Here is a 63,584-nt window from a genome sequence, read left to right as displayed (position 1 = left end):
AGACAGTAAAGTAAGGCGTAGTTAAAATGTTCAATAATTGAAAAGGTTTTTCGTTGCACAAAACTTGAAGATAGCTTTGATGTACGGAAACATCTGTTAGCTGAGTTCTTGCAAATATCTTAAAATATAACGTTCATAAATGGAAACATCGGCTTATTAGTGTCTGGCGAAAAGCTTCAGCAGATATTTCTTTTTAAACATCTCAACAATTGGTCCAGTTATCAATGCTATTTTCAAGTTCTGAACAACTCGACTTTCAAGGTTTACACATCTACATAAGCCGATGTTTCCATTTATGAACGTTATATTTTAAGATCTGTGCAAGAACTCAGCTAACAGATGTTTCCGTATATCAAAGCTATCTTCAAGTTTTGTACAACGAAAAACCTTTTCAATTATTGAACATTTTAACTACGCCTTACTTTACTGTCTTAATAATACTGAATAGTGTTCGAATATTTAGAGCATCGTTATTTACTAAAAGTGTACAAGATTTACAAGTATCGTATGTTGAAGCCATGATACGATTGTATCGATACATCGTACGATACGATACAAGAAGCAGTGATACGGTTGTATCGATACATCGTCCGGTACTATACTATTTATGTATCTTCACGAAATTTGGTAAGCTTTCAGTAAACATTAGAAGTCTTTTGTACAGAAAAAATCAGAATTTCTGATAAAGTATTTTTGCTAAAAATTAATGATTCAATAAAGGAAGATGAGTATTGAGTACTACATGTTGTCTTTATTTCTTTTATCAAAAACATTACACGCAAAGTAACATAACAAGCTTACAATAACAAAATGAAGATATTAACTTTTTTATTTTACTTCTCTTGCTAGCTGCCATTTAGTTGATCAGACTCAAGAATTTGAAAAAGCATTGTAAAGTGTGAAGTACTTAAATAAGACAATGTTAGTAATATAGATAATAAATTACAAACAAGATTGTCAAACTTTGTAAGAAACCGTTGTTAAAACTTCTGTATCTAGATACGTACCGTATCGTGGCATCAATATCTAGATACGTATCGTATCGTGGCATCAATATCTAGATACGAATCGTATCGTGGCATCAATATCTAGATACGTATCGTGGCATCAATATCTAGATACGTATCGTGGCATCAATATCTAGATACGTATCGTATCGTGGCATCAATATCTAGATACGTATCGTATCGTGGCATCAATATCTAGATACGTACCGTATCGTGGCATCAATATCTAGATACGTATCGTATCGTGGCATCAATATCTAGATACGTATCGTATCGACAACTGTGATGAGATACGCATCCCTATTATTTACCGTTCTGGTAATGCTAGTGTTCTAGTTCTGGACTGTTCAGGAAGAACTTCCGCCAACTCTCAAGAGATGCCACCACCTTCAAGGATTCCCAGTGGGATAAAAAACAAAACAGGCACTTCTACCGTCAAATCTGAAGTGTTAGTACACTTGGCTAATGGTAAAAAGCCATATTTTTAATCACACATCTATCGTTCTATGTTCTTATCCGATATCAACATAGAACATGACGATGTTAAATTAATGCTTACTTTAATTCTATTTCTTTAAACCAAAATACAGTACTGCCCTAATTCAAAGATTGCGTTGTGTATTATTATATAGTATGTCAAAATACAGTACTGCCCTAATTCAAAGATTGCGTTGTGTATTGGTATATAGTATGTCAAAATACAGTACTGCCCTAATTCAAATATTGCGTTGTGTATTATTATATAGTATGTCAAACTCAGTACTGTATTTCCAGTGTTACTCTCCGTATATTCCAATACAAAAGTTTTCGTTTGTGTGTTTTTAGTATAATGAAATTCATTTGATTTTTTATAGTTATGGCAGATCCATAGTGTGAGTGTTACTAAACACTATTTCCGTGACGTTTATCTAATCTTCAATCCAAATCTTTTTACCAAACAAAAGCAAACTTTTCTCGTGTGTTTCGACTAATCTGTCACTGTCCATAATTTGAACTACTGTCCAGAGGCAAGGCAGTTAGTCAACTGTACTCTACTACCACCCTTCATCTAAGTTAAGTGATTTTGTAATTCTCATAACGCACACTCAGCTTGAAATACGGGGAATATTTTGTTGTAGCACAAGGATTCGAATTCGGCTCGCTAGCTCCGAAATCCAAAACTTTGCGTCAGGGTCAACACGTGGCCAAAATTAAATTATAACTCAAAACTTGCGTTGTGTTTGGTGTTTAACCCACATAATATCTAATTCCAAATATTTTATTATATTCTAGTACGTAACTTCTAACTCAAATTTCGTGGTGTACTTTGCTATAATTCATGTAACATCTAACTCGAACATTTGTGTGATATGTATTCTAGTACTGCCTCTGTAACATCTAACTCAAACTATGTGCTGTATTTGTATTCTAGTACTGCCTCTGTAACTTCTAACTCAAACTTTGTGCTGTATTTCTATTCTAATACTGCTTCTGTAACTTCTAATTCAAACTTTGTGCTGTATTTGGGTTTCTGTTCTTAATAAAACTTAATTTTTTAACAATTTAGCAAATTACATATTATGGGTATGTTGTTATTGTTAAAGAAAGAAAAAATTGTAATATCATTTTGATAATAACGGAGAGATTGTTGACTTCCATATATTGGAATCTTAACCTAAACAGACATTCCAAACAAGCCAGACGATCAGATTAAACATTCCTAGAGTTCAGGCAAATCTGTTCCTATTTCGAGTTTTTTACCAGAAAAGGGACAGTAAGCCAGCAGCGCCTGCCGCCACAAGGGCTTTGTCCAGCTCTGTGAACCAAATAATGGGGTTGTATATATATGTGCTCACAGCTGAAAGTGCAGAGTGTATTCAGTGGCATCGCGTTTCGAACCTTGAACATTTTGACCTACAACTTAGCACGGCCACGGTCAACTTTCAGAGAGTAGAATATAAAAATGTTGTCTCCAGAATCACATGTTTTTTACGAGTTCATATATTTGTTTACTTGTTTAGTTAGATAGCTGTTACAAGAAGATGTTACATATAGAATCACAATCTATTAAATACTCCAAGAAAAACTCGAATAAATTGTCCACAGTTGCTGGGCCTGTTAAGGCCAAGGGGTTAGGGCACTCGACTCGCAATCTGTGGGTCGCGGGTTCGAATCCCCGTTCCACCAAAGATGCCCGCCCTTTCAGCCATGGGAGCGTTATAAAGTAACGGTCAATCCCACTATTCGTTGGTAAAACAGTAGCCCAAGGGTTGGCAGTTGGTTGTGATGACTAGCTTCCTTTCCTCTAGTCTTTCACTACTAAATTAGGGACGGCTAGCGCAGATAGCCCTCTTGTAACTTAGCGCGAAATTCATAATAAACAAATAAACCACAGTTGCTGACTTGTCCTCCCAACTCTACATGTGACTAATGCTAAATGGTGTTATGTAAGTGCGTAATTCATTACATGGTTTATTCTAACAATTTAGTAACGACATAACTACACCATAACATAAAGTAGTTGCATTAAATTAAGTTTTATATTGCTATGTTTTACTTGAATTATTCGCACAAGCTGATAAAAAAAACAATTATCCACTATACATTTTCACTAGCTCCTCCTCTCTTCTCGTAAATATCACCTGGTTTTTAACATACAAGAGTTTTTGAAATGGAATACTCAGTAGTAGTCATTCAATAGCAAATTCCTTATATAAAAAAAAACTACCTTTGCATGCATTATTATCAGTGTAGATATAAATAAAGTGGACACTGTCGAGTTTTACATCGAATGCTTTATTGTTTTCAGTTTCGTTTACAGACAGTATTTACACACAATACTAAGCATATACAACTGTTACGTGTATAGACTACATACTGTTACGAAACAACTTTATATAATAATACGATATGGTCCAATAACACTTAAACACCACCTTGAACTTACAGTTCATACCAAGAAGGAATGTATACATCATATTTAATTATCTTTGTGTTCATAACAAGTATCTGAAACGGTAGAAAATACCAAATACGCTCCTCTAAATATCATTCTTAACAACAGATCTTACAAGAGATTCGAGAAAAATTAGAGATTACCTTTTTTTCTGGTTATTATTCATTTTTCGTTATTTTTACCGAGTTCGTTGAATGAAGGCGTTACAGTTACGTAATATCACTTACACTAATTTTATTGACTTTGTTCAATAATGGTGTTATAGTTACGTATTATCACGTACACTCATTCCGTTATTGTACCGAGTTTGTTGAATGAAGGTGTTACAGTTACGTAATATCACTTACACTAATTTTATTGACTTTGTTCAATAATGGTGTTATAGTTACGTATTATCACGTACACTCATTCCGTTATTGTACCGAGTTTGTTGAATGAAGGTGTTACAGTTGCGTAATATCACGTACACTAATTTTATTGACTTTGTTCAATAATGGTGTTATAGTTACGTATTATCACGTACACTCATTCCGTTATTGTACCGAGTTCGTTGAATGAAGGTGTTCCTCTTACGTAATATCACTTACACTAATTTTATTGACTTTGTTCAATAATGGTATTATAGTTACGTATTATCACGTAAAAAGTGGACATCATTATCTGATAACAAACAATTCATATAGATATGAACACTCTAGAGATTCTTCTAAAATATCAGCGCGGACTTGTTACTGAGTGTTCTTAATAATCAAGTCCAATTGTTGCCAGTTTACGTTCTATAAAAAGTATTGTAATTTGTAAACTCTTCCTTGGACAAGCACGGACTATGTAAACAGTCATTCCAGTTTCAGTCGAAGACCATGGAGCTGCACAGGAAAGTAAAATGTGAAAAATATTACTACTGGTTTGTTTGAAAAATATTGATAAAGAATATTTCCCAAAAATTACAATCAGTCATAATTTAATATCTCGCTTTTTAGATCGACAAAAACTGTCTGCTATCGTAAACATCTTACACATGGAATACTAAATTATAACATCCTGTTCCAAAATGACCGAAATAAGTTAGGTACAGTATCTGACTTGCTTATTCCAGGTTTCCTTACGTTAACAAACTGTTCGACTCGTTGACAATACTGTTTATATACTATGGGTTTCTTCTTACTCAACATTAAGCTCATTTCTCATATCGTTATGTCGAAGTTATAATATTATTTAAAGAAATCATGGTTATTTCAGTTTTAATCATATAATTGTACGAAATGTTTCTTTGTTTTAAACTGTTTCGTAATTTAAATGATTGCATTGTTATATGCTTAATCTTTGTCGTTTTTTCTTAGTTGTTTTAAAGTATAGTCGTGTAGAATTTGAAATATGAAAATTGTTTTTTCATGGTTCTGGTTATTTTCACACATAAACTAAAACGGTTTCATCGTAAACAAAAGGTTTTGTAACATCTAACTCTATCTTCCTACAAATAATTGTGGTTTTTATAATTCTATTATAACAAACACCCATTTAGCTTGCACTTTGTGACTGATTTTCGTAAGCCTTGTTATCAACCTACGAGGAACACATGATATAAAACTCATACACGGTGTTTATAAAGAAAACTCCATATTCAAAATGGTTATATCTTAAAACTTACTTCCCTATAGGAGAGAAAACTTTAACCAGAGGCACACTGATAACAAAAAGTTTTATTCAGAAAAGTTTGGACATGGTGTTACAGGGTGTTTCAAAACAATATTATATTGAATAACAAGATCGCTTTTTTTTCGCAAATTACAATTGTATATATTTCTATTCTTTTCTTTCCGTAATGATTTGAATGACGTACGTCTTAATGTGCCAGATATTGTGAGGATCTGTCCAGAATAGATGGTGTTACAATAGCTTTGTTTATGGAGATCGATTGATCTACTGACTGAGAATGACGGAAAGTAAATTAAACGCGTTTTTTTAAACACCCTGAACAATATTCAGATTTTTCTGTATAAAACCTATGATTCTTAATGTGCCTTTTGAAAAATGTAGTTGCACTAGAATAAGCAGATTTAAGACATAACCATTTTAGATTGTTAACCACCTTATTTATCTTCCCGGACAAAACTAACAAACATGTTTTAATGCTTTTCTTTGTAATAAATTCTGATGTATTCCTACAAATATCTCACTGACACTCAACAATAATGAATAATGGAATAAAAAAGGCAGTTTACAAAGCATGTAATCATATATAAAAGGTGTTTAAGTACATTCATCTTATTCTGTTCCTAACATGATCGTCCGTTAATCCAAAACTAGTTCTATATAACGTTTTATATCCAAAAATCACACGTTTCATTCTCATCCATAGCTTTTAACTACAATCCATAGAAACTTATGCCTAATCAATTTTTATTTATTGCTACTACTATCCAGCTATTGCTAAGCAAATTATGGGCAATTGTTTATTGTTATTTTTATTGTGGTATATGTCTATTGCTAAGATACAATTTCGCATTTTTCTCATCAAGCAATTTAAAAAAAAGTACTTTCGAGAAACTATTCATTTTTAGAGTTCTTGTGTCTTTCTTACCAAAAATCTGGACGATATTTTTCTTTGCTAACAAATAACATAATCACGAATATATTTACAAAGCCTACGTATGTTATGTATAAGTTACATTTATAAGGGCAACATTTTCTGACAATATACGTATTTTTACGTTGTTAAATGTTACATTAGTGAAATTTTTTCAGCGCGTAATATGTAATGTTCATATACTGGATTTTCCTGAGACTATGAGAACGTTTCTTCCTTGTACGAATGTTATTTCATTATATTTGAATAAAGATATTGTGGAATGTCTGTATTTTACACAAGATTCTAATATTTTTAACACTACATGTGATAGTTTCGTCTTGGCGTTCCAAAATCTATTATTTAAAACATATAGCTGACGACAACAAAAATTATTCTTTCAGAAGAAAACAGGATTATTCGGAAAGGTTATTGGCAATGCTTTCAAAGCTTAAAGAGTATTTAGGTCTGGTAACTTATTATTTTGACTTTATATATCTTTAATATTATCTGCCTCCTCTCAAAAAAGAAAAAATGTCAAAGCGTTAGTTAGTACCGTTGCTCAGAATTGTTTTTTCTCAAGAAGAAGCTTCTTCAACGTTTGTAATTATAGAAAATGAGTTATTGTTTTTCAAGTTAAAGATTGTTTTTCTTTTTAACTTTCAAAAAACAAGTGTTTAGATAAAGAAGCGAAAATATCCCCCCAATTATAGAACAGTGCAAGAAGTAAGAAGTTTTGAATATTTTACATTTATACAACAACTGATTAATTATCTATAGCTTGAATAAATTCTTGCTGAAGTTATACAGCTTGAGCCTAAATAAGGCATCTTAAAATATTCAGTCTTTACTCTCGGGACCAGAGCACTCATCTTCGTCACATGGACTAATACCCCCATCTCTAGAACTTGTTGCTTCTTTGTTTCCCATGGCAACCGTCCAAGTGTTGGCTTGTGGAGTTGTTCCTGCTCTTTTCAGCAACGCCTCTGGCATATGAGAAGCAGGTTGAGGAAAGGTGCTGAGCATGGAAGGCCCAAAAATGGCGCTGTAATCAGGACGTAAATTTGCGCCGTGAAGACCAGATCCAGGAAAAAATCCACCATAAGGAGGCACTGTAGTCATAAGACCTCTAGGGACATGCGCAGACGGATAGGAACGACGAAAAGAGGGATTTCCAGAAAAGACTAGATGAGGAGTGTTTGGAATGGATGGGGAAACCGTTGAAAATACAGAAAGAAAGTTCTGTGTGGCTACCCCTGGTGGAGAGAAGGGTGACATAGAATGATTAGCAGATGCAGCAGACAAGCTTCCAGGAAAAACGGAATCGTTACGCTTTGATCGTGGAGTAAGAAGCTCTTTTGGAGCATCAGAAACAGGAGAATCGTCACTTCTTTCCAAAGGGTCGCTCTCTTTTTTTTTCTACTTCCCCAGCTTGAGAAGCAAGGAGCTTGTCAATTACTTGAAGCACGTCACCGTTGACCTGTTGCAACGCCAAGGTCAGGAAACTTCGGTTTTCTTTTGGAAAGATTCTAGAAAGAACATCAACGGGAGATTTTTCTTTATGTTTAGCCGAAGAACTGTTTTCTTTGTTTTTGGTGTTATTCGCCTGAATTTTCGGTTCCGTCCAATGAATAGCGGGGGTCGATGTTTCTTCAACCAGCGGGTCTGAAATTCTATCCAACTTCTGCGGAGAATAGCTGCTATTGGTCATTACTGATGTGGTTACGGGAAGCTGATGTTTGTCTTTAGGTTCTAAACTGGCCAAGTCGGTATCGGAGTCTGATTCGGTTTTTTCAGAGCACACTGACGCCTCTGGCTGCAAGACTTCTTTTGGGTCATCAGGATTTGTTGTTGGAATGTCCAGAGAAAGTCTTGGCCGTTTCCAGTCTGGAATCAAGCAAATACAATGTAATAAATGTCTTCCTGAACTAAAACATACTTATAAAAGCATCAAATTGACAACATTGAAGCAAAATATATGTTAAAAGGAGAAGATAATTTGACGAAAACATGTCTAATTTATTCTGAATTTATATATGATTTTAAAGAGACATCTAACAGGTTGAACGTATTTTATGATGCTGCATTAAAGATAATATACTACATAAGAATACGGAAAATTGCGACAAGTGAGTAAAATAAAATTATGTCACAACTAATTGGACAGATGTGCACCTCCAACACCACTTCACTGCGAAAACAAATTACAATAACCCAAAAAGTACCTGGGAAATTTCAAGATACATTTTATTTTCGCGTTGCTCGAACATACTAATGGTTATTATTTTTAGACGTTTATCTTTCCAATGATATTTCGTTCATAACTTGAAGATAGTTTTGTTGTTTTTCTACCACCTACAAAATTTTTCTTTTTACTGTCAGCGCCTTCAAGGATTTGATTCCTTGTCCATGCCAACGAGTTGACACACACAACAGATGATCTTACCAACGAAGACAGACGCCTAGTGGTTAACGTGTCAGACTGTGAATCGAAGGGTTCCATGATTCGCGTCCCATTACCACAAAAATCGCGCTCCGCACCTTTGGGCCGTAGGTGTTTTACAAGAACGACGGCCAAATCCCATTAAAGTAGCTCAAAAGTTGGCGATGGACTCGATTGACTAGCTACATTCCCTCTAGACTATCAGTGTGAAATTAGGGACAGCTAGCGCAGACAATCCTTATGTAGCTAAGCGCGAATATTCCAAACAAACAAGCAAAAGTTGGAAATAGAGCTTAAGGGTGAATCTTCGTTTCTAAGTATCTATGTTGTGTTAAAATCAAAATGGAATCACACTCGCTGCCCATGATAGTAGATCAGTAATAAGCCGACCAGTTTATTAACTAGCTATTCATAAAGTTATCATTTAAGCATTTTGTTTCGCCCTTGAGAATGTTCCTAGTGATGAATCTCAAAGGGAAAGTCATATAAATTTCAGGAAAAATAGAATAAAACTATTTTAATGTAAGAACCGTTATGGTCATCAAGTGAAAATACATTCAGCACTTGGTGTAGTCCTACTGCCGAAACAGACTATAGCATTTGTTTGACATTTTTTTAAGGTTCTTCCACTGCAGTTTTTTAACTTTTTACTTCAAGCTATTTTATACTGATACACTATCGGGATGAAACTGTAGAATGTAATAAATAATAACATTTAAAACAACAGATCGTAGGTTAATTACGTTTCTCAACGTTTTAGGTATAAGCCTAAACCTCAGTTAATAAACACGTTCTATATAACAGTCAAATTATCATTATGCTATGTCATACCGAAAAACGGTTATATCAGTGCTAATTAACAGTACAAAGGACATTAAAAACGGAATTAATTCAGGAAACAATTTTAAAACGGATAATAAGTACCAAACGTGGATAATCTCAAGTTTCTCTAATTAACAGTTTTGACTTCTAATCGTGTACACGCCAGCTTTGAGACTCACAGTTAATGAATAATTAACCGTATACCACGAAACTGGTTTGTATATATATATATATAAAGAAGAAATACAATTTTAATCAAAAACTTTACACATAAGTGTAAACCTGTGTACTTGTGCGTATCAGTGGAGTTGGTTTCGAAAATGAAAACGAAAAGTTTTTTACTGATAATATTGGGTTTAAAGTGGGAAAATATAAAACTAAAAAAACATCTGAGATTATTTCGTGAAAGTTTTTTTATCTTAGAAATTATAACTAGTGAAAGAAGAACAAACTCTATAAAAACATTAAAAAAATTAGAGAAGGTTTAGTCTTAGATATTGTCAATAAATATCCAGCTAAATAGTCATTAAAACTTCTGTTTTTGAAATTTCAAAAATACATTCATAATAAAACCGTCGAATTTTCCAAAGATGTAGAAAGCGTCGTAAAATGTCAGAACCAGAGGAGGTAGGGAAGAATTTGACTGTTGCAGAACAAGAGACGCTGAAAATAAAACGCTAAAGTTTACTGTCTCAGAACTCCAAAGCAGGACCTTTTAAATCAGTGAATACTGGCAGGAACAATCGTCAATAAAAGAACCCACTAGACCATCAGGCCAGGAAGTGACGTTTATAGCCTGCTATCCAGTGATATAGCTACGTGAATGGCGCAATAACCAAGTAGCAAAAGTCGAGTGCACGTGCACGTGTGGGATTGATCGTCTGCACTCACGAGACCTGAACACGTTGGTAATAAATTAGATAAGCGATTCTGTTTCATCACCGACATACCTGAGTAAAGCGATAAGTATTTTATTATGATCCCCATCGGAAAATAATATGCTATGCTAAATTACAGTTATAATTTTTTTTAGTGTGGGGGGGGGGCATTTTTCAAGCTTTGTCAAGACTTACCAAAGCATTCACCAGGATGTAGTCGCCTGATCTTGTAAGGATCTTAATATTTGACCACCATATACATTAAAACACCATGTGAACTAGTGTCTTATTTTTGAGCGTGAAACTGTATTCCTAAGAGTGTCTGACATGATAAGTGAGGTATTGAAAATTCAGACACTCTTATTCTTCATTAAAACATTGAAACGCTTTGTTCATGGGTCCACTAGGTTGTTTTAGTGACATTGATTAAAAAAGAATGGCTTATAATAAGAATTTCGAATTGTATTTTAAAGATAATGTTACAGTATTCATACCATGCACTTGAGTAAAGAGATGTGCTAAATACTGCTTGATGTTAACACCAACCTTACAAAGGGAGTAAGTAGCCTTCAGTACTATACAGTGTTAAGATCATGTTCATTGTTACCTGGTGTTAATCTAGAAGGCGTCCACAAGGTTTGGGACCATAACTTTTTTTCAGATAGGAACAGCCTTATCAAAAGAAAAAAGAAATGGGATGACATTACTCTATAAAAGTAGGTTTTATGGAGATTATTTCAAAAATTGATAATATAACCTATGGTTCTAAACTTCGTGAACACCCTGTACTTTGTAAAGGCAGTCGCAGCCAGCCACATAATGTGTTATTCACGTAAAAGCAATAGCTACTAATATTATCTAATTAAGTACCATTGTCACGTAGTGTAGTGACTTTATTTTAAATAGATGGAAACAAGTTAGATAAATATTATGGATAACCATATACAAATGTTATTATTTTAAAATGGATTAATGAATTTGAATGAAATATGTCAATTATTAGAACATATACATCTAAGTAAACAATTATGAACGACTAAGAGTGGTGTTGGTGTTGATCTTTGCAGTGCGAAGCTATACAAAGGCTATCTTCTCCTCGTCCACAAAGGGAAATCAAACTCCGGATTTTAACGTTGTAAATCCACCGCTGGCCCACTAGTGGAATCGAGTAAAATGATTAAATTTTGAATTGTTGAGAGCGACAGAAAAATATTTGTTGTTTACATTGATAAACAAAGTTCAAAGTACGTAGAGTTTAACGTTTATTACTTTTATTTCGAAATTTACATTATTTCATGAATCTTCACGTCACAAGCGTGCGATCAGCACGTGCCTTTGTAAATAACCGATTATAATGGCCCCCACGTACGCTGCAAAAGCTATACTAATCTCGGACGTTCCCATCCCATCAAATATGCACCACAAACTGTTAATTAAATTTCCCTTGTAATTCCAAGAATGCCAAAGTGCGACACTAAAACGGGGTGCGAAATAGTCTTTGTATAAAGTAATCTTACTTGAAAAGACGTCTTTGTTAAATAAATAGATAGTACGAACAATATTTGCGCGTGCGTCTATATAAGCCAGTTTCATAAATACACAGAACTGTCTAGCACATAGTAACATTTCATTAACGTAAGCACGCGTATCGCGCGATTCCTCCCGCAGTTCGTGCTATGGCCGCATGCGTGCTGTAACGACGGATAGCGCTTCTGTCGTAGATCATAACAAAATTTCGTTCATTAAAGTAACTACGACAGTTTATCCTGACGGTTTTAATAGTGGAAAATTGTCACTGAGATCGACGAACGGTTATAGAGAATAGCCGTAAAATAAGACAGGATGGAATTCCAGTTGCTCTTTGTGTAGCTGTCCATTATTAAATTTTTGGCGTGACTTTGATATGAACTTTTGCGCCAGTCCATTTATCAGCACTGTGAATGTAGTTGATAGAGAATCGGACAGATCGCGCGCCTTCGTCCAGGTACTGGCGTTTCATTGCGGTTACATACACATCATTAATATTGCATTTTATGACTGGCACATCTCGCGTGTCATGTGCCACAGCCATAACAATAGTCGAAGAGCGTTCTGGTATGCATTCTCGTTCGCTAAGGCGTGACAATCCGTAAGGTTATTAAAGCTTGGAATCTCTAAGAGGAATATAGATTATCTTCCAAGACGACAAAAATACTCCAAAAGTCCATGCGTAAAGCCGCCTTTATTGCGGTCCTTCAAAAACTTCAATGACTTTTCAAACTCATTACTTACCGCTTTGTTCGCTGAAGTTCTTCAGCACATACGGTCTTTGTGAGCCTTATAATTGTGACAAATTGAGCTGAAGAAGGCGCCATTTACTTATGATTTATTGCATCTTAAACAACGCATCCTTGTCAAAGGTTACTCTATATCTACCCTTATTAATAAATAAAGAGTACACTCAACCTTTAGATAGATCGATATATATAAATAGCTAGAGATTCATAAATACATATATTGAAAAAGAAGGAAACTGTTGCACCAAAACATATAACTCCTGTAATAGTTCACTTCTGATTATTCTTGTTTTTTAATCTTGTACATTTTTTTGCTACCAATGTATAGCTATTGTTTGGAAATTGAACTACTGCTAAGTGTTATGAATTAAAAAAAAAAAAGATTGTTACACTTTATACGTTCTTCTTTTTCTCCTGATGTTTATAAGATGATTTACAAATACGTCATCATTTTACACAGCCTACCTATGTTGTGTTAAACAACACAGAGCAAATATAGATAAGCAAAGATCCTCAATGTTACATGATCATTGATCTCTATTAGCTCTATACATTTTACTTCAAGAAAGAACGTCAAAACTACAGAAGCAAACTATGTCATGTTGAATGATAATGTTGAGGTTAACAACCCATCAACACCGCTACAAACACAATTTATGTAAGTCCTGTTAAGCATAAAAGCCTACTGATAAACCATCGAATGACATAGAAATTGAAACATACCTATTGATAAACCATTGTATAACAAAGAAACGGATACATACCTCCTGATAAACCATCGTATAACAAAGAAACGGATACATACCTCGTGATAAACCATCTTATAACATAGAAACGACTACATACCTCCTGATAAACCATTGTATAACAAAGAAACTGAAACATACCTACTGATAAGTCATCGTATAACAAAGAAACTGATATGTATCTACTGATAAACCATCGTATAACATAGAAACGACTACATACCTCCTGATAAACCATTGTATAACAAAGAAACTGAAACATACCTACTGATAAGTCATCGTATAACAAAGAAACTGATATGTATCTACTGATAAACCATCGTATAACATAGAAACGACTACATACCTACTGATAAATCATCGTGTAACATAAAAACTGATATATACATAGTAGGCGCACCAGCTTTTGTAACCTATTTGTATTATCTTTAACAGACACAATATACAAAGATCTTAGTTATGTCAAGTAGCACAGTACACGTGGCATCAAACCATCAGCAAAACACTATACGAACTGCCTTGGTTAGAGATACAATCAACGTGATATTAAACCATCAGCATAACGCTGTACAATCTGCCTTCGTTAGTGATACTATCAACGTGATATCAAACCATCAGATAACACTTTACAATCTGTGTCGATTGGTGATACAGTCCACATGATATTAAACTATCAGCGTAACACTGTACAATCTGTCTTGGTTAGTGATACTCCCAATATGATATTAAAGTATTAGCATAACACTTTACACTGTACGAACTGCCTTGGTTGAAGATACAAACAACGTGATATTAAACCATCAACATAACGATGTACAATCTGTCTTGGTTAGTGATACTGCCGATATGCTTTAAACTATTAGCATAACACTTTGCAATCTGTATCGATTGGTGATACAGTCCACATGACATTAAACTATCAGCATAACACTGTACAATCTGTCTTGGTTAGTGATACTGCCAATATGATATTAAACTATTAGCATAACACTTTGCAATCTGTATCGATTGGTGATACAGTCCACATGACATTAAACTATCAGCGTAACACTGTACAATCTGTCTTGGTTAGTGATACTGCCAATATGATATTAAACTATTAGCATAACACTTTACAATCTGTATCGATTGGTGATACAGTCCACATGACATTAAACTATCAGCATAACACCGTACAATCTGTCTTGGTTAGTGATACTATCAACGTGATATCAAACCATCAGATAACACTTTACAATCTGTGTCGATTGGTGATACTGCCAATATGATATTAAACTATCAGCGTAACACTGTACAATCTGTCTTGGTTAGTGATACTATCAACGTGATATCAAACCACCAGATAACACTTTACAATCTGTGTCGATTGGTGATACTGCCAATATGATATTAAACTATCAGCGTAACACTGTACAATCTGTCTTGGTTAGTGATACTGCCAATATGATATTAAACTATTAGCATAACACTTTACAATCTGTGTCGATTGGTGATACAGTCCACATGACATTAAACTATCAGCATAACACTGTACAATCTGTCTTGGTTAGTGATACTGCCAATATGATATTAAACTATTAGCATAACACTTTACAATCTGTATCGATTGGTGATACAGTCCACATGATATTAAACTATCAGCATAACACTCTACAATCTGTCTTGGTTAGTGATACTGCCAATATGATATCAAACCATCAGATAACACTTTACAATCTGTGTCGATTGGTGATACAGTCCACATGACATTAAACTATCAGCATAACACTCTACAATATGCCTTCATTATAGATACACTCCACATGATATCAATTCATTTTTCCCGACTCACTTTAGAACTGGGAGTGGAATGAGGTAGCTTGTATAATGTTACTGGTGTATAATTTTGATTCCTATACTTAATTTAGAGTGTTTGTTTGTTCAAATGCATCTATGATTATTAGGGTCATTATGTTCGGTAGGTTTTGATTTGTGTTGTAATAATTTTCATATACTTTTACATTAGCAACAAATAAAGTATAACGCTTCTAATAGACTCATATATTGAACTATGACCTCGCACTTTATTAAATAGTCGGATATTCGGAGTAACATTCTAAAGTTTAGCCACAACGGTTTTCAGGATAAAACGAGCCCTCTGGTGATTTGAACAGTCAAACTTCAGTACACTACTTTACTTTCAAACCTAAAAGTGGGCACCGTTTCCAGCTTATTGTAACCGCCACTTTACCACTTTATGTTTATGAATTTATGGTCCCTAAATTTGAGAGCCTCTTCAGAACAACCTATTCAACACGGCAGAGGCTAATATACTTCACGTGAAAGACGACGGCGTGGCTCTACTCGGTTGGCCAGACAAACCCATTCAGAAAACTTGCTGGTTATTGTTCTCACAGTATACTTTCTTCGTAATACTCGTCTTCGGATGGTAACATTCTTTTATTTTTGCTGGCATCCCTTCATTGGTACACAGACTTTGAAATTTGTTAATCGACGCATATTTTTGTCCGTAAAACAGTTTCTTTTATATCAAGTAGAGATATTCAAATGATTATTGATATACCTGAAGCACCTAACGCGTTGAATATAGTAACTAAGGGAAGAAAAGAACCAGTAGTGGGGGGGGGGGGGGGGCATCTCGTGGTTGACAGTTCTTAAAGAAGCGCCCCTCATGGCAGAGTAATGATGGACGAAGGCTACCCCCCTAGTGTTGTCATTGTAAGACTTCTATAGAACGACTAAAAACGTTGTCAAGAAAAAAGAGCCTGTTTCATTTATGGAATACTTGAAAGGGACACAGTGACAGCTGTTTCTCATCAAATGATAGGTGCGGACAGATTGGATGAAAAAAGTTACAAATTAATCCACTTTAAAACGTCTTTTTTCACTGTAGACACGTTAGGCTTAACAATTGTCACATTTACGTGTATACTATAGAACATGAATCAGTGTTCCTGCGTGTTTATGAAGAGAGCTTTTTTTAACAAATTCTGAAACTCCCGCCTCCTGTCGTGCTCGTCCAACACAGAATAAAATCATTGTCACATCTTGTCATTCAAAAACATAGGAAGCAAAAGAAATTTGTTCCTGTAACGGGACAGAACAACTTAGTTGCACATGCACAGCTGCATCCCCTCGTTTCGTACCTTTAGCACATCTTTTTTTTTGTTACAAACTTTTACTTATTTATAATAAAAAACAATTTTTTTTTTACTAAAAAGCACGGAAGCATAAAAACAGTATCATAACTATTTTAATTTGGCTTTTTATTTTCGCAGTTCTAAGATAATATAATTGTGTGAAATGACATTTTAAATTTTAACGGAATTACTTTCAGTAAATAAAGCTGTATCATTTTCTAAGTCTTGTTTTAGGATATAACCATTGACAACGTGAATGGAAGAGAAAAAAAATTATCATACTATGTCTTAAGACAGAATATCGCTCATAACGGCAGAAATTAAACATTATTTTTCCTAATATCTCACCAGGTGTCTCTTTCATGATGCTATCTAAAACAACAACAACAAAGCAGTGAAAAATTTCTGTCGTTCGTTGAGTATTGAATAAATACATTTGTAATGTCGGCATGCTAAGTAAACTACTCGTGCCATTCAACTACGCCTTAAGCATACATTCATACCCACAATTATATGTAAAAACTGGTTGCGAACTAAGTATATATGGTCTCTAGAGATTAAAATTTAAGAAAAAAAGTTTCAGTATTTATTTTTAACTGAACATTTTTGGAAAAATTATTTAAAGAAATATTACCAGATCTTTCTACATTCAAAATGTAATATCCTGTTAAAATTTTGCGAAATGGCGAATTTTCGATGTTATTTCAAATTGATTTTGTGTGGTTTAAATATTTATTGATATTCAAGTTTGATGATCGCGTGTATAAACGCTAACTCAGCTTGCTTTGGAGGGATTTATATTTTGAAAATTTTCATAGAAGTTCACGTTAGCCTTTTTTGTTACGCAAAATCAAAAATAATTATAATGTTTGCAAAAGCTATTTTATTGTAAAATCCCAGAATATTCTTGTTTGATCCTGAACTATTTTTTCTCGAAGAGATAGGAATAATATAAAGGACAGAGAAAAAATTATCAGACTACAAAATCGATCCCAATATCTATAGGGATAATATAAAGAACAGAGAAAAAAATATCAGAGCACAAAAACGATCCCAATATCTATAGAGATAATATAAAGGACAGACAAAAAAAATTATCAGAATACAAAATGCCCCCCCCCCCAGTGGTATAGCGGTATGTCTGCGAAATTACATAGCTAGAAACCGGGTTTCGATACACGTGGTGGGCTTAGCACAGATAGCCTATTGTGTAGCTTTGTGCTTAACTTCAAACAATAATAGAGTACAAAAAATACGATCCCAATATCTAACGAAACTAAAATTAAACATAATGAAAGAAACAATGCCAAATGTAATTAACAGTGTTTTCGTCGCACATACAATTGTAAAACATTGAAATTAAAGCACTGAACATTGTTTTTGTTTTTCGCTGTAAATTTAACATCAACTGGAAGTCGTCCATTACGTGAATTCTGAGCAAGTCTCCAGATATACATTTACATGGATATTTTGCATTTAATATTAACGTCCACTTAATTATTTTCTAGCCGTTTTGAACTAATACTTTACTGTGGTCTACTTTTATTTCTATGTTGTTGTTGTTATTTTTTAAAACTAAGTCCTGCACCAAGGAGAAATCTCCACGGAAAATACTTTTGATTGTAGTATAGCGTCTGTACTTAACGAGAATAAATACAGCTTATAAATTAAATTCCTACATATTTTTTACTTGGAATGCAGTCGCATATTATCAGAGCGACATGCGAACCGATGAGGCGACATCATGCGGCTTTTCGTTTTTAATAATGTTTAAACTTCTGCTGTGAAATACTGGGAAAGCGGCAGGTAATATACTGTGTCCTGCGAGATATGGAAAAATGTGATTTACCAATTAAAGAGGGAGCTAAATTCTTTCGAATAATTTGTTTTTTTATTAATATGTTGATAAAAAGGATTTATTAAAACTTTTTGACCATTATGATTTTATGCAGCGTGAAATGTATAATATTGGGCAAATATTAAATAAAAATAATGAATATAGGCAGAGTCTCACGACATGACTCAATATTTTCCATTCCTTCATCTCTTCTTATAGGTTATATATCTTATAATCTAAGCGAGGAGATGTGGACCGAAATGAAGCAAATGTATTATAGGCCAATATTTTCTATAACAACATGACTGATTGGTTATGTTTGTTTGAAGTTAAACACAAAACTACCTAATGGGCTATCTGTGCTCTGTCCACCACGTGTATCGAAACCCGGGTTCTAGCGTTGTAAGTCCGCAGACGTACCGCTGTGCCAATGTGAGGGGGCAACTAATTGGTTAATTTGTAGAAGAAGGCAGGCGTTCTGTAAATGTGTTGATAACAGCCAAAAAGAAGTTTATTAATATAAATATAACAGTATAATAGACATGTCATCACAACCTATCATCGCAACATAGAGATTATAACCTAACATATATATGTATAAATACAAGTTTTAATATATGTTAAAATTATGAACAAACATACAAAAGCCAGCACTTCCAGTAAAAGATAGCATATATTTCTGGAGGATTTTAAAATATAAAAATGTCTGATTTAGACATAGTGGGCTATTTGTTATGTCAACCGCATAGAATCAAACCCTGGATTTTAGCACTATAAGTCCATGGACTTACCCCTGTTCCACCGGCGGACAGCAAGATGTCAAACAGAACGTTTGAAAAAAGAAGAAACTGTTACATCTACTATAAATCTTCTGCTGTAACTTGTAATAGCCAGGTGGTTAGGGCGCTCGACTCGCAATCTGAGGGTCGCGGGTTCGAATCCCCGTCCCACCAAACATGCTCGCCCTTTCAGCCGTGGGGGCGTTATAATGATACGGTCAATACCACTATTTGTTGGTAAAAGAGTAGCCCAAGAGTTGGTTGTGGGTGGTGATGACTAGCTGCCTTCCCTCTAGTCTTACACTGCTAAATTAGGGACGGCTAACGCAGATAGTCCTCGAGTAGCTTGGCGCGAAATTCAAAACAAATAATCTGTTGTAATAATTTGTTGACCTTGATTTCAGTCCAATATACATCCATTATTTTACGAACAAAAAGCGTGTCTTTCTAACCATCATGATGTAGATTATGAACATATTCGAGATAGCTATTTAAATACACTAACTATGAAAATATTTAAAAACACGAATTATTTATAGCATAGGAAACGGCGGACAACTTAAACTACTGTAAAAATATTAAAATAATAATTAATTAATTAACAATTCTAAGTAAAAGAGTTTTCTGTAACTTCAAATAAATACACCGGTTCACAAAAGTTAAGTCGATAAATAACTATTAACCAATGACTAACGTATGTACTTCACGAGCAGTAGATAATCAGTTTACGGCTTTTTTATACTTAAAAAATAGTGGGTTGTTTAAGCTTTACGGTAGGTTGCTAATGCGCATTTTCAAACACTACATTACAGGGACAAATATAGTGAACTATCTTTACTCAATGTTTTCAATAATCGTCTAAAAAGTCAGTGAATTAGATATTTCCACCGAAAGCGTAAAATCATTGTTTAATTCAGTTGAAATATAATATACCGATTGTTCTGTAAAGTTTATGTAAATTAAATTAATTGCTCTGGTAAAATAAACAAAAAACAAGGCTTCTTTGGCCTGCAAAACCCTAAAAACAAAAACAACCCTATTTTGTATATTTGATAGAAAATAACCTATATTTAATACATTTTAAGTTTAGCAGTTAACTCTCTACCCCACAAGAGAAAATTTTAATTATTCATTGTTTGGTCACCAATATATTTAAAAAAACAAAACAGTACTTTATTACGGTGGCACAGCGGTATGTCTGCGGACTTATAACGTTAGAAACCGGATTTTGATACCCGTGGTGGGCAGAGCACAGATAACCAATTGTGAAGCATTTTGGTTAACTTCAAACAAACAAAGTATTAAAGCTAATATAATTTTGGGGTGTGATTGTAGAAATATTGATTTCTAGTCAAAAGTGGTAATTACCTCTTTTTGTAACTCACTAGGTAGGCCTCACTTGGAATATTCACCGAGTACAGTTTTAGTCTCTTTATCTGAGAAAGGATATTAACTTGCTGGAAAAGGCTAAGAGGAGGACTGTTAAGGTGGTTCCAGGGGTGTAAGGGTTAAGATATCTTAGTTTATTTTCCTCTTGAGAAAATAAAAAAAAAGAATAAGATGTGATATATATATATATATATTAAAGATTATCTGGTGGATCGATAAGATTAAAGCGTGTGATTTTTTTGTGCTGTATTCTGACAATGGTAGAACGAAAGGGTATAAGTTTAAAATTTGAAAATGACAGGTTAAACTCCAGTAAAGATAATTTTATTTTGTAAGAGGTTGATTGACTTATGGAGTGAGTTGGGTCGGCAGTAGTGAAGGTCGGCACTTTACAGGAGTTTAAGAGAAGAATCGATGATTTTCTGAAAAGTAAAGGATGGGTTTAGATATTTAATCTTTTCAAGGGTGGGTGTGCAAGGACAGCCTTGAAGGACCAAATGGTCCTTTGTGGTTCGTATGCTACGTTATATTATGTTATGTTATGTTAATGTAGTTTGCATTAAACTGAAGGGAACAAACATTAAGTGCGTTCATATGTTAAATATAGTCAAGTTCGCCGTCGCCATGTTGTTTTTATTTTAAGATAATTTGTGAGTAGATTAATTTTTTATTTGTAAAGTAATATCACTCTGCACAAAATAAGACACAAAATATAGTCTTGTTCACTGTGTTAACTTTTTCATCTCTCAGATAAGTTATAGTCTAAATGTTATAGTTAATCGTGGAATGTTTATAAGCAATTAAAGTTGTCCAAGCTGAGACCCGTGTAAAATATTTATTAATTAAACCCCTACAGAAAAAACAAAAAAGAAAGCGTGGATTACCATAAAGTTCTGAATCACTTATATCGAAATCTGCGGGCCGCGGAATCGAAACCCGTCTCCGAACATGCTTGTTTTTTTTTTTTTTAGCCGTTAGGTTGTTATAATGTGTCGGTCAATCCCAATATTCGATAGTAAAGAGTAGCCCAAGAGTTAGCGATAGGTGGTGTTGACTAGCTGCTTTCCCCTAGTCTATCACTTCAAAATTAAGAACGGCTAATGCAGATAATCCTCGAGTACTTTTGCCCGAAAATTCAACAAACAAACAAACACTTCTAAAATTATTGTATCTGATGGAATTGAAATATTCTTTATTAAGATATTATCGACCTTTCACTTCATTGTTGAATGTTTTAAATTTTATTAAAAGAAAAGTTTATTACATTTCTGTAATGTACATTTGTAAGTACCACTCTATACTTTTAATAGTTTATTAAATTATTATGTACCCCAACTGAAGTCAAAAAGATTAAGTCATCTTCTTTTTTTTCTTACATTTTTTGGGGTTATATGTTTGTGCATATTTCTTCGAAACTACTTAATGTTCATTTGCAATATAGAACCAAGAAGCTCCTTAATTTGGTAAGGTTTGCAGCGCTAAGAGGTTAAACATTTGGTTGCACTATTTTGGTTTTGATGTGTTAGCAGTTAATTGGTTAGAGTAAAAGGTTTTACACCAACTAAAGTGTGAATGTCAACTCATCATCGGGATTAATGGAAATCTATGGACAATTGTGGAAAATCATCCGCAGATTTAATTTTGTTTTGTTTTTGTGATTATGCAAATATTTTATGGAGAACTCCATAAAGTTAGATAGAAGCTCAGCGAATTTAATTTTCAAATTAAATTGACACAAAACCTTTGTAAATAAAATAATCGCAGAAGAAGTTTGTTTTATTGCTTGTTTTAACGCAAAGTTACCCAATGGGCTATCCGCCCTCTATCCATCATGAGTAATGGAACCGCGTATTTTAGCGTTATATGTCCGTAAACTTACCACTGATCTACCAGAGGACCTTAGGTTGTTGTTGTTTGTCTTAGAACAAAGCTACATTGAGCTATCTACTGTGTCCACCGAACCCCGGATTTTAGCATTGTAAGTTACCGCTGCTTGTAAATAAAATGATGAAACCTTTCTCTAGGCAGCTCACTACATAATTAACCTCCTTACAGAAAATTACTGAATTATCAAAATAGTTTTAAGACAAGAATTATTGAAATAAAATACTTATTGATTTGTCAAACTGGATTTTAAATTGAAAATTGTTCCTGTCTTTGTATAAATCAAGTGGATAGTTTTTATTAAATGCATAAATGCGACAAGATGATTCTTCTGGTGAAATGCGAGGACGCTGGTGGTATTCTCATTTACAGTGCTAAGAAAAGGAAGTCGAGATATATAATGTATTGTTCTGCATTGTTCTGTTTTGACCTACACTGTATTTTCTCCAACACGTAGTTAACACTAACAGCATCTGCTTCTTTTAAAAACTGCAGAATTAACTTTAAAATATTGTCATATAAAAGAAAGAAACTTTGTTACTGCTTGTACATAAAATGATGAAACCTTTCTCTAGGCAGCTCACTACATAATTAACCTCCTTACAGAAAATTACTGAATTATCAAAATAGTTTTAAAGGAAAACAGTATACAAAATCTAGACTTTAAAATTTAAAATGTGGAAATTTTGCATTAAATGCAAAAACACGTGTAAAATACACTTTACGATTCTAAACGGTTTTATTACAAGGTACACAGTAAAACTGTTCGACATTACTGAAACAAAAAGACTTAAAAGTTTGTATATTTTGCGGATTTTCTTCTTTTACGACCACCGATTCGTAGTGTTCATGTTCATCGTTTCTGCTTCGTATTAGATTTAAGGTTTTTAAAGTTAACCTCAATATCTCTTTCCTTCTAAACGTGAAAGTAAATCGACAAGAAATGAATTAAAAATTTGACATTTTGTTTAATTTAAATTTATAAAGTTTAAACTTATGTGTTATCAGTCTAAAGTAAATAACAGATTTCATGTACTGTGAATACGAAGGTGAAACATTTATTTGAACGACTTAAATATGCTAATGCAGGGCGTGTCGCCGAAGATGCAAACCGTGGTACCACGAGCGACATGTTTACATCAATTGATCATTAGACCGTGTAATGCCGCCACGATATGACTTATGACTAGTGAGCTCACATTCGTACAGTGAGATTATGAAAAGAAGTATAACTAAAGGACACAAACTTTCGAAGACAAACATAAAACAATTCGCGCAGCATAATGTTTACGACAGCAACAGACTTCGAAGCCACACTCCAACCAAGATCAAAGAAACGTTTTCCTCCACAAAATGGTGGCTATGGTTGAGAAAGAGGACACTTTCCTCCCGAAAATAACTGTGATGAAGCACTGATCATATTTCCTGAGACGGTTAACAAGATAATATAAATAAAATAAATTGGAATCAGTAATACCATTAGGCTATACGCTTTTTCGATAGTACAATGTCAAAATACTGCTCAGAGCTCCGATTATTATCGTCATATTGTGATTTCCAGTTCTTGTTTCTCTGCTATAATATTCTTCAAGTTCACTTCCCTTCATGTTGCCCCTAGCGGCTCAGTGGTAAATCTGAAGCTTATACTCTAAACACCAGGTTTCGATACCCGTAGTTAACACAGTACGAATGGTCAATTGTGTAGCTTTGTACTTAACAATGAACAAAATATGCCCCATGCGTTTTCTAGATGTCGCTGCTATCGCGTATAGTTAAGAACATTTGTTAGTTGAAGAATTACGATAGATAGCGACATTGATATTTATTATATCTATATTATTGATCTCCTGAATTTCATAATTCAGTAATCACATCTGAAACGTATTACATCTTGATGAAAAGATTAATAATTTCTTATTTTTTAAATTTCTTTAACAAAAAAACGTCTTAAAACTTGTTCATATATAAAAGTATATGGATAACAATTCGTTATGATAAAGCGGAAGGATATAGCTGTCAAATAAACGTATTTTAATGCTGGGCGTAGTTATTAAAAATATGTCCAAAAATGAAGTTCAAACTTTTACAGAAATAAAAGTTGTTCATAATTTTTACCATAAAGACACATAATTGATATCCATTCAGATGATTCGTCAATATAAAGTTGTTGTTTATAATTGATAAAGTAAAATCAGACCACATATACATCTAATATATATCACATACAAAGTATTTTATATTTTGTCCAAAAGTACCTAAACTTTGTTGTGATTAAGATGTTCTGAAAGACCAGAAATTATCAAGATACAATATAAACGATAAGAAACTTCATAGTGTTGAAAAAGTTGACTTGTTCTGTGTATTATGACATATATTTCGCAAGGAACAAAGTAACGAGGTCCCTCATATTACTTTCAACTGGCATTATCTCAAGCACTATCCTGTGCGAGATGTATAAAGGAAACGAGGATTTCCAAATAATTTTGGACTTATCCTATATAACTGGTGTTTGTATTAACTGAGCGACTTGCTAGTGTCAAGTAATTGGATAACTTTAAGTAAGAGCGGTTTTACAGAAGTGGCCATTCTTACATAAACAACGTTTATTAAAATAATCAAGAAAATTTAATATAATGATTAAATGCTTTGTATATTTACTTTGACGCATTTCTAGCCATGCATTCTGTCTTTGTAATACCTAGTCATGCCTCTAGTTAGTTCCCATGACGTCTTGACCATTCTGTCTTTATAACACTTAGCCATACCTCTAGTTGATTTACCACGACCTCTTGACTATTCTTTCTTTATAACATAGTCATATCTCTATTGATTTCGCTTGACCTCGTGACCACTAAATAAGACAGCCACTTTGCCTTGAGCCAAACCGATGTCTATACTGTAATATAACATACAGGAAGTAAAAGAAGAAATGTCAGTGTTCATTCAAACTCCAAAGAGAGAAGAATGTTCTTCACCTTATTTAAGAAAAATCGCACTGCAGTTTACAACTATCCTATGTTCTAATATGTATATGTTGGCTTTAGTATATTGCTCTATAGGTTTGACTGTATTTAAACAGAAGAGGTTAGAGGAAGGAAGTAAAATTACTCTGTTAAGTCTTCCAGGTTCTTTTATCTAAGTAGAAGGTAAAGAATTGGAACAAGTAGAGGAGTTTACTCTTATTTTAAGGACGAATATCATTAGGGATGGCAAGTATAGAAAAGAGTGAAAGCGAAGGATAGGAATTGCAAAAAGCACCATTCTTCAATCCCAGAAAATTCCTTAAGAGAGATGTCAAACTAGAACCGAAAAATATTTGATATTTGTTAAGTAAAAAGAAAAGAAAAGATTAACAAAAACCTACACAAATGGGCTTATCTGTGTTGCACCCACCGCTGGCACCGAAACCCGAGTTTTAGCGTTATAAGTCCTCAGACTTACTGCTGAGGTGCCAGGGGGACAAACTGAAGAAGAGACTACTAAAATATCACGCATGGACAATTTTACTCTACAGGATGGAAATGTGGATCCTGTCTACTGAAACAAAACGGCATTTGAAATGTGGTTCTATAGACGAATGATGAAGGTCGGTTACATTGAATGTGCAAGGACTGTAACTGCTGGTTATACATAGAAAACAGAAGATACGATACTTTGGGCATATCATTAGACCAGGAGGAAAATTGGCAGAGATTCTGATGGGTAAAAACAAAGAGCGAGAGGCAGGTAAAGAGACTCACTTGGCTCGAAGACATTAGAAAATGAATTGGATAAGGAATAGCTGGTGCAGAGAGCGAGGAATAGGGAACAATGGATAACTATAATCGTTGACCTCATGACTGGGGATGACCTATTCACTGATGATTGATGGACCTGTGATTTTTGCATTATTAACGCCCTACCAGGTCACAATCCACATAGCTCTTCAGGGGTCTACAAATCTGTATTATTGCTGCTTCAGGTCTCTGGTCATCACAACATTTATAACTCTGTTTCGAAATATGAAGGATTATTCTTTTTTCTCAGTCTTTATAGAATTTTTGCAAAACTCAGTGAGTTAACATTTAAACAATCTCACTTTTCCCGTTTAAAAGCTATAACATCCTCTGAAAGTTTATTTTCTGTTACAAAGCATCAAACCGCACAATAGGCTATCTGTGCTGTGCCCACCGAGGGTATCCAAACCCAATTTTTAGCGTTATAAACCCCCGGATACTTACCGTTGAGCCACCGAGATACTCACCGGAAAGATTCAATTTATGGTTTTACAGCAAAATATTTTTTACCAAACATTCTTTTTTTTTGGCCTAGCTAACAACTTGTATACAGTTTTATACTACTTAACTTATATATATATATATATACGTTTATCCAAAAATATCTATCATTAGATTCATTTTTACACTCGAAAAAAAGGAGATGTCTGGTGAATATAGACCAATAGATATTCTACCGACTTTTCACACACACACACACATACAAAAAAAAACACGAAAAAGCGTAGTAAAAAAACTGTGGTCATATTTAAATAAACATAATATAAATATGCCCAATAAATATGGAATCCAGACAAATAAGCGCAGATAGCCCTCGTGTAGCTTTGCGCGAAATTCCAAAACAAACAAACCAGACAAATAAAAGCACAATCGATTTACTAGTGGACTTCTCGGACGAAGAAAGTCAAAAATCTGGATACTGGTAAATTTATTAGTGTATTATTGTTAGATTTTGATTAAAGTATTTGACACCATAGATCGGTGGTTCTCAAACGTTTTTGTTCGCGGACCACATGAATTTTTTCCTGCGATCTATACACAATAATATCTATGCAATACGCTGCCGCTTCGCTTCCGTAATTATGTAACCTTTCCACGCACCACCTGAAGGGATCCCGTGGACCACAGATTGAGAACCGCTGCGGCATACAGCATAAGAAAATATTTGGTAGGCTTAATAAATGTGGTATTAAGATACCTCTTCTAAAGTGGTTTAAAAACTTCTCAAACAGGTATATAATGACTAGATGAAATAATTATAAGCTAAAAAACGACGAGTTCTGTGTTGTTGTTGTTTTTATGTACAATAATAATATGTTATCTAATTAGATTTAATTTTTCTTTATTTTATCTCTATTCAAGTAACAGTGTGACCAGGTTTAACTATCTTGAAATTGATGACGTTATATCTACGTAATATTCGTGATAGGTTTGTTACAGCTATCAGAAGAAAATTGATGTTTCCACGCTTCAAAAAACAAAAACATTTAATAAAACCTTAGGTTAAATTAACCATTCATATCAGTCTTTAGTAGCATATACTTATCGGGATACCATAGTTTGTAACTGCGTACAATAATGTGCTTAAATATGTTTCTTGATAAACATTTTAGGTGTAGAAATATAAAAGAACATGTTTGTGGTCGTTTAACGTATGGGGCATTTTTAATGTACAAAGTTCAATGGCACTTACCATTGAACATTTATATACTTGTTAATCAGACAATCTGTGACTAGCTATGGAACCACACTATATGGAAGTACGTGTGATTTTTATATGAGGAAATAGGAAGATATATGAGGAAGCATTATCAAATCATGCATTTAAAAAAAATGAAGAGCGAAAAACATTTAATGAAGCATTACTCCAAACCAATGGACGTTTTACTCACTCTCTCTATCTATATATATATATATATGTGTGTGTGTGTGTGTAATTATATCATAGGATAAGAATAAGATTCAAATAAAAAATATAAATTACCAATATTTGATAAGAATAAGAGGCAGCCAATCAGCAACTCTTAGAATCCACCTACAGATTAAACGAGGGGAATATTTTGTGGTACCACATGGATTCTAACCCAGCTCGCTAGTTCCGAAATCCAAAGTCAATTTACATCCTTTCGGTTACCGTATATCTTTACTTTCCTTCCACAACATATCTAGAAACAATATCCGAAATAAAAGTAGAAACTAAATAGAGAAACAAGAAACAATAAACAGCATTACTTATATATATATATATATATATATATACATTTTTAGTACTTACCGAAAGTCTAATTATGAATATCTTTAACGTCCCTGGTTAGCATGTGGAACAGTTGGTAAAATGGATTTATAGTGGACAACCTCATGGAAGGTTTCTTTCTTGAAGATGACGTTTCGATAAACGGTCATAGATCTTCTTCAAGTATGTAAGTTTGGAGATTTTGCTGTGTTTTTATCAATAGTACAATAGTGAACAAGACCTCTCCATCACGAACGCTCAACAACATGAAAACTTTCTAAAATCACGGATCTGAAGAATGTTTATTTCTTTGTTGGATTTTACTGAAAACTATTCGTGAGCTATCTGTGATAGTCGATCCTAATTTTGAAATCATACACCAGAGGGAAGGCAAATTGTCAATACCACCTGCTGCCTACTCTTATTGGACTACTCTCGTTAGACCAAATAAATAGTGGGATTTGACCGTCACTCCTATAACGCACCAATGACCCCAAAATGCAAAACTCATTTTTTTGGCGGTAATGCGATACGAGCCATAGAGCCTCAATTCCACACTCTGGCACGTTACCCACAAATCTGATGAAGGGCCATGAAAGCCGGTTGTCCATTATAAATCCATTTTACCAAATTTTATTCTTTCACGTTCTCTGTAGATAAGAAAAATATAGCTTTGTGGTTTGGTTTGAATTTCGCGCAAAGCTACACGAGGGCTATCTGCGCTAGCCGTCTCTAATTTAGCAGAGAGAGAAGGCAGCTAGTCATCACCACCCACCGCCAACGCTTGGGGGTACTCTTTTAACAACGAATAGTGGGATTGACCGTCCCTTTTTAAAAGCCCCCACGGCTGAAAGGGCGAGCATGTTTGGTGTGACGAGGATTCGAACCCGCGACCCTCAGATTGCGAGTCGAGCGCCTTAACCACCTGGCCATGCCGGGCCTAGCTTTGTGGTATCATAAGAGCTAGATCAGTTAATGTTTTGTTAATTTAAATGTATATATTTGTGTGTGTGTGCATCTTAGTGCTTTTTGATTTTGCAAATGCATATTTTGCACTTAATAAATATTTGTAGTACAACAAAAAAAAACTTAGTAAAAACTAAAATAATTTAAACATATACATATATCATTGAATTTATAGACATACAAACATTTACGTACTATTGCACATTATAGTAAATAAAGAAAAGCATATGAAGTAATTAAACGAGGCAGATATTATATCTATACTTTATATCATTACATAATTATACACAATTATCCTTGAAATGCTTGGATCATTAGAGTTGCAGATACTGTACCAGATTCGTCAGAGTTGCAGTTACTCTACCACAATGAATGTGAGTGTGATGTGTTGTACAAAGGGATGGGAAGGATATAAACAGTGGCAATATAAACAGTTGCAACGAATATATTGTAGATTCTGCGCATGTCTAAAACGGCATCAAATTATCGTATGTTTTATATACGAATATTACACTATTTCTTACTGAAGTCAAGTTTTCAACTCATTATGGTGATTTAGCAATGACTTACAAAATTAAAACCTTTCACAATGTTAAGTTTAGTTATAGTATAACCTAGCTTAGCCATCACATGAATATATGTAAACTCCGTAACTTCTAGTAACGTTTTAGTGTATAGTGACAGAAAAAAATACGTTTTTCACATTTTTATCAAAAAATGACTCATCAAATCAAAATATTTGAAGGAAAATCGTCTTTTTTTTTCTCTATCAACTGTTACTTAAAACCTCGGGAAATGTTTAATTTCGTTTTTTTTTCTTTCAAAGTAATTGCTATTCCCAGTTTGGAATACAAAGAAAAAAAACAATATCATTATCATTTAGTTTTCGGTGAAGGGGTATAGACAACGAAAAATAATAAAATTGTTTACAAATTTGTCTTGGTGAATTCACCAGAGTGATCAAATTAATATTTCTAGACATAGCATGTACTATATCAAAACATATTATCGACACACGGAATGCGCTATATTAAAACCCATTACTGCACGAATATACTTTTCAACCTCCATGCATGTATATAGAATAATACTAACGATGAGATTCAATATCTAGTCAACTTTTATAGCTGCCATAGGCGCCCACTGTATCAAATATTAGAGTTATGTTGAATTAAATAGGCCAACATTCGCGGGCCAATGCAACGTGTCTTCGCCCCGCAATCCAAACGTGGCCAATTTTGACATTAGAAAAAATCGTGAAAAATACAGAAAAATCGAAAAATATCTATATCAATGCTTGGGACCTGCAAGAAGGTATCTTTGTGCCAAATCCCATGTGCGTTGATTGACATACACATGAATAGTTCATGAAAACCCCACATTGTGTTTTCCTCACTGAAAAATTGAGCAAAAGACAAAAATCCAAAATTGTCTATATCTCTGTTTGGGGCCTGCAAAATGTATCTTTGTAGTAAATCCCACCCAAATTGGTCGAAATATGGCTAAGTAATTAACCAAAACTCGCAAAATTATGAGTTTATTTAACCTTTTCATCCTCCAATAATTGGAATGTCCCACATTATTGTATGTATGTGTATGGGACCTGTTAATAAGTATCTTTGTACCAAATCACATGTAAATGAGCCGAAATATAGCGGAATAATTGCCCCAAACCCTAAAATTGTGCTTTTTCTTGCGTCTTGACCCCCTATCATTACTAAAAATGGGCAAGTCCACCATTTTTGTTTGTCAATGTGTGGGACCTGTAGAAAAGTGTCTTTATATCAAATCCCATGTAAATTGGCCCAAATATGGCCGCACAATTGACCAAACTCCCCAAATTATGTTTTTTTGTGAGTTTGACTCTTCTAAAAAAATTAAAAATCGGCAAATCCAACTTTTTCTTGTAATTCCATTATTCCATGTTTTTGGCACATGAAAATTTATATTTGTGCGAATTTTCATCTTAATTGCTCTAAATAAGACTGTACAGAAACCCAAATATACATTTTTTGGGTTGTGTGACTTTTGACCACATAAAATATTAAAAAATGCCTAAATGAGAAAAATGAAAAAGCTGACTGGGCGTATTGGCCACGATATAACCCCATTAAGTTTCAAGTCAATCCGTTGAGAAATTAAAGAATTGGAGCCGACTGAAAAGTGTTTGGATGAAAATAAAGAGGAAAAACAATAGAAAAGCAGCATGTCTCTTTGCGGGGATACATATATAAACCTCTGCTGGGTGGAATTATTTACCATTGACCTCGATGGGCTGTTATAACTAAACTACAAAAAACGCAGTTTCTAGTTGGGTAAAGTATAAGTCGTAGTGGCATCCTTTACCATTGGCCTCAATGGACTGTTATAGTTAAACTACAAAAAAACGCAGTTTCTAGTTGGGTAAGGTATAAGTCGTAGTGGCATCCTTTAACATTGGCCTCAATGGACTGTTATAGCTAAACTACAAAAGACGCAGTTTCCAGTTGGGTAAGGTATAAGTCGTAGTGGCATCCTTTACCATTGGCCTCGATGGGCTGTTATAGCTAAACTACAAAAGACGCAGATTCCAGTTGGGTAAGGTATAAGTCGTAGTGGCATCCTTTACCATTGGCCACGATGGGCTGTTATAACTAAACTAAAGAACACGCAGTTTCTAGTTGGTAATGATATAATGTGAACTAATGTATTTCAATTTGCAAGATGGAAGAGTTACCTTGTTGTTCAATAAAATTTGAATAAGAAGTATGCTACTTAACATCTTTTTAATTATGCTGAAAGTAGAAAACCCCCCAAATAGAAAAAGCCCGGAAAGATAGATTGCGCTTTCTAAACTACTTCATCCTGAAAGCACACGCGTCGATTAGATTGCCCATCTCCGGTTTCACGCTTCAGTCATAAGCATCATAAAAATATGAACAATGAAGTAGGTGTCTACACTGTGTTGTCTTGGAAATCACCCCAGTGCTCGAGATTAGTGTCATCAGATCAGTGTTATTGCTTATTTAGGTTGATATTTTCTAATAGTCATCGGTAAGTTTGAGGAGTTATAACGCTAACATTCGAGATTCGATACCTGCTGTAGAGACAGCACATATAGCGCATTGTTTAGCTTTACTTTAACATAAATGAAGTAATTGTTAGCTAATAAACTATGTGTTATTTTTAACTGTTAATAAAACTAGCCTCAAAATCATCACCGCTACAAATAATTTGTATGTTGCTAGTACTAGCAAAGTACATAGATTCACTTGAAAATCAAACTCACAAATTACACACTTTGCTAAAATTGGATAATCTAAGGTTAAGGTCTAAAAATAATAAAAGCTCTCAGTTTTTAGTCTCTATTTATTTAGACGCTTAAGTCCTTATCAATTTTGGAAATTAAACAAAACAATTGCGTGTTTGCAATAGAAAGTTAACGGTTAATAAAACTATCATTTGATGTAATAGTTTTGTCTGTTCGTTTTAGCGCAACTCTGGCTATCTGCACTATGTCTTGCGCGGTGATCGAGCTCCGAATTCTATCGAAAGCCAAGTATCTTCAGCAAGTCTTCAAGTGCATACAATGCTTTCAAATTCAGTCTTATGACTTTTCATCTTTTCTGAAGATTCATTTACTCCATTCATAACCTACATTCCATTGTTAGGTCCATGATGTGTTTCTGTTTTGTGAAAGACTGATATATTACAATATTTATTCTTATTGTCTTATTTATGAAACTGACGTAACAGAGATTCTGATTTTATTGTTGGTTCAGCGCTTGTGCATCAGGCTTACATAAAATACTTTTTTGGGGGGCCAAGTTTCTTGTAACTGACACACTTATGACTCTTTTCTTATTGTTATGATAAACTTTGTGTAGCAAACTGAAGATGTTCTTACTGTGTATTCTCTGTGCAACTAACTGATAAACCGAAGATATTTTATTGTTATGAGAATCTTTGTGTAACAAACTGATGAATCGAAGATGCTCGTATTGTTTAGTCAAACGTTGTGGAATTGATGTATGTAAAAATATAGTCTTTGTTTCTGCTTCCTCTGTTAATTTACAACTAAATTATTTTACTGTTAACAGTCTTTGAACGACTGTTGAACTGAAGTGAAAATACTGTTTTTATTGGGCCAATCCAGGCTATGCTTTCATTGGCCGTTGGTTTGAAAATACTTGTGTGTTACTGGATCTATATATATTTATACAAATGTTGCACTGAAAGTATTATATTGTTCTTGGGTCAATATCTGTGCAGTTGTTGCACTGAAAATACATTTTTATTACTGGATCATTATGTATATATTTTCACAGATGTGTATTATTTGCTGTTAAGCACAAAGCTAAACAATGAGTTATTTGTGCTGTGTCCACTACGGGTATAGAAACCCGGTTTTTAACATTATAAGCTTTGAGAATTACCACCGAGCCACTGAAGGGCCACATATGTTGAAAATATTATTTATTTTATTCTTGGGTCAATATTTGTAAAGCTGTTGCACTGAAATGTTCTCGAATGTCTGAAGAGCATAATTTGACTACAAATCTGGTACCACACGTTTTACTGAAACGAAAAAGTAAAAATAAACAATGAAATAAAAGACATAAAATCTGAATGGTGTTTTACCTATCTGTTTGTCTGGTGTGTGAGAGAAGAGTTGTAATTGGGTTATGATATAAAATTCGCTATTTTGGAATTTACTTTTTGTCAGATTACCGTGAATTTTGCCTCTGGACAACTAAATATAATATTATAATAAGCATTTCATTCTAATGCACCAAAAATGTACGATGATGGTTGATTTTAGATTACAACTATTGGTTCTTGATTTTTATACTGTAGCTAATGGTAACAAGTATTTGCTGACATGTAATTATTAGTTGCATAAATAAACTCAGTAAAAATTATATACTGATGAATTAAAACGATCTGTAGACGCAATGAACGATAAAAGTGGAGATGAGAAATAGTCAGACATTTGGAAAACATATGATTATTCACTAGTTGATTTAGATTTAAGTGTTTGCATTACCTAACTCTCTATTGTAGAAGTTTACACAATAGTGCTAAATGGGACATTTTTAAAAGTTCCAACGAATAATTAAAAGTATGATTCAATAAAATATGAATCTTCATTTATCGTGTGCAGAATATAAACATTGCTTTCTATAGTCTTTAGACAACTGTAAATATATTTGGGAAGAACTACTTATAGCAGTATTGTAGACTGAACCTGTGAACGCAAGAGAGCTTTATGGAGACAGTTATTCAGAAAAAATATTCTTCAACTAACTGTATCACACAGTACATCTTTAAAAAAAAATTCTACGCCCTGTCCTCGTTCGAAATCTATGCTGAATGATTATCATGGCATTTAAATAAAAACACAACTTTTCCCTTCAAGTAATTATGCCACCCAGTTCATCTTTAAAAACAACAACAACATTCTCTGCCCTGCAGGCGACAGTAAATTTTTGGTCAGATTTTATTACCAAAAATCTACGTTAAAAGTGAAAAAAAAGAGTTTAATATGTATTTGAAGTATAATTAATTCAACGCCTCACTCTTCTTCGAAAGTGAGATATCACGGCACACTGTCTTGGTTATGAATATAGACGCGTCAATGAAACACTACCTGGATTATGAATACAGACGCGTCAATGAAACACTGTCTTGGTTATTAACATAGATGCGTCAATGAAACACTACCTGGGTTATGAATATAGACGCGTCATTGAAGCACTGTCTGGGTTATGAATATAGATGCGTCAATGAAACACTGTCTGGGTTATGAATGTAGATGCGTCAATGAAGCACTGTCTGGGTTATGAATATAGACGCGTCATTGAAACACTGTCTAGGTCATGAATATAGGCGTGTCAATGAAACTTACGAACAAGGTTCATTTGTTTATTTAGCATGGATGTCTTGTTTAGACGTTCACATTTATGCCTCTTCATTTCGAAAGAGAATTATGAGACTTTCTAACTGTCTTTTAGATAGTTATTACAGTATTTCTTTTTCAAATCAGTTTCTCCAACTTTCTTTTTAAGATAATATAAATATTGAGATATCCATGATCTTAGTCGCTTCGCCAGTCACAAAGTAATTGAAACCTGAACACGGTTTTTCTATAATTCTTCAATGTTACGAAACATCATAAACACAACAAAGCATAGCCTACTTCTTCACACAGTATGTTTACACCAACTTTTTAATGCTGAAAGACGACTATGTATTATTACTTTAGCTACGATCTGAAGGTACTTTCTTATTACTGAGCTGGTAAATGCATTGGTTTTACTATCATAGCAAGTAAACATATCTTTTTATACTATTAGCATATTATAAGCACTATGATACTCTAGCATAGCTTCATACATACCTGGATCACGTGGTTCAGTGGTCACTCCTCCGGAAGACTGATCAGTGGAGGTCGAACTGCGTCCCTGTTGGCTGTTAAGAAGCTGGGTCATAGCAGCAGAAAAGGTCAAACCGGCGCGATGTAGAGCAAAAAGACCGTCGTGACAACCATAGAGGATACCTAACTCACGGGCCTCGTTCTCTTCCTGGGCCTGCTGGCGTCGGAGAGCTACCTGGGCTGCCATAACTCGCTGCCGTTCGGCGATTAAAGTACATTTGGCGCATCCACAGTCCCGCCACCTGCAGTAACGTTTATGTCCCTTTAGTGCCGACACTACGCCGTGGTTTCTGCAACGAGCACATTTCGGAGTCCGCTGGTATCTTTCAGCAGGCCTCATGATGACTGCCGCTCCTGAGGTCACAGTATGGGGAGAGCTACTCATAGCCCCGCCAGTGACCGAAGCCAACGAGTTTGGGGTTCGGCTAAGCCCATAGATGGGATCCGCACTACTGGGGGTGACAGTCCCGTCGTGCATACGAGTTGAAAGATTCATCTTGATTGTTCAATGTCAACTCGCCTTGATACGTATAAACTTACAACAAGCCTCACTTTGTACACAACTTTGTACTTGGAGCAGCAGTGTTACCTATGTAAACGAATTGTCACCCAGCCAATCAGAACTGCAAGCGAGCGCGTGCGTTTCATATACACCAGCTGAGATCACGCTGTCCGAGACAACCACGCCTTCCTTGTCAAACGATGTATCGTGTCTTTCTGTATGCCACACTCTCCACTGCTTCTAACTATCATTGGCCCGATACATCATCACCTTGACAACCAAAGGAGTGCGTGGAGAAACACAGAACTGAGTAGTTGAATCTTTACACGTTTAATGTAAGAGACTGTAGTAAGCCAGTGGGTCCGGCTAGGATGTGAAATTACGTAAAAGTACAAGTTTTAAATTATGAAGTGAGATTCTTTTAAATCTGCATAGAATTTATAAATTAGCACTTGTTACTTTTCCAGTAAGGATTTTTGCTATAGTTTTGTTTTTTATATTATAATCGTATACTTTACACACATATATGTATATATGGTAATTAAACTAATAATATGGACTTTATATGCTCCTAGTTTCGTTTTTTTTATATTATAATCGTATACTTTACACACATATATGTATATATGGTAATTAAACTAATAATATGGACTTTATATGCTCCTAGTTTCGTTTTTTTTATATTATAATCGTATACTTTACACACATATTTGTATATATGGTAAACAAACTAATAACATGGACTTTATATGCTCCTAGTTTCGTTTTTTTATATTATAATCGTATACTTTAGACACACATATATGTATATATGGTAAACAAACTAATAACATGGACTTTATATGCTCCTAGTTTCGTTTTTTTATATTATAATCGTATACTTTACACACACACATATATGTATATATGGTAAACAAACTAATAACATGGACTTTATATGCTTCTCTTCTGGTCTTTTAGACTTTCTTCTTTTAACAGCTTAGTGTTGGATATCCTGATAACAGCAACTTCCAGCTTCCTGTTTTATTTTGTTTTTATGTTCGAGTTTGTTAGCTTGTTTTTATCGCAAAGCTACACAATGAACTATGTGCATCCTGTCTACCTCAGGGAATCAAACCCCAGATTATAGCATTGTAAATTTGTAAACTTACCCTGACCCACTGGGGGACTTCTGCTTAAAACTCGATATACGCTAGAAACAAAATATTACTATAGGTATTTTTATTATTTATAACGAGGTGTTAAATTTCTAACAGTGTTTTAAAGACTTTTTTCTGACATGCTAAAATAGGAAAGGAACACATGGTTTTCAAATATATTAAAATTATAAAATAATACTTTTTCTAGTTCTTAATGCTTTTCACATTCTGTAACATTTTGCAGTGAACTGTATATTATTCGATAAACATACATAAGACACTTTTTTCGGGCACATTCCCTGTGAAAATGACTAGTAATGAAATGACAAATATAAGAATGTTTCTACATTACTATATCTCTCACTATTATATAGGAACACCTGTGCAATTGTAACGTGTTCTACGACAGTATATCTAACATACATTAAAAGAAACCAAACCTCGAATACAACCATTTTCTTCTCTTTTAAGCTGGTTGACGAAAGATGCATAAAATAATTGTAATTCGTCAGCATCTGGTACAGTGTTGTGCTCTTTCTTAAATCCAAGGCCCGGCGTGATCTACTGGTTACCTTAACGGACTGTGGATCGAAGATCCATGTCTCGCGTCCCTTTTCAGCAAAAAATCGCGCTCCGCATTTTGGGGATGTAGATGCGTGACAAGAGTGGCTGTCAAAATCCTTTTACCTTATTATTATGGTCCAAGAGTTGTCGATGGGTACTACTGCATATCTGCCTTTCCTCTAGTCTATTAGTTTAATATTATGGCTTATGTAGTTTGGTGTGATATCGTACAAACCATACCAATTAACTGGAAAATACGGCAAATTATAACTCTGAGTCGCATACTACAAAAATATATGGTGCTCTGGTCAATGCCGAAGAGTTACTTAGAAGTATTAAGACAGGGAAACTTTTCATATACTGGGAATATGTAGTGTATACTACTGTGGGGGAAAAGAGACTGTTAGAATGATTGAAAAGTTGATTAGGCGTAACACGTTACTTAGTGCATGGCGAGATAAGAACTATTACGGAGAAACAACTCTGTAGGGTAGAGAAGTTGGCTAAATGATTTGTTATTTAATTAGCGCTCTGTAAAGGAGAGAAAGAGTTACACAGTCAGTGTCATGAAAGAAGAAAAGTGGCTATCACTGAAAGAGTGCTTTATAGAAGGAGTTATTTTGACAATATAGTCGCCTGTAGAAAATATGTTGTTAAAGTACAATAGCATGTGTATAAACATCTGATCCGGAAGAGTGTTTAGGAGGAGAACTCTTCCACGTTAGTTCTATGTAGAAAATGTTGCTACTAAATTAATATTTTATATGGAAGATGAAACATTATGATGTAGTGTCCTGGTGCATGGCTATAACTAAGGGGAACTCTAGAATAATGAGTGGCTGCTGAAGTATTTGTTTGTTTGTTGTTAAGTGCAAAGCTGCACAATGGGCTATATTTGCTGAACTAATTTTCTGTACGGAAGAATAAAAGTTACTGAATTAAGACTCTATTGGATAAAAGAGCAGTTACTGAGCTGTACCATGTTCAGAAGACCAGCAGCTACTTTATGTAACAGAGAAGAAATAACTGAAGATGTATTGATTATAAAGAATGGAGGAGCAGCTACTGTCTGTGAAACTGAAGCGATTACCGAAGGTGTATTGATTATAAAGAAAATAGAGGAGCAGCAGCTGTTTTCTGTGACAGTGAAGCAATAACTGAAGATGTATTTATTATAAAGAATAAAGGAGCATCTACTCTCTGTGACAGTGAATCAGTAAATTAAGATGTATTGATTATAAAGAATAGAGGAGCAGCTACTCTCTGTGACAGTGAAGTGATAGCTGGAGATGTGTTGATTATAAAGAATAGAGGAGCAGCTACTCTCTGTGACAGTGAAGTGATAGCTGGAGATGTGTTGATTTTAACCGACAGAGGAGCAACCACTAAACACCTACTTCAATGAAATCTCTATAAATCCGTTTTTTATACAATAGGTAGTCGGTTTCTGCTATATTTCAATTATATCTCACATAGTGATAAGCTTATGATGTCTGATATTGAACAACATTCCTATTACAAAGTTGAATAAAGTTATGCATGAGATGGGGTATTGAAACAGACGCAGAATACTTGATACTGTTTCCCAGTTTAGGGTGAAAAATATAAAGTTTCGACTATCTGAATTTTGTCCACCCGTGCGATGTAGTCCGAAATTTTAGTATTACTACCCCTGAAGATAAACGCTGGACCACCACGTGAATAACTTGTAGTTTCCCTCATTATACTTTTTAAAAAAGTTTATCTAACTAATAATGGACCAGTTAGAAAAACACAGAAACTATATAGTTCAAATCAGAAAGCTGGTTATACAACATTACACATCAAATCCATTATAGCGGTGGTAAAACAAGATTCTAAGCTTGAAAATATGTAAAGCATGGCTGTAGCAGTGTATAAAATATACTTCTTAGTAATTTGGTAAGATATTTTCCTTAGATGTGGATAAAGCAGGGTTCTTAGCTGTGGGTAAAGCTGAACTTTCACTTGTGTGTTATAGACAGTATCAGCTACTTGTTTGTGAAGCACAATTCTAAGCTACAGTTAGGGCATATTTCCTAAACGCATGTACAGAAGAAACCTAACTTTACCAAAAACGTGGTTCTAATCTTTGTAGATCAAGATTCCTCGTGGGTCAAGTAGAGTTTCTTTCACATACGTGAAGCAGGGTTGGTAGTTTTAGGTAAAAGTTGGATGATAAGAGTTACCAGGTGTGAGAGATGAGTTGTAAAGGGTCTGTCTAATCATGGGTGAGACAGGTCTTAGATGCAGGTAAATGATTTTATAAAATGTCAATTTCCGAGCTGCAAGAAGAGCAGGAAACTTAGCTGGGTTTAAGTCATAGTTTCTCTAATCTTGGTAAAGCAGGAGTCTAGCTCTGTGTAAAATTATGGTTTCTGTGATTTTGGTAAAGCAGAAAATATAGCTGCGTGTAAATTGTACTTTCTCTAGCGTAGGTAAAATAGGAAACCTATCTGTGTGTAAATCATGTTTTCTTTAGTGTAGGTAAAGCGAGAAACCTATCTGTGTATAAATCATGGTTTTCTATTGTAGAGAAAGCGAGAAATCTGGTTGTGTGTAAACCACGGTTTCTGTGGTGTAGGTAAAGCGAGAAATGTAGCTCAGAAAAACGTATGATTCCACCTTGTGAGTAAGTGAGAAGTTCAAGAAAAACAAGGTAATAAAGTATGTAAAGATGGACTTAACGAAAGATCTTCCGCTATGCTTTAAAGTGTGATGTCTATAAAGCAGGTTCCTAGCTATATGTATAACGTAGAATTTTTAGTTCTGGATAAAACGAGGTTTAAAGCAGTGTATAAATCAAACGTTTTAACTTTGGATAAAACAGAGTTCCTAGTTGTATATAAAGGAGTCCCTAACTGTGTATAAAGTAAGGCTTCTATAGCTATAAGAAACTATTCTTAGCAAGGTATTTAACTAAGAATAAAGTAGGGCTATTAGCTGTGTATAAAGCAAGGTCTTTAACTAGGAAAATAGCAGGGTTCTTAGCTGTGTATAAAGCAAGGTCTTTAACCAAGAATAAAGCAGGGTTCTTAGCTGTGTATAAAGCAAGGTCTTTAACCAAGAATAAAGCAGGGTTCTTAGCTGTGTATAAATGAGTTTCTAAGTGTGGATAAAGCAGGACTTCTAGAGCTGCATATGAAGCAAGGCCTCTAACTAAGGATAAGGAAGGTTCCTAGCTGTGTATGAAACAGGGTTTCTAATTATTAATGAAACAGTTTTTATCTATGTATACAGTAAGAGTTGTAAATATAGGTTAAAAGCTGGGTTTCTAGTTGTGTACAAAACAATATTTTTGGTTATGGATAAAAAAGTTGTTTGTTCAATTGTGGATAAACATGATCAGTTTCTAGCATTAGTTAATGCACGGTTTTTAGCTGTCTTTGGTTTTTAGCTGCCTTTGTGTAAAAGTTTAGGAATATATGTTTCGAAAACCCTTGCTTTGAACAAGTTTATCGTCCTAAAGTTGCGTTTGCCCACTATTTGCATGACGGTTAGGCACAAATGTGTAGATCAAGTCAATGGATTGATTAACGTTTTTGGTTTCCTATTCAGATGCTCCTTCTTTTAAAATCGATAAGTAAATTGCTCAAAAATCACTGTTTTGCCGTCACGTATGAATACACTAATTGCTCTAAAAATACCACTAGTCTTTGTAATATTCTAAATTCACTGCATATCATACAGTGTTCTATAGTCTAACATATACATTCTTTCATATTTTACTTAATTGTGATTGGTATTAAGACTCAGTCGTCGATAAAAGCTAATTGCAATATACATATTTATCACATCACCATTCGCTTCAAAAGCGGATGTCTGTCAAGGTCACAGACAGTTATTTGGTTAATATAGATCCAATAAGAGGGAATAGATAATGTCTGATTCATCGACAGTGTATTAAATGGGGAAGCCACACTCCAACATTGGAAACGTCTATAAAGTTCCGACTACACGGTAGCCCTTTGATTCAACAACGTCTGAGAGAAACAATAGATTAAATGACGTTGAGCTTATCTCAAGTTCATCTGTTATCCCGCGTTTGCTGAATATTGAAATCGGTTAAAGGATCTCTCAGTCTTCACCTACTCACATTACGCTACCTTCCTGCTAGCGTACGGGCTTCTGTGATGACGCTTCGCTTCGTTTGAGAGAGATTGGGTTGTAAACATGTGTTGTTTATATACAGTTTATCAAGTGTGTAGTGGATACCTGCAAGAACTATGGAAAATCTAGTAAGGATTCCCCCCTTTCACTTATAAAATGTAGCAGAGAGTATTACTCATCAGCTGGATTACAGGGAAACTCTTCGTGTCATGATATTAGCTGTGGTTCTCCAGAAGACCACGGGCAGAGTCTTGAAAAACGGAGTTCGAGAATTTGGCTTATGGGTGAAAGTACTGTTGGAAGGAAAATAAATATTGAAAACACCTCAATATTGACATAAACACACAAGACTAATGGATAAAAAGTTATGAACATAGTAAAATTAAAATAACTGCATTCATTATAGATTAACATAACAAAAAATTAAAGCTTCATTTATAAACTGGCATGCCTCCCAGTGTCTCAGTAAGTCTGTAGGCTTATAACGTTAAGAATCTATTTTTGATACTTGCAGTGTACAGAGCACAGATAGCTTGTGTAGCGTTGGCCTTAGTAACAAACTTATAATAATATAATTTCAATGGACCCTTAAAAATGTCTGACAGAGCTAAATGTAAAATAAAACACGAGAATGCGACAAAAAGGAGGCATTTGCAACTAAAACTAAAACTTGAAATACCAAGAAAAATTAAATTAAACTATGCAAAAAAATTTTTTTTAATTAAGCGACACCAAATAAACAAAATGTACAACGCTCGCCCAAGCATAAGGTATATCCTTCAGTGCATAGCTAAATATAAGTCAAAGGTAGTATTTTACTGAAACGAAAAATTAAAATGTACATACCAAGCTAAATAAAACAAAACTGAATTCACATATGTTGATTTAATCATAATCACACTTTAAAAGAACAGATTTTAAGTAATGCAGTGACTCGACATTGCAGATGACAGTCATAGCATCATGGTAGATGTTTAGCAGTTGACTCGACATTGCAGATGACAGTCATAGCATCATGGTAGATGTTTAGCAGTTGACTCGACATTGCAGATGACAGTCATAGCATCATGGTAGATGTTTAACAGTTGACTCGTTGTTACTTTCCAACCATTTAACAATACAATGTCGAATACACTCTCTCTGTCATAGCTCTTTTTGAGTATAGATTTTCATATAGCGAAATTATGTACAACCAAAGGACAAATAAGGCTGTGGTTAGGTGAAAGAAACCTTTCAGCTAAAAACAAAATTTCAATGGTGCTAGGCTTATCTTCTTAAATTTTAACAATATAATAAACAAGAATTTGCAGTTGACAAAGGTTTTAATACCAAAATTCACAACTTTCTAATCATGCTTCAAAATCAATGGATAATTTCATAAAAAAGGTGCCCTCTAGTGACACAGAGATATGTAACCGGATTTATGACGCTAGAAACCGGGTTTCGATACACGTGGTGAGCAAAGCACAGATGTCCCCTTGTGTAGCTTTGTGCTTAAGAACAAGTAAACATAAAAAAGATGGCGAAAGAAACTGGAATCAAAACAGTCTCATATGACCAAAGACCTGTCAAGTCCCCTACTGTTGAACTTTATCCGAACTTCTGTGGTCTTTTGTTGACTTCTACATAAAATGGTGGGTCTTTGGAAAGTTTGTCAAGGTGTGTGATTTACGATTTATGTCACCAACATTTGCAAGGCTTTTTATTTTGGAAATTGAGACGTTAAGCAATATTTTACAAAGGTTAAGTAGGTTATATAAAATTACTTTGGATCCTCACCACATTGTTACGGTACATGTCGGCCATCTAGTCATTTAGATTTGAGGTCGATGATTTCCCAGTGCCGAAGAAAGCCTTAGGTGCTGCATCCGGTGACTTGACTATTATGTTTTCATATAATACAGCATTTTTTGTTCTTCAGCTGCTTGAGGTACATGACCGATAAACAGATACGTTGTGAAAGCAGTTTGTGTAAATGTGACTTGTGTTATTTTTCCAGGCAGAAATCCTTCTTGATTATGTTTCACAGGACACGCATATGGCCTTTGTCACTGACTTTTCTTATTTCTGGACTCTTGCCTGTTACAAGAAGCTGCACTTTGCTTACCACAACTGTTGTATGACTTATTACAGGTCGCTGTCTGGATGGTCCTAGTACCTCAAGTTCATCCATATTCCTTTGTTTTTCAATGTCGTTAAGTAGAAGAGATATCCCCGTCTTGAAAATCCTAAATCTGTGACATGAACCTGTATTTATGATCTAAGTGTATATTTGCATCTGAAAAGCTGTTACATGTATTTTACAAAAGCAATCAACTTTTGGTGGCGTCACACTACCAATAAAACGACAAACAATGTAAAAATGTAATTCTGAAACATGCCATTCCACCGCGACTTTATATCGGCAGTGTTTTCACGAGACTTACTGATTTGCATATTCAAAATTGTTAATATAACATACTCAAATTAATGATAGAGAAAATTATTACAAAGGAAGCAAGAAACCTGGAACGTCATTCTTGTAAGTTATGATTAACCTGTAGTAAGAAACGAAAAAGTTATGTAAACTGAACTAACCAGAACATTACATCAAGAAATGAAAACTCCCCCCCTCCAAAAAAAAAGACATATCCAAGTATATAAATATAAATTATATACATATATACATAGAGTTGGGGCCCGGCATGGTCATGTGGTTAAAGCACATACTCGCACTTTAGAATGTGACGCTCAGTCTCACTATTCGTTGGTAAAAAGAGTAGCCCAAGAGTTGGCGGTCTTACACTGCTAAATTAGGGACGGCTAGCGCAGATAACTTTGCACGAAATTCAAAAGCAAACATAGAGTTGAAATATATATATTTTTAATTGTGGGTAATATTTTATATTCTGATTTGTCTATATGTCATTTTAATTAAATTAGTTAGTTAATCTTCTCACGAGGGTTACAATACAAATTCCTTCTATTGGCATTTATATAGCTTTAAATTGAATATAACTTTAAATGATTATTTCTTTTGCTTGACATTCTTTTGCTCTACACTAAATTTAAATAACTAAATTAGTAATATATAATTTTTAAATGAAATAAAGAAAAAGGGAAACCATAAATACGTTTCACACAGTGCTGAAAACTTTGTTGGTGGAATAGCAACTTAGTAGCAGAATTTATAATTATTTTTTAAATTCCCTAAAGGTAACTCTGTAACTGAAGTATTAGCAAATGAATAAGATTAAACGATTTTTAAGTTTTTTAGGAAAACCGAAATGTTTTATTGTAAACATTTTAGAACTTTATTAGCTGTGGAATTCTTAGAAAGACGTAAACAAACAAAAAATTATATCGAAATTTCTTCAATTCAAAACAGCTATTTCATGTAAATTTACACGCAAACTCAAATATTGTAGTATTTAATAAGAATAAAATGTAACATTCAAGTTTTGTCAAAGCTACACGGCGGGCTGTCTGTGCTCTGCCCACTACGGGTATCGAAACTCGGTTGCTAGCGTTATAAGTCCGCAGACATACCGCTGTGCCACTGGGGGCGTAACAGTCAACACTGCTTAATAAACAGTATAATGATAGCTTTGGGAGCTTAAAAGAAACAGTAAAAAAATAGATAGTAAATATTTTACAAACTGAATAATAAAACAAAATTATAAAAAACTGATATAATAAAGAAACATATCTGAAGAAATTATTCTAATTAAATTGAAAGTTTTAAATATTGATTTTTTTATACATTGCCCAGTTCAGATCATCTATTATTTTTTGACATGCTTTTTAAGTGACGTTGGAAAAAGAGTGATGTTTAAGGGGTTTACATTTTGGACCTAAAAACTTGAGATATGCAGATTTAAGGGTGTTAGAACACAAGGTACAGGAGTAGCTTTGATAACTCTCCATTAATGTAATGAAAACAGAAAACCGCTTAACATGTAGGAACTAGAAGCAACTAATCAGATAAAAGGGTTAAAGTTGTAATTATAACGAAACCAGAAAAAGGAAATCGAACTTTAATAGTGAATAAAATAGATTATATTAACAAAGTTCAAGACATTTTAAAATATTAAACTAAATTTAAAAAATTATTAAAGATCCAACGAAAACAAGTGAAAACTATTTCCCAAATATTTATGAAATTTAAAGAAGAGTTAATAAATGGTAATAAATATAAATTGTTAACGTCGACAGGACCACAAACAGGCATTTTATTTTATGATCAATAAGACCTATTGTATCTAATATTGGTACTTATAGTCGAGAACTAGCAGGTTTTTTTGTAAAATATATTTAAGTATTAAGGTTGGTTGGTTGTTTTTGAATTTCGCGCAAAGCTACACGAAGGCTACCTGCGCTAGCCATCCTTAGTTTAGCGGTGTAAGACTAGAGTGAAGGCAGCTAGTCATCACCACCCCCGCCATCGCTTGAGCTACTCTTTTACTAACGAATAATGGGATTAATCGTAACATTATAACATCCCTCGAATAGGTTTGCGAAAAATTCAACAAATAAGCAATAATTTCTGGTGGAAAGGAGGTTTCCACCAGACACTGCTAGACCAGCATATTTCCAATAAATATTTCCATGCTGTATACTGAACCATACGTGATATAGACCAGGACTGTTAATTCCTGCCTGTAGATTCCTTTTAGTAATTATAAATACTGTTATGAAACTTGGGAGATGATCATCCTAATCTGTGTGGTCCAGGCTCACAAGCTTGAAAAATATAAGCTCTGCATATTCACTTCCTGTTTTGCCGTGCCATCAGAATGAAATTGGTAATATAAAATGAGGATCCTCACCATTTTTTTTACTCGTCATAATTCAACAGACAATTATTCAATGTAAATCATTTTTGAAATTTCGAAGCAAACAATTCACTGCTCATCCGTTGTGTCTACAACAACCTGAACTATGGTATTGACAAGTATTAGGTACACTTGAGGAAGTAATAAATAGTGAACAATACATACAAATGACTTCTGTCATTCTCTGTGAGTGAACATTTATATTCAGAATTATCCACTGGAATCTTGAGCTCATTATATGTTGTAGCATGTCCATACACCATCTAGACAGTGCACACTGTACAATGTTAACACCACCTCTACAGGACGCAAACTTTGGACCATCGGATTCACAGTCCAGCATGTGTTGCTATAATCAAATGTACAACCATAGAAAACATTACAATGTGAGATATAAACTTTTATTTGATACACGTCATCTTATTTATTTTACGATTAACACATTATGAAAGTTTCTAACTAAAACATATGATTTTAAACTACAGTTATGTAACTTAACTCAAAATGTATATACGTTTGGATAGAAAGAGTTTCAAGTATGTGTATATGAATAAATTAACAATTAACCGAACTCATTACAAGACAGAAAAATAACAAATATTCCATCAGTCATACTATACTGACAGAAGAACAGGTATATGTACAGAGAAAGAGAGAGAGAGAGAGAGTCATGCTTTGTGGTGTTTTTTATCATTCCCTATCGATACATATATAAAGATATATATATATATATATATATTACAAAATACATGTATTACTCAGGTTTTGATTTAAAACAGAATTTCACTATTGATAAACTATAAGTGAGATTTAGACATATTGCTAGTCTAAGTTGTCATTTGAAAACCATACAAGTGACGTATCCCATGTAATTCACGGCTGTCAGAGACTGTTCCCAATGTCTATAAAGAATAAGAGGAAGACTTTTGTTTCTCTTGATACTACTGACTTTTTGGATACCTCCTCTTCAATAGTGGTACTATTTTCTGTGTTTACCAAGGCTGAAACACAAGCACACGTGATCTAAAGTGTGCTTCGGTCAACATATCAGTGGTACCTCATCTTCAACGGGATTTTCCCTTTATCCTTACTTCTGACATTTATTATCATGATAATGGACCAGTGCTGCCCCAGGTGCAGAGATGGCACGCGGCGCGTGATATGCTAACTGAAAGCTAATGCCACTTCTGGACCATGAAGCCACAAAATAAGTGTTCTTCTTCAAGCACTTCTGCTATTACCTGCATAGGTGAGAGATCCAGTATTAAATTAGTCCATGCATCTTCGTAATGGCTTGCACATTTCAATCATGTGGGGGGGGGGGGTGACTTCAAACTAACAAAATTCCATTTAACATCAACAACACAGATTGGTTTCGCGAAAGGTAATAATAGGTCTATCTGTCTATCTACTGAATGTCCAGACCTGAGGCTCTCTGAAGTTCTAAGAGTGCCAGTGAGTGTAGTGATACAATGCCAGTATTAGGTGTGAGGGAGTTACGTATGAACGGACATAATAAAAATCCTTCACAAACCTGAATCTTACCTAGCTGTAACTAGCCAATTATCCTGTAAGAACTGACTATCACAAGTAGCACAGTACAAATAACCACATATTCTGGCATTTGTATGACCAACTAAAAGTGCAGGATGACATTAGAGATAAAACTCATACAGGTGCACGCACAGTAGATTTGAGACCTCTTTAGCTAGGAATACTCCAGACTTTTGGTGACACAAGAACCAGAGGGAACACGAAGTGTCATGCACCATCGTTGCTGGCCACGTTTACACAGTGATGTGTAGAGGTGGTGTTGACATTGTATAGTGTGCACTGTCTAGATGGTGTATGGCCATGCTACAGCAAACTGTTACAACATATAACGGGTTTATAAATATATTTTTACATTGTTTGTCGTTTCATTGGTAGTGTGACGTCACCAAATGTTGATCGCTCTTGTAAAGTACATGTAACAGCTTTTGAATGACATATTTCAGAACTACATTTTTACATTGTTTGTCGTTTCATTGGTAGTGTGATGCCACCAAAAGTTGGTCGGTTTTCTAAAGTACATGTAACAACCACTTCCGATGCAAAATATTCATACGCCCAGTTCGTAGATATACGTCCAGATCGGGGATTTAGAATTTTCCAGACAGGGATATCTCTTGTACTTAATGGCACTGGAAAACAAAGAAATATGGGGCACCAGGACCATCCAGAAAGAGACCAACAACAAGTTGTACACCAGCTTTGGTAAGCAAAGTGTGTCGTTTTATAACAGGTGGGAATCCACAAATAAAACGGTCATTGGCAAAAGCCACCCAAGTACCCCAGGCAACAGTATGCAACATAATAAAGAATGATCTCCGTCTGGAGAAACGACACGACTCAGTTGTACTCAAGCTAATTCCTCGACATATCTGTTCAACTGCTACATACCTCAAAAGTTGGAGAACGAAAAGAGTGTTCATAACATTTGAGACGAAAATATACTGTTCATGTTGAAATGAAAGCAGGAAAGCCATTAGTTTTGTACACTAGATGGATTATGGAAAGTAATAAAGTAGGAATGGCGTGTTTTGAACATGAGAGCCGTACAGTAGAACCATTTTTAAATGGAGACTACATTGTAGAGCTATTGTCTAGATGCTCGATTATCAGATAGAGCATGGTTAGAAGTAGAGTTATGGACTATAACGATATGGTGAGGTTACAAAATGATTAGTATAATGGACTCGGCCTCTGCAATACTCCAGCGTATAAAAATGTTCATAACAGGTATGACCTTCATAACACAATATTAAACGTTTTCAGTTTTGCATATGTAGGACTATTAATTGTTACATCATTATAGCACTTGGACTGCAGATTTATAATTTTAAATTAAACTTTCATGCAAAAATAAATTCAGTTTGGTTTTAAAACTTTATTTCGATATAAAATATAAAGTCAGACCATCAGGTCATTATTATTTATTATTATGTCACAATTCATGTTAAGCTATGTTGAATATAAAGTATTCTCTAGACTCATCTATAAAGTGAAATAAAAAGGTATAACCTTTCTGATTTAAGGTATGTTAATTTCAAAGTAAAAAAAAACGATTAAAGAGCAGTATTTGAATTGCAAAGATAGTGTATTTGAACAGTTATTATTATCCATTTATGTTAACATTTACTAAATTAAGATAACTTGTTCTTGTTTGCTTAATGATTATTTGCTATTTTGATTAACCTAGCTTTAGGCTAAACATAGTCTCTGATTTATATTTCTTTTATCATATTCAATGAAAGTTCTAGCAAAGTCTAGAACCTTCTCAAAGAAATCGGCAATTTGTAGTTTTCCATTTTTCTATTCATACCTTGTCGTATGTTTAGTGTATCTTCTATGGGTAGACACAGAGGAGTAAATATAAACTTATAAACTACTGTTTATGTTGATTTGGTTGTCGATTAAGACTCTTTATGTTTTACCACCATGCATGCATATACAAATAACCAAGCGCAGCAAAGTCAAAGTTAGCATTACTGTTATTTAGTCTTTGTCACTTGTTAGCACATCGTTTTCTATATATTTCTACAGATCTAACATTGTTTCTTCTTTTGTAGAATCTTACATAATTAGTCTTATGGAGTTTTAAATTAATTTTACGAATCTGAGAATCCATTGCTGAAACTAATGGCCGTTTCGATCGGATGATAGGAAACCTGATAATGGTTATCAAATATGTCCGCCTGGATTCTCAAAGTTAACACGAATTACGTGAACACTCTATTCATACGGCGCTGTACGATTAGTTGCTGGCTTTCTGTTAAGTGCAAAGCCACACAATGGGTTATTGTGCCAACCACGGGTATCGAAACCTGTTTTTTAGTGTTATAAGCCTTCAGACTTGCCGTTGAGCCACTGGGGGATGTACAATTGGGAAATATAACACAGCATTTGATTATCGTTGTTCTCTGTAAAAGTATACCATAAAAAATGTTTGTATTTAATAGAAACATCTTAGGTTTATATTTTAATGTTAGTCATTCTTTCAATGTTGTCTCCAGATGGTACAGCGCTAAGCTGGAAAGCTTATGACGTTAGACTTCGAGGTTCGATTCCACACGGAAGACACAAAACTCATAACCCATTGTGTAGCTTTGCGTTTAAAAACAAATTGATCATTTAGTGTTGATAGTTAACATAAGTTTGACCTGACTTAGGTTTCTGGGCCAAAGCCAACAGATTAGGATTAATTTCCTTTTAAGCGATTCTCACTTTCTTAGCAATCAGATGTGGCTATTCCAAGTTGTGAGCCGCGATATGTCGCTAAACATAGTCTGCACCACAGTTAATCCTGCTATTTGGAAGTATCCACATGCCAAAAGGCGGCGGGTTATGTTGTCGTCCTTCTGGTCAGCAGTTCTAAATTAGGGATGGCTGAACTTGTGACTTGTATATCTCTGACTGGGCCATTTTCCTCACGTATCGCATTTGGTGTGATTGAGGTTGAAAATACAATACCGTGTTTTTGTTCTTAGAGTTTATCACGTGATTCTACAACAATGACAACGTTTAACTCAACTTGAACCAACCACCAACCATGTACAGCAGCCAAACTGTGAAAAACTGATAGGTAACTTTCTGGTTATCTCTATATATTTATTGTTTTTGAATCTTGATTTTATTTTTCAACATAAAAACATCAAACCTGTAGTGCAATTTGTTTAAAATTAAGAAAAAAACAAGGCATAAAAGAAATCCAGTTCTAAGTTCAATGTTTTCTGATAAATTTTAACATTGTTAGGTTCACATTATTTCTTTTAATCTGCCCTTCCTTGGGTAAGCGGTGAGTTTATGGACTTGTAACGCTAGATACCGAGTTTCGATACCCGTGTTAGGCAAAGCACATATATCACATTGTGTAGCTTTATGTTTAAAAACAAACAGACAAGTTTAAGTCAATACCTTTAATCTGGAAGTAGCTGTAACGTCATCTAGTGAGTTTAAAAAATCTTCATAATTTTAGTTTCATGACAAGAACAATAGAGCAAATTGCAATATAATATTTACGCTATGGTGTTTGATTTGTTTTTGTTTAATTTTGCGCAAAGTTACTCAAGGGCTATCTGCGCCAGCTGTTCCTAATTTAGAAGTTATAATAGGAAGGAAGCTAGTCAACACGAACTCTTGGGCTACTCTAAGCGAGATTGACTATCACATTATAAAGCTCCCACGGCTGAAAAGGCGAACATGTTGCATGATTAGATTCAAACCCAAGATCTGCAGACTGCTAGACGATCGTCCTCAGCGCCAAGTCTGCTAATTGGTAAAGATTTCATTTCATATGTCTATTTTTTTATTTCTTCGGAATTCTGACAGTGCATCTTACAATTTTGGATTCAGATCTCCATTTGTATATTTGAAATTCATAAAATAACAACGCACTTTATTTTTTGTATGAAGAAGATTTCTGTAAATGTATAATATTACCTTTAAAGCTTTCAACCCGTAATTACATAACCACATTTACTTCAAACGTAAACATGCCCCGCTGTTCCTTTTGGGCAGTAGTCGTACTTTACTGTAATTATTCACTTACCATAAGTCAAGAAATTTAGGTTAACAACATTCTTTTCACGATAAGCAAATGTTCATACCAGAAGCTATTGTGATCATATCGAACCAGAAGTTTGTGTACAAATATTGTTGTTCATCAGTTTACACTTTTAACTAGTGTATCATAGTGTGTTAAATTGTGTATCATACTGTGTTGTTCATAGTAGAGACTTGTGAACATTTGTACGAATTCAGATTTTTTTAATGTTTCCACGATATCGACTTGCAACCTTGTACACTGACTTATAATATCAACTTTCTTTTTTCAATTCAGTACTTCAGCGGCTTTTAAGTATTGATTCAAAACTGCACAGTAGTCTACTGAACAATCCCCGTCCCACCAAACATACTCGCCCTTTCAGCTCTGGGGGCGTTATAATGTACGGTCAATCCCACTATTCGTTGGTAAAAGAGTAGCCCAAGAGTTGGCGGTGGGTGGTGATAACTAGCTGCCTAAATTAGGGATGGCTAGCGCAGATAGCCCTCGAGTAGCTTTGAGCGAAATTCAAAACAAACAAACTTCTGATCAGCACTTATGAATTTCATATTTCAGACTATACTTCGCTTGCTAATCTCACTAATCTGTGATTTCCTTCACGCCCCCCAGTGGCACAGCGGTATGGCACAGATAGCCCATTGTGTAGCTTTGTGCTTAAATTCAAACAAACAAACAATTTACTTCCGTTTAGGATTTCTTGCTTTGATGACAACATAGACGTGCTTATGCCTTTTCTTCTTTAAGTATAGCATCCGGTGCTTCTTTTAATGCTGCACTATGGGTTGTAAGCATAATATACTATTATAGATTTGATTCATTGTTTGGCAAGCACAAACCTATACAATTGGCTATGTGTGATCTGTTTTCCGCTGAAACTGAAGCTCAATTTTTATTGTTATAACTCTTCAAACTTGTCGCTGAGCAACCGGGTTGGGGGTGGTACTTAACATACAGTTCGTAACAGTTTCTGTGTTTAATTTAAAGGTAAATACAAGCAGGGAATATGCTAGTTGTGTGCATATATATATATATATTATAGAAGTCGTAAGTTATGAGTTAAGTCTACAAAATTATTACCAAGTAGCAAATCAAAAGAAATGTCCCAACTATATAAATGTTGCTTATTGTCTTTACCATGATTTGCTATACCCATAATTAATTACATTACAGGAGGCCTTGTATCTAAATTTGCCCAAATGCAGTATGTTTCAGATTTAGTTTGTCATGAATTCAATATTCTATCCCTTTACATAAAGTGGTGTTTCCTATGTGTTTGGGCCGAATGTAGCTCATTGGTTACCGTGCCGGACTTTAGATCCGTGGTTCGTGTCCCGTTACCGCCGAGAAAAAAGCGCGCTCTGTACTTTCGAACTGTTGGTGGGCTAAAAAACCGACGGTCAAATCCCACTATTTGATATAAATAGGCAATGAGTTAGAGAAGAAAAGCGTTGATTAGGTGCCTTCTTTCTTGTCTATTACTTCAAAATTAGTGACGGCTAGTAATCCCACTATTTGATATAAATAGGCAACGAGTTAGAAAAGAAAAGCGTTGTTTAGGTGCCTTCTTTCTTGTCTATTACTTCAAAATTAGTGACGGCTAGTAATCCCACTATTTGATATAAATAGGCAACGAGTTAGAAAAGAAAAGCGTTGTTTAGGTGCCTTCTTTCTTGTCTATTACTTCAAAATTAGTGACGGCTAGTACATAAAATCCTCCAGTAGCTTTGTGCGAAACTCGACAAAGAATAACAACCTAACGTGTCTGTGTATAAGTTAAAAAAAATCAATATATTGTTTTTATATTCCACTTCTTTCGGTACTCAATAGACGTTTGAAATATTCTATTTATCGTTTTTATTACAACTAACACGCATACACCTCTTATATCAGTGTTTTAGGTTTTGATTAAACTGTAAAGGAATCGTTATGTTTTCATTTCAATAGTTTGAAGTTTGAGAGAGAGAGAGAAGAAATACGGAAACTATACAAAACCTCAATGCCAAGTTATAAACAATCTTTCTTTCTATTATGATGATTTCATGGAGACAATATATAATGTACTGGAAAACTCAGCCATTAATCATAGAAAACGATATACACCTGTCACAGCCACCTACTAGAATACGTGAACGGTACACAAGTTTTTATTATTGAGTGATTTAGTTTATAAGTCGTTGCGAGAGCCGCTAGACGATATTGTCCATTATGTGTGTCCATAAACCCTGAAATGGAAATATCACCATATCTTGATGGTGTCAATTGGCAGCGACTCGCTCCCGCCTCTGACGTAAAGACGTGGCTAAAAGTGTGTGCTGCTTTGCTTCCACGTGAGTTAGCATCAGTTTGTGCGATGTCCAAACCACCTGACCTACGTTTTAAAGCTAACTGTGACTTTCAAATAATACAGCTATTTGTCAGGGCAAGGCTTTGTTAAATCAGTTTCCCAGATATACTTATTTAAATGCAAAGTTTCTGCGTGAATCAATAGTTATATAAAACGCAGCACGTATTTTCTTTTTGGTAGTTTTCCCCTTTCTTCTTTCCCTGAATTTATTCAAGTTACTCTAATACGTATGGATGTCACGATCAGATACCTATTTAATTGTATTGGGAAAAAACAACAACAACAACAACAAAAAAAAACAACATAAAATAACGCGCCATCTGTCGGATACGTCACAAATAGTGAAGTGTCTTGGCATGTAAACATTCTTTACACGTGTTCTATCTACTAACTATTCTGTCAACTTTTTTTTTCTCGTTTATATAGCTATTTTCCAAAAACTAATACCTATAATTAATTATTTTCATTATTCAAATACGAATATATATTGACTATAAAGTTACAAATCGGAATAGTCTTTAGTCACTATATCTTCGGAAAATCTGGTCGATTCACTTGCTTAACTAAAAGAGGGCGTGGGCTGGCCCTGTGATAGATTTTTGTTATTTATAATGCCTGGAGACGGCTTGAATGGGTAGTGAAGAAAAACTTTAATGTAAGTTTAACAGCAAATGTACAACGTTTCAACAAAGTTTTGTCATCATCATTACCCATTCAAGCCGTCTCCAAGCACTATTAGTCTCAAAGTGGGTTCCTCGTCATTGAATTTTTATTATTTGTTGTTAATCACAAAGCTACACAGTGGGCTATCTCTGCTATGCCCCTCACAGTTATAAGTCTTTAGACTTACTGCTGAATCACTAGAAGGAGGGAAGCTATGATAAATCTCCGTATTTCGGAACTTGTTGCAGTCCTTGCGATACCACAACGTGTTTCTCGTACTTTAGGTTGTGGATGCGTTATAAGAATAACAGTCAGTCCTTTAGCGTGGACAATGGGTAGTAGGGTCTTCCTCTGGTCAGTAGTTCAAAATACAAATAGCTTAACTGAAATTAACTTCAATGAACTGTTCAGTTAAGCATTTCTGTGAGACGAAACAACGAAATTGAAAGAAGTGAGAACAGAAACATTTAACAGAATAGATTGGATGTTCGACAGGATTTATAATTTTAACATAATATACGTAAACATTTGTCTCCATAATAAACAACCAGCGTTCTTTGGTTAATACAGTTTCATCAAAGATGACGAACACACTGTTTGTTCTCGACGAAAGCAAAAATCACTGTTAAATTCTTATCATAAATATCAACTGTTAAAAATGCGTTGATGATAAATTTTAAAGGCCTTTTTTTGTAGTTTTTTGTTAAATTCTTATCATAAATATCAACTGTTGAAAATGCGTTGACGATAAAATTTTAAAGGCCTTTTTTTTGTAGTTACACTTGCAAATAGAAATTTAAGTCAAAAAATGTAACCAATTTCCAGTTTATGCTAGTGTCGTTTCGATTAAATCATATTTCATAGTTTTATGTTATTGAATACTCATACATGTACTTACCTTGCAACAAGTTTATTTTGTAACTAAACTAGTGTTCAAACCTCGACAATCAACAGTGCAATGAATCATCGAAATTGTGTGAGAAACTGGTTAAGAGTATTGAATGCATATATAATATAAAAATGTTTGTAAACCAAAAATACAAAAACATGTTTGTTTCTGTTTCACATATTTTCTAAAATATCGCGAAACTTAATTACGTTTTATACTCTCCTTCATTGATCCTAATTGGCTTAGGATGAGGTTTTGAAGCTTCTGCTGCTGTCCTAAATGCTCTTAAGTATAAGTTTTTCTGTTGCCATGTAGAACATTGAAGACTTCAATATTAAGCATATTATGCTGTGTTTTGTTTTAGCTCTTAATGATTTAATAATCTCGTCGAATGAATAGTTCAACCCAAAGGACTGTGACATTATCCTCTAGTCATAAGTCTATCCTTGAAAACATTACACTGTCGACTTCTCCTAAATTTGTCATACACAAAATAAATAATTGATAAACATTACGTTCGACAGAACAATCAACAGTTATTTTGATTACACCTATCTATACAAATGTGGTGAAATTCAGTCGTAATAAATAAAAAGCACAATCATTCACAAAATACGGCATTATTTCTAAATTTTATATAAATGTACGAAGGGACTCCATTTTAATAGAAATGTATTTTGTGATCAAGTTACTGAAAAAATTATGATAATCTAAATAAACTTAAAACTAGCTGGACTGTAACAAACAATGCTGAAATATCACAACTTCTAACTGCCTTGATCTTTAATACACATCCAAATTCTTCATTCAAAATGTTTCTGCACTTCACACACACAACCCTAAAATATATATATCTTATATAGATTAATTTGTTTCCTTGAAGTAATAAGAAAGTAATAATCTTCCTTATCCATAGTTTTCCATTGAACGAAATAGAACTTTACAAACACACACACACACAGACACAAATATCAACACACTGCTGGTAGTAAACTATAGTCAGTTTGAAAGTTTTGTATTTAAATGACTAAGAATTTGTTCGCTTGTTTGTTGATGAGCATAAATCTACACAATTGGTGTTAACTATCGGTATCGAAACTCGGTTTTTAGCGTTATAAGATTTCAGACTTACCACTGAGAGGTATACGGCCAAGAATTTAAATTCATGAATTATTTTTGGTGATGTTATACAAGGAATTTTATTATAATTAGTCAACAGTTTCAACATCCGTGCATTTATTAATAGTCCCTGGTGGCTCAGTCTTATAACGCTAGACTTAACGATTCGATTTCTGTGATGGGCACAGCGGAGATAGCTTTATTCTAAAGCATGAAGTGAATATTAAAGCAATTAATATACTTTGTCTTCAGACTGTGGAGTCCGCATTATATTTGTTTGTTTGAAGTTAAGTACAAAGCTACACAATAGGCTATCAGTGCTTTGCCCACCACGGGTATCAAAACCCAGCTTCTAGGTTTCTAAGTCCTCAGATATACCGCTGTGTCATTTGGGGCTCCGCAATATATTTGTTTGTTTGAAGTTAAGTACAAAGCTACACAATAGGCTATCCGTGCTGCGCCCACCACGGGTATCTAAACCCGGTTTCTAGATTTGTAAGTCCTCAGATATACCGCTGTGTCATTTGGGGCTCCGCAATATATTTGTTTGTTTGAAGTTAAGTACAAAGCTACACAATAGGCTATCCGTGCTTCGCCCACCACGGGTATCAAAACCCGGTTTCTAGGTTTCTAAGTCCTCAGATATACCGCTGTGTCATTTGGGGCTCCGCAATATATCCTTGTAATCCACATATCGTAGATTTACTTTTCACCAGTGTGTCCTAAACACTTTGAAAAAATATTTTAATTTCAAAATTCCTCAAATTTGCACCTGGGACGGGCGTGGCCTAGTGATTATCTCGCCGAACTGTTAATCTGAAGACCCATGGCTCGCGTCCCGTTGCCGAAAAAACGAGCTCCGCATATTTGGACCGTAAGTGCGTTATAAGAGTGCCGGTTAAATCCCACTACGGCGGTGTGTGACGTTGACTAGCTGCTTTGCCTCTAGTCTATCAATTTAAAATTAGGGACGGCTAACGCAGATAGACTTTGTCTAGGTTTTTGCGAATGTCCGAAACAGACAACAAAAAAGAAACGAATTTGCACAAAACTGATTGAGAACAAATTTTCTGAATACACCTATAAAACTGCCGATATATCATCCCTACATAATAGCACAGGCACACAGTGTAGTAGAATGATAGCAGACAAAAATAGGATAAACTAACGTCAATAGTGATTGAATAGTTATATATTTTGTTATTATGTTAGGATGATGCAATTGCACAGGCACACAGTGTAGTAGAATGATAACAGACAAAAATAGGATAAACTAACGTCAATAGTGATTGAATAGTTATATATTTGTTATTGTGTAAGTATGATGCAATTGCACAGGCCCACAGTGTAGTAGAATGATAGCAGACAAAAATAGAATAAACTAACGTCAATAGTGATTGAATAGTTATATATTTTGTTATTATGTAAGGATGATGCAATTGCCATCCCTACATTTATTCCATTTTTTGAAAAAAAATTTCTTTACCTGTTTGCTTATTTTTTAATGCAATGTTTCAATAGACACAGAAAGGTTGTATTGATAACCAACTTCTAAATACAATGAGGTTCCAACTGTAATATTTATTGTTCATATATTATTGGCTGGTAATTCATGTTTCACCCTGTACTTAAGCTTTTTAAAGGAACACTAAACTTCTGTAAGAAACCTAACTTCACACTAAAATTATGATATTTTTTTTAACTACTACTAGTTATTAACAATATTTATAAAAGCGGATACTCCATTTGGAACTATGTCACCTCAGTGAAATTGGTTGACACCGTTGTTTTGGTTTTTGAGTTCTTGTGTAATAATAAAGAAACAGAAGAAAGAAGAACAAGAAATTCAAACTATTTGCTATGATATTTACAGACATTCCCAGAGCTTGCGACTCAGTCATTGCATAGATATTGTTATAAAAGCAAATACTATATAGTATTGTAAAGTTCTGATGACCTATTGAAGAGTTGTTTAAATACCATTTCGATGAACAATCCGAACCATCCTTACATAGGCAGTGCTACTGCCTGACTGATGTGTGTAATTCCTTACTGCTGCTATTGATGACAATGTGAAACATACAACTTAAATCATAGACGTGCCCAAGGAAATGGGGAAATCTACCAGGTTTTACTATGCCTATCGAAATTTCAGAGAATATATATATATATATATTATAGTTTCATTCTCTTGCTTTAATCATTTATCCCTGATTACAAAAATACCAATTCCCTCTTCCAAGCTTTCTACTTGGCTGTAGCGTCTCAAAAGCTGCCAATTGATCAACAAAATGGTAATTATGATATAAGTAGCTGCCTTAAGTAATATAGCTTAGTTATCATGTGATTATTAACTTATTTACCCGACATTCGCTGTTGTAATATAATATTACGTTGTCTAATCAAAGCGAAAATATTTTCCAATTCATGGTTTCCTATCTTAGATATGTACTAGCCACTTTTACATCATTTAGAACCGATCATTTGAAGTGAACATAATATAATAAGCTCCTCCTCCACATACAATATTTGTATAGCTTTCTTACTCACTCTGTTAATAAGTCTGTATAATCCAATTTGTAATTCATGCTTTAAATGCAGATTTCTTTGCACAAAATTCATTAAGAACAAATTTTCTGAATACAAAACTTATAATACTTTTACCGCACCAAGAAAAACCTAAATTTGTAAATTGAGTTTATGTAATGTTACCCTGTGTCCCCCTAATCTGTATATTAATGCAAAATATTTCTCTCATACCCCATCTTCTCATTCTGTTAACATAATTAGTTGTTTCTCAACTATCGCTTCTTGTTTGTCAATTTATCATTACTCTCTATCACCTTTAAATGTTTTATGTTAGGTAATGAAATTAATCTTGTCTCACTCCTCATGAGTGGTATACTAACGTAACGTATATGATAACTAAAACAATCGGACGAACAGGAAGTGATCCGATCCTTCCTTGACAGTAATATCGGTTTGTGGACTTCTCCGAATAGAAGACGACAACCGGGGATGTTCAAAAGCCATCGGTTTCTCTTCCCCTCACACGCGAATGGTTTGGAAGTATTGACAGGAAGGCGGAAATTATTTGCGTCTTATATATAGTAACTATAACTACTGGGGACAGAGTGGCCCAGTTACTTGAGTAAGCCACTTCACTCCAATTGTTTCAGTCAACCCAGTTGTTTAAGGGGTGCCAGCGGGTAGCTATAAACTAGCGTCTCATCCAAGAGAACTGCGTTACTATTCTCATCTGCTTGTGCCTGAAAACCGGAGTTCAGTGCTGGCTCCTATGCTCTGTGTAGTCAGAGGATGGCTGTAACTAATTAACTAACTAACATAGTAACTATTGCTGTAATTACTTGATATTTATCAAAGTTTAGAAACCATTAACCATTCAAGTTTTGTAGAAGTTGACTTGGGTTGTTAATCGTTTTCTTGCGCTGCATACGTTTTTTTTATATAGTTTTTATTGCTTTTATTACAACTTCGTACGTGCGAATGTCTATATGGATATATATTTCCGTTCAAAACGATAAGGTTCTTATACTGACGGTCTGGTATAGCTAGGTGGCTAGGGCGTTCAACTCCCAATCTTGGGGTCGCGGGTTCGAATCCTCGTCCTACCAAACATGCTTGCCCTTTCAGCCGTGAGGGCGTGATAAAGTGACAGTCAAGTGATGACTAGCTAGCTGCCTTCATACACTGCTAAATTAGGGAAGGCTGGAGTAGACAGCCCTCGGTTAGCTTTGCGCGACATTACAAACAAACAAATCTTTTACTGACTTACACGCCCTATCGGAATTACTAATTTCCTAAATGATTTATATTAATTAATCCTCAAAAATGCTCAATACATTTAATGACTCCATTATTTTTATGCTCTAATTGTTTATTCGAGTAGTAGTTATGTATTACGTGGTCAATGTCACTTAAGAGTTTCCTTTTCAGTACTGTTACAATATACTGTTCTGGTAGCTCTATCTGTTGAATCTTTGAAGAGTTAACAATAGGCTGAAAATTCTCAGTCCATAATATAATCATTTATTTCATTTATCGAGATTGGATTCAGCTATCAATCTTCTTTCTTTCTTAACATTGTATTTTCATAAGGTATGTATAATAGAGACTTATATTAAAGTCCAGGAGCAATTTGTAAGTATTGCATCTCATGTACGAAAAAGATAATCCAAAGGATTTGATTTAATACTAGCTTTGAATGAAGTACTTAATAACAATATTTAAATAATGAATAGCAATGAATCAAAATAAAAGTTACATGTGTTAACAATGTTGTTTGATTATTTCACTGTTTGTTAGATAAAGTAATAGTAATCACATAACTAAAGGTAATGAATTTAATAATATCACTCAGACCAACTTTATACACATTTGATGTAATTCATGGTATATTTTTAACGGGAAATCAAAATTCCAAATCTTTAAACAAAAAGTGTATACATTAAAATATTTAAATTATTTACGATGGACATTAAGTCATGCAATTTTTTAACAAGCCAGGCAAAATATCAGACTTCTAGATCGTTACTTTGAAAACTCATCGTAAATTTAAAGAAATGTTTCATTTGTTTTATATATTTTCATATATTTCTCACATTAAAGTCACACAAATAACAGAAGTACGCGTAAATAAATGAGTACTGGGTAGAACATGGCCTAGTAGCTAGCATGCTCGGACTGGAAATTTAAGTGTTCATGATTCGCGATTAGTTGCCTAAAAATAACGCGCTCCACACTTAGGGTCATGAGTGCACTGTGAGAGTAACAGTCACATCCAATTATTCGGCCAGATATGAGTAGCCCAAGAGTTGCCAGGAAGTAATGTTGACTAGCCGCCTTCCCTCTAGTCTGTCAGCTCAAAATCAGGGACAGCTATGAGCAAATAGCCCTTTGTGTAGCTCTGCGTGAATAAACAAATAAACTTCAGCTGAAAATAGCTTGTTAGCGTACGAATTTTTCTAACTGTATTTGTCAGCATATGTTCACAAGTTTTTTGATAATTTAGAATATGAATTCAGTTTAGATCATAACTAACTTTGTATTATTTGTGTCTTTAGAAAATTAAAATGATATGTACTATTTTTAATACTTTAGATAGTGTTACGTCTCCGTTTGTTAATTAACTTTCCGTAACTTCGTTCCGACGAAACTTTAGCGACACAAGTCCTTACTTAATAAAACTGGTTTATTCTTTCCGAATATAACTTTACGATACACTTAATTTCAACAATCGCGCTAAAACAAACGCTATAACAACGAACGTGCTCAATAATACTCTCTGACTGCAGATCAATTACTCACTGTCTACACACACATTATTATTCACGTCACATTGTCACCCTCTTATATATACCAGACTACCCTATATCTAGTAATCTCCCGACAATTCACGAAGGTACAAGATATTTCCAGAAAGCAGGGGGCATGACACTAGTCACGTGACCTCGCTGACGCAACACTGCCCCTCCTTAGTATTGTTAGTCCCGAACAATAGCCACATACAATAAACCGATAACAATTAACAATAACTTAATTAAATGTACAGAATTACAATCACAAAATTACAGTTCAACAAAGTCTCTTAATTTTACGGGACGTATCTTCTTCCGTACTGGTCTCCATCTCGTTGGCTTCTGCTTCATATGGGGGTTCCTCTGCTTCATCAGGAAATGTTCTATTGTCGATAACAGCAACATCA

At 34.4% G+C, this 63,584-nt stretch overlaps 1 protein-coding gene across 1 annotated transcript; it reads right to left on the bottom strand.

Moving 5' to 3' along the window:
- Window positions 1–7,830: 7,830 nt before the first annotated feature.
- LOC106465246 (doublesex- and mab-3-related transcription factor A2-like) lies at window positions 7,831–36,588 on the bottom strand. Its single transcript, XM_013925453.2, has 2 exons — window positions 36,057–36,588; window positions 7,831–8,395 (listed from the first exon to the last, which is right to left on the bottom strand). Exons 1-2 carry the CDS (start codon window positions 36,586–36,588, stop codon window positions 7,893–7,895), a joined length of 1,035 nt encoding a protein of 344 aa, XP_013780907.1. The 3' UTR covers window positions 7,831–7,892.
- Between the last annotated feature and the right edge of the window lie 26,996 nt (window positions 36,589–63,584).

The sequence above is a fragment of the Limulus polyphemus genome, unplaced genomic scaffold (assembly GCF_000517525.1).
Source record: "Limulus polyphemus unplaced genomic scaffold, Limulus_polyphemus-2.1.2 Scaffold1883, whole genome shotgun sequence".
Classification (NCBI taxonomy): Eukaryota; Metazoa; Arthropoda; class Merostomata; order Xiphosura; family Limulidae; genus Limulus; species Limulus polyphemus.
Note: the sequence above shows the minus strand (reverse complement) of the source record. Positions and strands in the feature narration are given on the sequence as shown.

Coding starts and splice junctions, on each gene's coding strand:
- LOC106465246 (XM_013925453.2), bottom strand. CDS start 36,588: ATGAATCTTTCAACTCGTATGCACGACGGGACTGTCACCCCCAGTAGT. Junction 8,396..36,056: donor CACTGAACCACGTGATCCAG/GTATGTATGAAG, acceptor GCTTGATTCCAG/ACTGGAAACGGCCAAGACTT.